General features: G+C 38.7%; 1 protein-coding gene and 1 non-coding gene across 2 annotated transcripts; both read right to left on the bottom strand.

Moving 5' to 3' along the window:
- Positions 1-40,093: 40,093 nt before the first annotated feature.
- On the bottom strand, positions 40,094-40,200 carry LOC112587202. Its single transcript, XR_003111718.1, has one exon. It is a non-coding gene; the product is annotated as a U6 spliceosomal RNA (small nuclear RNA).
- A 15,745-nt stretch (positions 40,201-55,945) lies between these two features.
- Positions 55,946-57,498, bottom strand: FTMT (ferritin mitochondrial). The gene has a single exon (XM_006059490.3). It carries the CDS (start codon positions 57,202-57,204, stop codon positions 56,476-56,478), a length of 729 nt encoding a protein of 242 aa, XP_006059552.1. The 5' UTR covers positions 57,205-57,498; the 3' UTR covers positions 55,946-56,475.
- Between the last annotated feature and the right edge of the window lie 14,591 nt (positions 57,499-72,089).

Here is a 72,089-nt window from a genome sequence, read left to right as displayed (position 1 = left end):
AGAAGGTGTGAAAAAAGTCATTAGCTGTTCCAGCGGCGGTAAAATCCAGTAGAGCGTGTTCCAGGGTCTATATTTGATTATGAAGTTTCCCTAAGTCCAGGCCAATGTCAGAGCTGTTCCAAACACCTGAGATATGATTTTTTATTTTTTCCCATTCATAATCTGTCTCGTTTACCTTTAAAGATGTCATGCATATCCACCGGTAATCAGCGTGGCAAGACAGAGCCATTTTCACTTTTAAAGCCTGTAATCAGTCCCAGTATGCATTATTGCCTCTTCTAAGGCATCTACTCTCATCTCTAATTTCCTATCTATAGCTCCCTGTGTTGCTAGAGTTAGAGAAACATTTTTAGACACGGTATCAACATATTGGGCAGTATGCACTTGTTGAGTCAATGATATTGCTGCCACAGTAACAGAAGCAATTGTGGTTATTAAAGCTGCTATTCCTAGGATAAGCAAGCCCACAAACTGTCGCGATCGCATTAAATCTTGTAGTTGTTGTAATACAGCAAGACCAAAATTATCATATCAGTAAGTGGTTACATCATAAGATAAGGTGGACGTTGTAATACTACAAAGGAGCAAACATTATATTGAGGGTTTAAACAAGATGAGAGCATGCATTGTTCACAAGTCACTACATTGGGTCCACCAGTGGAAGTCATACGTACATTAAGTTTTCCAGAATCATTGGTAAAGAGAAAAACATAAGGAGAGGGTAGACAAGCCAAAACAGAATAAGTAGAATTATTTTCTGGATGGAGTTCGCGCTGCAGCAGCCCCGTCAGTCTCGCCGGGATCTCGATGTTTATCTTGCCTCCCCTTCTGGCGGGCTCCTCTTTTGTGATAGAAGCAATGGGGGAACCGGATGTCTGGGGGACTGCAACATGGCAAATCAGCCTGTCCCGGATCTAAATTGGAGAATCTGCATCCTGTGGAAAAATACAAGCGCATCCTCGACCGCTAGTTAATAATGGGTCAGGACCCTTCCATTGTCCTGAGAGGAGGTCCTTCTATTTGACTAATGGTTTTGCATTCAATTGCTCCGGACACAAATGGTGAAGCATTGTGGTAATCCCGGCTGAATCAGTATTTAAAATATTTATTACGAAAAGAGCATGTTGCAAGATTTGATGGGGAGAACTATACTTAAACTCCCCTTCCTTTAATTTTTTGAATTTGGATTTTTAATGTTTGATGTTCTCTTTCCACAATGGCTTGTCCCTGGGGATTATAAGGGATGCCTGTATTATGTTTAATTTGAAACTTTACACAGAATTGCTGAAAAGACTTAGAAGTGTAAGCAGGAACATTGTCAGTTTTCAGAGCTTTTGGTAGGCCCAAATATGAAAAACAAGTAAAGAGATGTTGTATTACATCTTTAATTGCTTCCCCTGTACGAGTGAACATGTGAAGGTAAATGATGTAAAAATGTAACCAAAATAGTTTTTTATAGCAATCTGTCAATTTTTAAACATTAGAAGAGCATCAGGTTGTTCCTTATTATATGGAATTACAATTTCTGATGGCTTTTTACCAAATAATTCAATGCTCCGCTTTTTTCCTTTAATATCAAAGTAGCTATCAATCCTGGATAAGAAGCCGCTACTTTTTTAGTTTGAGCGGGAAGATGGACCCACTCTAGGGGGCCGTTTTGCCATAAAACCAATTTTTTTGTCTGGCCACCCCAATTACACCTATGGGGGTTTTATGGCAAAGGAATTGTCAAGCAGTTGTCAATTTAAATTTTTAAATTTTTAAAATATACATTTTAACAACATAAATTTAGAGACATGTTAATTTAGGTCTAATGTTTAGTTTAGGTCTCTGTATAAATTTAAATAACAAATGTATAACCTCCTTATCTCATTTTGGTATACAGATATACCTAAATGCAAAATGTATTTATATATGGCAACAAGTATAAACTTATTGACATATATATAAATCAATATACTTGAATTAATCTTTATAATTAATATATTAATTAATATATGTTACAGCAATACAACATGTACACAGCTAATACCAACCAACACAAGCCAATGTACTGCAATAATACATGTCACACATATATAATTATACAGTATATAGAATGTATATCATCACAGCACATCAATCCATACCAATTAATATCAGCCACACACACATTATATTACTGCAATATATATTTAATTATACTTATATATTATACTTATATATTATACTTATATATTTAAATATATACAAGTATATATATACTATGCATATATAGTATACATATTAATTTATATACAAATTAATTAAGTATAGATCTATAAATAGAATTAGGTATACCTTTATTATGTTTTATTTATACCCATACCTAATGAGGCAAACTGTAATTAGGCAAATATATTTATATTATGTATTTATAACAATATATAAAGTATTGTTAATTGTACCGCCTGTTGATAACTCAGAAATTGAGAAAACCCTTCTCTGAGTATCGCCTATTTGAGACAGCACATCCCTCCCCCATAGGGTAAAGGGGAGCGTAGGAACTACATAGGGTTGGAAAGTTCCATAGGTATCCTCAAACTGCCAATCTAACATTTTTGAACTTTTAACTACTGTGGGGGCTTGAGGGCAAATGAAACAAAATTTGACCCCTGAAATCTATCAGGGCAACTTGCCAATCATCACTATTTTGTAGAAGACTTGTAGTTGATCCTTATTGAATGGAATTATTATATTCGCTACTTCTTTTCTAAAAAGTTCCACACTTCTTTTTTCCTCCTTTTATAATTAATTGTGCCACCAAGCTGGGATAAGATAAAACTATTTTTCTTGGGGTCACTGGTAGATGGAACCAATGGGCCTTTTTGTCACAAGCACCCTGTAGGTGTATGTTTTGTGGGAAGAATAATTTAATCTCATCTTCTGGTAATATTAATCCTAATTAACTGATCATTTAAAGTCTCATCTACTTTAACAAGAGCCGACTCTGTCTCATTAGTCAACTTTCTCTTAGAACTGGAATTAGGATTGCTTTTTAAGCAATCAAACAAAGGCTTTAAATCTGCAGTAGTCAGTTTTAAACGTGGGCGTATCCAATTAATGTACCCTAATAATTTTTGGAAATTATTTAAAGTTAGTAAACAATCTCTCCGCAGCTTCAAAGGGGCATTATCAGTTTTCAAAACTTTTAGCAGATAAATATGAGAAGCAAGTAAAGAGGTGTTGCACAACATCTTTATAAGCTTCTCCAGTTATCATTTTATAACCTAAATTTGGTCTATAGCTTTTTAGATGACAAGCAACCATCTAATCTTTGCTTGAATACTTCCAGCAACGGGGAACTCACTACTCTTCAAGGTTTTAAACTCTCCCTCACCTTTTCTCTACAGCATTCCCACCCCACATACCACTTTCTCTAATCCCACCAACTCATTTTCAGTAGTATGTGTTGGTCAGGAGCTGGGTCAGTCTTTCCCAGCAATGTTAAGAGACGTCTGTTCCTGTGTCTAATAGCCTTGACATTTTATTTTCTTGAATTAAAAAAAAATTTTTAAAGGCCTAGAAGCTGTAATTTCCTGTGCCCCAAAAGCTAGATCACTAGATCTAAACGCTCTGTGGCTCTTAGCTTGAGAAGTCAAGGTTTTTCTTGTCTGATAGTAAGCTAAAAGCAAAAGCTGTGTTACTCTTTGACCTTTATTAATTTGCACAGTTTTAGTAGGTGGTGAGATCAAAACCTTTAATTTCTCAATATAATCAGAATCTACTACACCATGCACCACCGAAATTTTCTTTTCATTCTTTCTTTCTTTTTTTTAAAGAAAGCGAGCTATGCCCCAGCACAAATCTTACAATGCCCTCAGGCAGGGGGCCAGCCACTCCCATTGGAATCGAGCAACCAGCACGTCAGGGGTTAATACTGTTGCTAAATCCCCTTACCGTTCTGCTTGGTCATAAGAGAAACATTTTTTATTTGTAGAATCCTTTTCTATTACGATTATTTTTCTTTCCTTTTTTCTTTTTCTTTTTCATTTTTTTCTTTTTATTTCTCTCTCTCTCTCTCTCTTTTTTTTTTTTTGGCTTGGGTGAGGCCCCCCTGAGGGGTTTTTCTGCAAGGAGCAGGCTCTGTATATTGTGTATTCTTTAAAAGCTCCTTTGTTTAAAAGAAAATTTTTTTACCTTTTTCAGCCTTAGGAAATGGTCTGGGAGGCTTTGGATGTAAACTGGGGAATTCCTAGGCCCTGGGAGGTGCAAGCGGAGGTGGGGTAGTCGCCTTAAATCAGAAATTGTTGGATAAATTTTTAAAGATTTGTGTAGAGGGGGAGGGGGCTCGCCAGGGCGCCCGGCCGCAGCGTCCTGTAAGCCCTCTCACTCCTCGGGAGGTAGAGCACAGTCTCCCTCCTTTTCTTCGTCAATGGCAGAAAATATGATCTGCGCAGAAGGTGGAGACCCACTACCATCCACCGCTATAGCCTCTCCCATGGGCTATCCAACAGCCTCATGACAGGGGTCCAGAACATTTTTAATCATATTTATAGGATAAGTTTTTAGTTGTTTTTTTACCTTCACCCAAGTATCTAAATTAACAGTACCCTCTTCGGGAAACCAAGGACACTATTCTTGTACAAATGAAAAAAATGATTGAATGGTAGATTTTTTAACTTTGATTCCTCTCTTACTTAATAACTGCAAAATTACTCCTATAAAGAGCTGTCTTTCATTTGATTCAGAGTTACCCATGTCAAGGAAATTAAGTATAGAAAAAGATTTAGTTTTCAGTTCTCAAGAATCTGGTTTCTTTCAACCTTTTTTAACTCTAGAAACTGGGTTTTCTCTCAAATCCCTTTGACACTTTCAATAAAAACCGGGTTTTCTCTCAAGCCCCTTTAAGACTTCTCACCACTACTCGCCCTGTCTGTCCTACAGGGGGGTCTGAGGCACCCTGGGTGGGGGCCTATCCGTTCAGTAAATTCAACACTTTCTCAACACTTTTTCTGGGGTACCTACCTTCGAATTAGCCTGTTCTGAAGGGTGTGGAAATCCATTCCAGTAGTCTTGCCTGGGGAATCCCATGGACAGAGGAGCCTGGCAGGCTACAATTCATGGGGTTGCAAAGAGTTGAACACGACTGAAGTGATTTAGTTCAGTACAGCACAGTATAATTCTTTCTCTATGCTGGCTGTAAGAATGTGGTTACCAAGAAAGCTAGTAGCAACACATGTGTTTTTTAAAGCAGAAATTGTATATACTTTAAGCACAAATGTGAGATATATTTCAGTTTCATAATTTGCATATTACATGTTAGTGAAGTTGATTTTGCCTTGCAAAAGGGAATTTGTACTTGGGAAAGATTTTCATTACTATTGCACTTGTCTTAGATGCTTATGATGCTGAATGATAACATTCTTTCAGTTAAGTGAAAAAGGGTGCTTAACTATAATGCTACTTTCCTTACACTGTAGTCATAATTTTATTTTTAAAAATGATACTTTGCATATTGTCATTTTAGAAAGAAATCTTTGATAGAAAATAATAAAAAAAGAAAGAAATTTAGTTAACTTCCAATGAAATAAAACTTGCCAAGAAATCAAGGCCAAGTCCAATTTAATAGTGATTAAATAGCAATTATAATTTTAGAGCTATTAAGGCAACAGTGTGAATTGATTTGGGTTCTATTCACTCCCGAGGAGGGACAGACGCACATTGTGTCAACAGATGCAATCACTTCACTATATAATGCTCTGGAGGGAAAATAGGGAGAGCTGAATCTATGATCAGCTTTACCAGTAATTTTGCAGAGCTCCTATTTTGCATCACAGAATTTTAATCTATGGCTATTATTGCTATTCTTGCCTTTTTCTTGTAGAGAGAGTTTGATGGACAAAGAATTCTGTGAGAGAGTGGTAAATTTAAACAATGTTTTGCATGTTTTCAAAGCATTTCACTACTGAGAATATAGTTGTTGTTATTGTTAGTCTCTAAGTTGTGTCAGATTCTTTGCAACCCCATGGACTTCAGCATGTGATTATTCCCTGTCCTTCACTATCTCCCAGAGTTTGCTCAGATTCATGTCCATTGAGTTGGTGATACTATTTAACCATCTTATCCTCTGCCATCCTTTCTGTTACATAAAGTTGTTGTTTGTTCAACGACTAAAGACTTAAGTAAAGTAATGCTCAAAATTCCCCAAGCCAGGCTTCAGCAATAGGTGAACTGTGAACTTCCAGATGTTCAAGTTGGTTTTAGAAAAGGCAGAGGAACCAGAGATCAAATTGCCAACATCCGCTGGATCATCGAACAAGCAAGAGAGTTCCAGAAAAACATCTATTCCTGCTTTATTGACTATGCCAAAGTTTGACTGTGTGGATCACAACAAACTGTGGAAAATTCTTCAAGAGATGGGAATACCAGACCACCTGACCTGCCTCTTGAGAAACCTGTATGCAAGTCAGGAAGCAACAGTCAGAACTGGACACGGAACAGCAGACTGGTTCCAAATAGGAAAAGGAGTACGTCAAGGCTGTATATTGTCACTGTTCTTATTTAACTTCTATGCAGAGTACATCATGAGAAACGCTGGGCTGGAGGAAGCACAACCTCGAATCAAGATTGCCGGGAGAAATATGAATAACCTCAGATATGCAGATGACACTACCCTTATGGCAGAAAGTGAAGAACTAAAGAGCCTCTTGATGAAAGTGAAAGAGGAGAGTGAAAAAGTTGGCTTAAAGCTCAACATTCAGAAAACGAAGATCATGGCATCCGGTCCCATCACTTCATGGCAAATTGATAGGGAAACAGTGGAAAGAGTGGCTGACTTTATTTTTCTGGGCTCCAAAATCACTGCAGATGGTGACTGCAGCCATGAAATTAAAATACGCTTACTCCTTGGAAGGAAAGTTATGACCCACCTAGATAGCATTTTTAAAAGCAGAGACATTACTTTGCCAACAAAGGTCCATCTAGTCAAGGCTATGGTTTTTCCAGTGGTCATGTATGGATGTGAGAATTGGACTATAAAGAAAGCTGAGTGCTGAAGAATTGATGCTTTTGAACTGTGGTGTTGGAGAAGACTCTTGAGAGTCCCTTGGACTGCAAGGAGATCCAACCAGTCCATCTTAAAGGAGATCAGTCCTGGGTGTTCATTGGAAGGGCTGATGTTGAAGCCGAAACTCCAATACTTTGGCCACCTGATGTGGAGAGCTGACTCATTTGAAAAGACCTTGATGCTGGGAAAGATTGAGGGCAGGAGGAGAAGGGGACGACAGAGGATGAAATGGTTGGACGGCATCACTGATCAATGGACATGGGTTTGGGTGGACTCCGGGAGTTGATGATGGACAGGGAGGCCTGGCGTGCTGCAGTTCATGGGGTTGCAAAGAGTCAGACATGACTGAGCGACTGAACTGAACTGAACTGAAAGACTTAATCCAATATCTTTAACAGAAGATTTTCCTTCTCTTTCTCTTAATCCTTTATATATTTTCCCTGTGTGTAACTTTCTTTCCTTATTCTCAGCTATCACACAAAGCTTGATATCTTGAAAATCTCACTTCAGGTTAGTCGCTCTGCTAAGATTGAAGCTCTATTTCTACATGCCAGTTTGATCTTTCCAAATGGATGTCTCATATGCACTTCAAACCTACTAAAGCTCTGAATTTAACTTTCCTGTTATCTTTCTCATTAAACACCTTTCTTTCTTCCAGAAGCTTATTACTTGTGCTAGAAAATTTAGAAATGCTTTGTATAAAGTTCCTAGCTTGGTGTCTAATATGTTAAATTACTAGCAATGATAGCCTCATAAGTACACTATCTTTTCATGAATTTGGCTGCTACAATTATCTCACGTTCACCTTGAGTAGCCTTTATAATGCTGCCCAAAGTGAATACTGGAGTGGGTTGCCATGCCCTCCTCCTGGATATATATATATATATATATATAGTGGTTTAGTCTCTAAGTCATGTCCCACTCTTCCGACCCCATGGACTATAGCCTGCCAGGCTCCTATGTCCGTGGGTTTTTCCAGGCAAGAATACTGCAGTGGGTTGCCATTTCCTTCTCCAGGGGATCTTTCAGACCCAGGAATTGAACCCAGGTCTCCTGCATTGCAGGCAGACTCCTGCATTGTAGGCAGATTCTTTACCAACTGAGTTATGACAGAAGCCCAAAGGGACAGGAAGGTACTTGTATTCCAAGAGTGGGGAGAAGACTTGTCATGGTGCAGAATGAACCTAGATACTTGGAGGTTGGGCTGGAGTTAAGAAAGGATCTCAAATGCCACCAAACTTCAGACAGTTTGAGCTCTTGAAGGTTTTTAAAGTTTGAGAGAGACTCAAACTTGTTTGTTCTGCTTTTCCCATCCTGAGTTGCTTTTCTCCATTTTACTTCATAGCAAAACTTTAGATATAATCATTATATCTGCTTTGAAGTTTTTCCTGACTCCCACCCCTTGTTACATAGAAAGGTGATTAATTCCTGCTCTGGAAATTCTTTATCATTTGTTAACATAGCTAATTCTAATTGTTAACCTTTGTTGACTTTTATCATGTTTTTAATACCTCTGTAAGTGTTTAACATATATAAATTTATGCATACTTTATGGGAAGACACTTTTTAATCCACATTTTTTAGATGAGAACCTCAGGCAAGAGTGATTAAGAAACTTTGCCTAAGTTCAGACAGCCTGCTAGTGGTGGAGTCAGGCTTTGACCCAGGATGTCTGGCTTCTGAGTCTATGCATATATCCACTTTTTATTGCCTCCCAAAAGTATTTAACACTGGATGCACTGTCATGTACCCCTGTCTTATCCTTGACATTAAGGGAAGGCTCCAGTCCTGTGTAATACATGCATTAGTTTGGCTGTAATAAGTACAATTAGAGGCAATTGAGATGTGAGCCCTTTAGGATTATTCAAGTGATAGCTGATTGCAAATGGTTTTCACTGCTAAATGGTTTTGAAAGTGTGATTATCCATAATACTGAATAATCAACTTATATTATTAAAGGAATGATTATTCATTTTTGTGACTTGCTTCTTTGTTATTTACTGACTTTTCCTTTGGCCCGTCATCCCATCCACTTTTTATTTTGTTTTGCTATTTCTCTGCTTATTAGTGAACCTAATAGAAGAAAAGAGAGGAGATAAATTCTAATCACACATCCTTGTAAGCTACTAGAGTAGGGAAAGGTTAAACTATTGGACAACATAGTGCTTAGGGTTATAAGGTAAATTTTTATGCATACATACTTATTTTACATTACATTACTAAAACTCATTTAAAATTTAAGAACCATGTGTTGAGTATTTACTGTGTGCTCAGCTTTGTGGATTACATTGACTGTTATTTTAGGAGCCAGGAAGGGTAAACTTCATCTTGTATTTTCACCTTTTATTAACATAGAACCAGTCTGAGAAGTCTCATGTAATAACTTTTGACAGTATGTATTAATTAACTTGGCAGTGTTCATAAATACATCTGTACAAAAATTCTGACTTTAGGAAATTTGGTTCATTTTTCATTGGCTGAATATGTATGAATCCCTTGCTTTGACATTTACAGCCTCCTCTTATCTTGTATATACATTGTGCTTCAATTGCAGGTCTAGAAATCTTCCCCAAGAGCATTCTACTGGCCACAGTGAGGGAGTTCCCAAACACATCACATTCATGTGTTCCAGGAAACTTCATTGTGTTACATTTTTCTTTCTTGTAACATAATGATTTATGACACCTTTCTTTTCTTTGACATACAATCTAGAATATTTTCAGTTTATTTAATATATGCCTAATAAAAATCTATTCCTGTCTCTTTGGGTAGGCACACTCAAAGCCTGGAGTAAGGCTGAGTGTCATCAGTGACCCTCTTGTTAAAAAAGACCCTTGAGAAAAAATTTGACTCAGATAGCAGGGGTTGGCATTCTCTTTCTTATCTCTTTTGAAATCTGCCAATCACTTTTATTGATACCTTTTATATCTTGTCAAGAAGCTAAATGCTTAGTTATCTTAACATTACAAGCAATCGTTTTTTACTGTGCGGAGTTGTATATAGTTATTAATAAATTTAAAGCCTCACACTTTGCATATTTTGTCCAGAAGATGCCTTTTTCCAGCCATTGTTTGCTTAAAAATGTATCTTTCATTTTTAATCCACTATAAAAATACAAATAAACTCTGTGGGTACATTTTTGAGGGATCATTTTTAAATAGTAAACCTCTTAAGATGTATTTTAGCTACAGAAATTAAATTAAATTAATTTCTGCTTGGTTTCAGGTTGTTCAGTAAGCTGAGGTCCATGTCGTCTAATCATATAATTTATACTTTTTCAAAATGAACTTTCTCACCCTCTTCAAGAGACATCCTCTATATTCAGGAAGGACTTAAGCAGTTAAGATTGAGGGCAGGAGGAGAAGGGGACGACAGAGGATGAGATGGCTGGATGGCATCACTGACTTGATGGATGTGAGTCTGAGTGAACTCCAGGAGTTGGTGATGGACAGGGAGGCCTGGTGTGCTGGGATTCATGGGGTTGCAAAGAGTTGGACACAACTGAACTGAACTGAACTTAGCAGTTAAGACAAAATTTTCCTTTTCATTCCATCCTCTGCCTTTGCTTGGGTCATTTGATCTGTTTGACCTTCTCAAAACTCTAGCCTTATGATCCTTTGACTTTCTCTAGTTTGAAAATCTTAGAAATCTGTTCCAGTTCATCAATTTCTACTTAGCATTTGGAACGTGTCATCACCTACAACCGCTCAAGTTGAAAGATCGCATGTCTTTAATCTCAAAGCTTTCTTCTTTTATTTCTGCCCCAGAACTTGTTCTTGTCCTTCCCTTGACCATTAGTTGCTTCATGCGTACGTGCGCGCTAAGTTTCTTCAGTTGTGTCCAACTCTTTGAGATCCTATGGACTATAGCCTCCCAGGCTCCTCTGTCCATGGAAATCTCCAGGCAAGAATACTGGACTGGGTTGCCATGCCCTTCTCCATGGGATCTTCCTGACCCAGATTAGTTGCTTCACTGTATCACTAATCTCCCATCTGCCAAGCATTTCTAGACTTCACCCGTGTCTCTATTCATCCTAGACTCTTCTAGCAACTGGATCATGTTCTCTCACTCTTACAAAATTTTGGTGTTCCTGCCTTATGAATATTCAAACATATGATTTGTTTATACTTGCCTTCTAGACTTATTTTGTGACCCAAAGTCACGTGACTTGAAAAGTTATCTCCAGCACAAATCCCATAATTTCCAAATAAGCGTGTTATAAAAAAGAATAAACTTGAAATTAGATTTTTTTTTTTTCCTGGAGAAGTGTGAGTTGTTCAGCTTGATACATTTAGTGGAAAATGAAAGAGAATGTAACTGGAAAGATGAATTAGACCTAGGTCAAACAGTGGTCTAAAATACTCCACTAAGAAGTTGAAATTCATCCCATAGATAAGAGGGAGTAGTTGAGAAAAATCTAAGTGGGTGAATAATATTCTTAAAGCTGCATTTTTAGAAATAAAAATGGTGATGTGGGAGATTATTAGCATGTGAAGAATAATTGAAAGCCATCAGACTTGCTTGGAAGCTGTTGAGATTGTACAATCATGAACCTTTATGGCCTGAATTGGGCAGCTGGGGTAAAAATGAAGAACTGTTTCTCCTTCAGTGTGTTCTTCAGTGAACTAATATTTTGCATTTTATTTGTAATGATCTATAGCTCTATAGGAGAACTTCAGAAAAATCTCTGGTCACTTTAATAAGATGACATATTAGTTTATTTTTCTCATGGGAAACAAAGGAGTTTACCATACTATTTTTCCTTGGTAAAATCTGCTAAAATCTGTTAAAATATTATACATACTAGAACAAAGGAATTTAACATGTGATGTTTGTAAAAATTTTTGAAAAGTATTTTACTGTGTAGAAGTTATGCCAGCTTGCTATTTAATTCCTATTAGAGAAGAGAAATGGTATTTCCCCTCAGTATTTCACATGGGATAAGACCACTGAACCTACCTGAAATGATTTAAGAGGGTTATAATTGAATTGTCACCAAGATCATGCAATCTCTGCCAGGGACTTAATAAAAATGTTTGGAAGTACTTTCTACTTTTAAAGCGGCCACTGAACTTGATGATATAGCCTGGCTAGGGGTTGTTGGCAGACCCAGTCTGTATTCCCCAGTGACTCCAGTGAGCTAGGCAAGTTAAGAGTTCTGGATAACACTGCTTGAGAACACAAAACTTTAGAAAAAAGATGACAGCAACAAGAATAGCCTGAATGTTCCTTGGCATTGCCTTGGATAGGAAATAAATGTATAGTATAAATTCTTATGAAGTATTTTCTGTTTTTTGTTACTGTGAACTTTCCAACTTACTTTAAAAGAAAAAAAATATTCTCAGGCCTGGGCTGAAGAAGAGAGAAATATCTAATTTTGTCAGTACTGTCAGATACCATTATAATTTTATCATTTCGTATAGTCAAATATTTTTCTCTAATTTAAGTTGATTTATTGTCTGCACTGGTAAAATAGAAGTGGCTAGAACCTATCAGATGGCAACCTATCTTGAAAAAGAATAACAATAAATCAAAATTATATTCTGATGACTCTGATTCAAGTTCCTTGCTATATGACCTTAGTTTTGTATTTTTCCATCCTTTTGAAGATTTTAGGTGGGTGCATAAGTTTTTATGTTTAGTTAGCTGTCATGAAGCAGAAATTCAATCATTAACACTTAATAAAGCCTGTGGTGTACATTTATTAATTCAGCTTACTCTAATTTGAATGAAACTGATGCTTTATATAAAACTATATCTCTTACTGTAGTTCTCTATTTCTTCCTCTCTTAAGGTTTGTGTATATTTGCTATCTTCTTTCCAACCTTCTGCCATGTTAGGCGTTGGAAAGCAGGCATTGAATCTCTCATTTTGAATTAGTGCAGCATCAACACAGTATTACCACCTTTTTTTCACTTAACAGGATGAAAATACCATGAAATCTATCTTAATAGTGCAACTGTTACCCCACATGAAAAAGCATTTTTATTAAATGTTAAGTCTTGGACTTATGTCAATATGGTCATGTAAATATAGGGCATCTTTTACATTTCATTTTATTCAGCAACACTACTTTGAGCACTTAGATTTCAAATTTTTTGTTAGGAACTTGAAATACAAAGAGAAAATGGAGTCCTAGTTGTCTAATAAAGATAATACTTAGGAATTGGAAATCCATTTAGTTTTTCTCAAAAAGAATCTGAATTCTTCTCTCAACTAGTTTCCCATTTCATGACTTTAGGCAATTACTATGTAGTGAACTTAACCATGTTAGAAATATGATAATTAATTATTGCCTAGTAGACTGTGTAGAAAATGAGGTAGTTTATTTGAGTAGAGAAGAGTTATGAGTTCTGATAGCTTTCAGTGTTCCAGAGCTTTTATTCCTTATTTCACACACACATACACACATAAACCTATACCAAAATGGCTTTATATATATGTGTGTATATATGTGTATTTACACACACGTATATAATTATATGTAAATATATACTATATTGTATATATATATACTATATGTATGCTTTTGAACAAAGTTATTTTCATTCTAGCATTATCATTGGAGTAGGAGACAATATAAAAAGAGAAATTTTCGTCTTACTCCCAACAACAAACCCAACTATAGGATGTATGCAATCCTAGGTCAAAATAAATCAAAATAAGACCTAATGGAAAAAAAGGAAATATCTATTGAAATTTTTCATGATTGCAATAAATGAGAGTGGGAATGAATATTTATGGTTGACTTGACCTCAAAAAACATGAACTATAGTCATAGCTTAGCTCATCTTGGGTTTGGATGCTTCACATTTTTTATTTCAACAATTTTCCATGGGTTTCATACATTTCTACATGTCTTATGAACCAAAGCACTGTCTATTTTATCTTAGACTATCTGCTTAAGGATGTTTGTAAAGCAAATACTCTTAGAAGAAGTGGGCAATGTCTTGCTCCAGAGCAAAGTTGATTTACTGTTCACTATAATAAAGATTGGAGAAGGCAATGGCAACCCACTCCAGTACTCTTGCCTGGAAAAAATCCCATGGACAGAGGAGCCTGGTAGACTGCAGTCCATGGGGTCGCTCAGAGTTGGACACGACTGAACGACTTCACTTTCACGTTTCACTTTCATGCACTGGAGAAGGAAATAGTAACCCACTCCAGTATTCTTTCCTGGAGAATCCCAGGGACAGAGTAGTCTGGTGGGCTGCTGTCTATGGGGTCTCACAGAGTCGGACATGACTGAAGTGACTTAGCAGCAGCATAATCAAGATAACATCTACTTTTGGGGCAAAGTTCAAGCAGGTTTACTGCCCATTCCAAGATATTTGGGTTTCCTAACTGCAGAGTTCCGTTCCTGTAATGTGTCCTGCTCTATGTATGGGTATACCCAGCCCTCTTTGCAGTGACTCATGGGAATTTGGGCTCAGAGAACTGACCAAAAGCAGCATCTTCTGGCTACTGGACTGCTAGTGCTGTAAGTAACAAATCATGCATTGTTTCTGACTCAGGAGCATAGTGTCGCCCATCAAACCATGGCAGGCTAACTTGTAAGCTTGCAAGTAGGGTAAAAATCTCAAACCCTTCATAGTTCTTAACAGATACAAGAGGTTGATTTCCTATTATAGAATCATATAAATGGACCATCTTTAACTATTTATCAGTAACTTGATATGGAATTGTTTTTATCTTTTTCCCCCAAAGTCATACAGCTTTATTACTATAATTATTATAAATATGACCAAAGCAAGGACAATGGAAGCTTCAGGTAGAAATATTCTCCTAAGAAATACTAAATAGAGAAATTGCATGTTTTTTTTTTTTTTGGTTATTGTTGTTCTTTTAGTTAAACTTTTAGGCTACTACCCTTCTACACAGAGATCTACTTTGTCATTTTCACCTCTTCACAATGCTATGCCTTTTGAGATTCTTAGCAGACAAAGTCTAGGTGTATTATAGGAGCTAAATAGAACTACAAACACAGAGCATTTGCCGACCAACCCTCACCCACAACTCTGTGGGGAATCAAGCAAATGGCAAGAGGGTTCTAAATGCAAAGCTTCTAATTTCAGTCCTCTGTTTTGTCTTTTCTGTCCTAACGTGAATTTCCATCACCTAGTTATTGGAGTCCTTTTTGAAGTGAAACTTGGACAAGTATTTAATTGAACATTATGTAAGGACTAAAAGGAAAACACTGTATGTTTTAAGTGTACTGTGTGTGTGTGTGTGTTATGAACCCATTTAGGAAGCCTGAGATGATTTCCCCAAGTCTATTATCAACATCTCTCTTCATAAAGAGAGTTTAGACAGACAAATACATAAAAAAGACAATTATTTTGCTCTTTGTCTTCTCTCCATTGTCATTAACTATGGGCTGCTCACTAAGACATTTTAAAAATAAGCCTGTGAATCAGGTAGTGGGGTAAAGCAAATTTTTGGTGTGTAATTTGTTTCTGTGCCAATATCAATTTTTCTTTAGACCAATAACTTTTAGAAGGCAAAGCCTCTGCCTTATTTATCTTTGAATTTTCACTCGACTCCATTGGCTCTGGCTAATAGGAGGTGTTCAGTGAGTGTTTATTTGTTTGAATTAATGAAAAAAATAACAGAACTAAAAAATAGTAGATGGGCATTCAGTTCAGTTCGGTCATTCAGTTGTGTCCGACTCTTTGCGATCCCAAGAACCACAGCACACCAGGCCTCCCTGTCCATCACCAACTCCCAGAGTCCACCCAAACCCATATCCATTGAGTTGGTGATGCGATCCAACCATCTCATCCTCTGTTATCCCCTTCTCCTCTGGCCCTCAATCTTTCTCAGCATCAGGGTCTTTTCAAATGAGTCAGCTCTCCACATCAGGTAGCCAAAGTATTCAAAGTATTGGAGTTTCGGCCTCAACATCATCCCTTCCAATGAACACCCAGGACTGATCTCCTTTAAGATGGACTGGTTGGATCTCCTTGCAGTCCAAGGGACTCTCAAGAGTCTTCTCCAGCACCATAGTTCAAAAGCATCAATTCTTTCTTTCTTAAAGAAAGCACTCAGCTTTCTTTATAGTCCAACTCTCACATCCATGCATGACCACTGGAAAGACCATAGCCTTGACTAGATGGACCTTTGTTGACAAAGTAATGTCTCTGCTTTTTAACATGTTGTCTAGGTTGGTCATAACTTTCCTTCCAAGGAGCAAGCATCTTTTAATTTCATGATTGCAATCACCATCTGAGTGTTTTGGGGGCCCCCCAAAATAAAGTCAGCCACTGTTCCCACTGTTTCCCCATCTATTTGCCATGAAATGATGGGACCAGATGCCATGATCTTCATTTTCTGAATGTTGAGCTTTAAGCCAACTTTTTCCTCTCCCCTTTCACCTTCATCAAGAAACTCTTTAGTTCTTCTTCACTTTGTGCCATAAGAGTGGTGTTATCTGCATTTCTGAGGTTATTGATATTTCTCCCAGCAATCTTGATTCCAGCTTGTGCTTCATCCAGCCTGGCGTTTTTCATGATGTACTCTGCATAGAAGTTAAATAAGCAGGGTGACAATATACAGCCTTGACGTACTCCTTTTCCTATTTGGAACCAGTTTGCTGTTCCATGTCCAGTTCTAACTGTTGCTTCCTGGCCTGCATACAGATTTCTCAAGAGGCAGGTCAGGTGGTCTGGTATTCCCATCTCTTGAAGAATTTTCCACAGTTTGTTGTGATCCACACAGTCAAACTTTGGCATGGTCGATAAAGCAGAAATAGATGTTTTCTGGAACTCTCTTGCTTGTTCGATGATCCAGCGGATGTTGGCAATTTGATCTCTGGTTCCTTTGCCTTTTTTAAAACAAGCTTGAACAGCTGGAAGTTCACGGCTGATGTATTGCTGAAGCCTGGCTTGCAGAATTTTGAGCATTGCTTTACTAGCGTGTGAGATGAGTGCAATTGTGTGGTAGTTTGAGCATACTTTGGCATTGCCTTTCTTTGGGATTGGAATGAAAACTGACCTTTTCCAGTCCTGTGGCCACTGCTGAGTTTTCCAAATTTGCTGTCATATTGAGTGCAGCCCTTTCACAGAATCATCTTTTAGATTTGAAATGGTTCAACTGGAATTCCATCACCTCCACTAGCTTTGTTCATAGTATATGGACATATTTTCAGCCCAATTATTGTCAAAAGAGAATTAAGAAAATGGTTTACTTCTGACAGAATAATACATCTCATTTCAAATATCCAGGTATGTTTTAAAAATGGGTCTTCAATAATCTTCATCTACTCTTTTTATCATTTTTAATTTTCCTTATTATAATGGGTCAAATAAATAATTATAGCAAAAACTAACTGAAAGCTTACCAAGTGCCAGCTACTGTTTTAAGCTTTCTCCATTTTTACCTCATTTACCCATCAAAAAGCTAAAAAAAACTTATCTTTATTTCTATTGTGCAAGTGAGGAAATGGGTTAAAGGGAGGATAGATAATTTGCCCAAGGGCACACAACTAGTTTTCAAGACAATATAGAGTCAAAGAAAGACTGCTTGATTCTAGATTTGTGTCTTAATCAATACTGCCTCTTAGAGAAAGGTTAAAGTACAAGTGCATCCGTTAAAGATGATCCGCATCTGCAGTAACTAGCTGTGTGTGGTGTGTGCTCAATCTTGTCTGACTCTATGTGACCCCATGGACTGTAGCTCACCAGGCTCCTCTGTCCATGGGATTCTCCAGGTATTAATACTGGAGTGGGTTGCCATGCCCTCCTCCAGAGGATCTTCCTGATGCAGGGATCTAACCTGTCTCTTGAGTCTCCTGCACTGGCAGACAAATTCTTTACCACTGTGTACCTGCGAAGCCCTGAAGCAACTATTAATAGGTATTAATTGGAGAGGTTAAAAGGAAATTGAAATGTGAACTATTTTGAAACAATTTTCTGTTGTAGCAAACTAGCAGCTGGCTTTAAAATCATTTTTGTTTCTTCATCCTTGGCAAAACTTTACTTTCCAGAGATTCTGGCTGGAGTCCATTAAACCTGGATACTGGAAGGGAGAAAAAAATACATTTTGTACTTGACCCGAGACTGAACTTTATATAAAGATCATGCCACATAACAGGTGTTAAACAAATTTTTTTTATGGTAGACTGAGGATGGCATTAGATTCTAAATTGCTATCTCATTTTAAACTGATTTGTTTAAACTGATTCCAGTTTACAGACTATCTCATTCCCATTATTCCTTTGATGGAATTTATATCTAAATCTTAAGTGAGAATATGACATTGATTCTGCAGTAAATTTTATATGTGTTTTGTATGGTATCATAGTTAGGAAGTGAAAGCGAAAATCAATCAGTCATGTCCGACTCTTTGCAACCCCATGGACTATATGGTCCATGGCATTCTCCAGGCCAGAATACTGGAGTGGGTAGCCTTTTCCTTCTCAAAGGGATCTTCTCAACCCAGGGATGGAAACCAGGTTTCCCACAATGCAGGTGGATTCTTTATCAGCTGAGTATAAGGGAAGCCCAAGAGCACTGGAATGGATGGCCTATCCCTTCTCCAGTGGATCTTCCCGACCCAGGAATTGAACTGGGGTCTCCTGCACTACAGGTGGATTCTTTACCAACATAGCTATCAGGGAAGCCCATAAAGTAACTGGCAAACATTTTCTGGTGGTGATTCAATTTTCTGACATTTTAGAGTAATTCTGTATGTGTATAAATATATAGGCTAAAAAAATAAATAGATCAAGAATCAGAAGTCCTAAAGCTTAGTGAGGATTTCATAATATTATGTAAGGAAATTAACTTCCTCAAAATGGTGTTAATAACTCTGAGTTCTTGGACTTTTAATATTCATATGTAATGGAATTCAGGGAGTTTTCAAAAGAATGCCCTCTAAATTTTAAAAATCACAAATACAAATCTAAAATTAATTGATATAAAAATATCCGGGGATATTTAAAGTAACACTAGTACTGAAACAAGATGTGACAGTTGGTGGTCGGCTTTTACCTTGGGAGTGTTTTTCGACCTCCACACTAGCAACACTTTGGACTAGATGTCTCTTTGTTGTGGATCTGTCCTGTGTGTTATACCACATTTAGCAGAATTCCCGGTTTCTAGATGATAGTACCCCCTCTTCCAGTTGTGACAATAAAAAATGTCTCCATGTGTTGTCAAATATGCCATGGAGGCAAAATTGCCCCCATGGAGAACCATTATGCATTAGTGTCTAACAAGTTTAAGTGAAGAGGTACTTCCTTTTTTTTTTTTTTCTTTCTAAATTGAAGTGTATGTGTGTGTTCAGTTGCTCAATCGTGTCTGACTCTTTGTGACCCTATGGACTGCAGCCCACCAGTCTCCTCTGGAATTTTCCAGGCAAGAATACTGGAGTGGGTTGCTATTTCCTACTGCAAGGGATCTTCCCAACCCAGAGATTGAACCCAGATCTCCTGCATCTCCTGCACTGGCAGGTGAATTCTTTACCACTGAGCCACCTTTGATTTAAATTATTATATTAGTTTCAGATGTACAGCATAGCGATTCAGCTTTTTTTTTTTATAGATAATGCTCAATTAAAAATTTTTGCAAGATAATGATCATAATTCCCTGTGCTATTCAGTATATCCTTGTTGCTCATCTATTTTATATGTAGTAGTTTGTGTCTCTGAATCTCATATCCCATCTTGTCCTTCCTCTCTTTCCTCTCCCCACTGGTAACTGCTAGATTGTTTTCTATATTTGTGAGTCTGTTTTGCAATATACTTTATTTTTTAGAATCTACATATCACTGATAATATATTATTTTTCTTATTTTATCTGATTTATTTCATTGAGCATTTCTCTAGGTCCATCAGAATTCTGCAAATGGCAGAATTTAATTTCTTTTTTAAGGCTGAATTTTAAGGCTGAATTATATATATATATGTATATAAACACCACTTTGATGAGAGTTTTTTTTTTATCATAAATGGGTGCTGAATATGATAAAATTCTTTGTTTACCTGTATTGAGATTATCATGTGATTTTTATCCTTCCTTTTGCTATGTTCTGTATCTTATTGATTGCTTTGTAAATATTGAACCATTCTTATATTCCTGGAATAAATCCAACTTGATCAAACTGTGTCATTCTTGTTATATATTGTTGAATTCAATTTGCTAATTTTTTTTTTTTTTTGAGGATTTTTGCACCTCTATTCAACAAAGATATTGGCCTGTAATTTTCTTCCGTTGTAGTCTTTGAATGGTTTTTGATATGAGGGTTATGCTGGTAATCCATCCTTGTAGAGTGGATTTGGGGGTGTTCTGTACTCTTCAATTTTTTGGAATAAGTATTAGCTCTTCCTCCCTGGTGACTCAGCAGAAAATTATCTGCCTGTCAATGCAGGAGACACGAGTTCCATCCCTGGATTGGGAAGATCCCCTGGAGGAGGGCATAGCAACTCACTCCAGTATTCTTGCCTGGAGAATTCCATGGACAGAGGAGCCTGGAATATTACAGTCTGTGGAGCTGTAAAGAGTCAGATATGACTTAGCAATGAAACAACATGTTTGGTAGAATTCCTCTGCGAAGCCATCTGGTCCTGGGATTCTATACCTGGGTATGTGTGCACTATTAGCTGGGAGTTTTCTAAATTGCTAATTCAATCTCACTCCTAACAATGTATGCGTCCTCTAGGAGTGGAGTCTCTGTTTCCTCCAGGCCTGTGGAACTGCTGTGACCAAGACCCACTAGCCTTCAAAGCCAAATACTCTGGGGGCTTCTCCTTCTGATGCCAAACTGCCAGACTGGGGAGCTTGATGCAGAGCTCAGAACTCTCACCCACATGGGAGAACTTCCATGATATAATTCTCCAGTTTGTGGGTTATCCATCAAGGGATATGGGATTTGAATATATTATGAATGCACCTCTCCTACCATCTCATTGTGATTTCTTATCTTTGCATGTAGAAAATGTTTTTTAGTAGAATCCAATAATATTTACTGGTGGTTGTTCAGCAGTTAGTTATGATTTTGGTGTTCTCGTGGGAGAAGGTTAGCCCAAGGCCTCTACTCCACCATCCTGTCTTCTCTATCATATTTCTGGAAGAGAGGGGCACTGATTCTTTGCATCAGCTCTGAGGAATTTGGAACTCAGTTGAAGGACCCACCTGAGTCATGGGAGATGGAGCTCATAATAGTTTAAATAGAGAAAAATCTTAGAATATTTGAGTCATCAGATATCATAGGATAGTGTAAACTTTCTGAAATAAGGGGACAAACCTGTACTGAAGCATGTAAGTATTATATTTACATTTCACTGCAGCATAATAATTTCATCTATCACACTACATTAATGTTGTTAATTTGAATTTTATTGCTTTTAAATTTTGCTTGTATACATTGTTAGCTCATTTTGGTGGTAGAATTAAAGCCCTAAGCATAAGCTCTAAGTGTTAGGAGTTTATATGTAGTTGTTGTTGCTCTTCAGTGGCTAAGCCATGACTGATTGTGACCCCATGGACTGCAGCAAGCCAGGACTCCCTGTCCCTTACTATCTCCAGGTGTTTACATATATTTAACAAACATGATAATAAAAATTATCAACACCAGAAAGACTCAAAGATGATTTTTAACATTGAAAGGGATTAGTGCATTTCTGAAGTTTGAGAAACACTGGATTTGAAGTATCAGAGGTTGAATGGAGGCAAGGGCAGCAGATCAATGGTGGAAAGCCATCCCTGATAAATTTTGTGGAAACTCTAGACTTAGATGCTGAACTTGTGCTGCATCATCTTAACTTATGTCAAGCACATAAGAAATTAAAATACCTGGCTGCGACCGGCGTGCCCAGGCGGCTGCGACCGTGTGGAGCTACCCCATGTCCGAGGTCAGGGGCAGTGGCTGAGAGTGCCAGGCTGCGACAGCGCAGGAACGGCCGAGAAGAGCTACCCCGAGTCCAAGGTCAGGGGTGGCGACGAGAGGAGTTACCCCGCGTCTGAGGTCAGGGGTGGTGGCCGGGAGGAGCTACCCCATGCCCCCAAACCCAAGGCCAGGGGCGGTGGCCAGGAGGACCAACCCAATGTCCAAGCAGCGGTGGCTGCGCGGGTGCAGGAGGGCTTAGAGGAGCTATCCCATGTTGAAGGTCAAGAAGGGCGGCGGTGAGGAGATACCCCTCTTCCAAGGTAAGGAGCAGCGGCTGTGCTTTCCTGGAGCAGCCGTGAAGAGATACCCCACGCCCAAGGTAAGAGAAACCCAACTAAGACGGTAGGTGTTGCAAGAGGGCATCAGAGGGCAGACACACTGAAACCATAATCACAGAAAACTAGTCAATCTAATCACACTAGGACCACAGCCTTGTCTAACTCAACGAAACTAAGCCATGCCCATGGGGCAACCCAAGATGGGCGGGTCATGGTGGAGAGATCTGACAGAATGTGATCCACTGGAGAAGGGAATGGCAAACCACTTCAGTATTTTTGCCTTGAGAACCCCATGAACAGTATGAAAAGGCAAAATGATAGGATACTGAAAGGGGAACTCCCCAGGTCAGTAGGTGCCCAATATGCTACTGGAGATCAGTGGAGAAATAACTCCAGAAAGAATGAAGGGATGGAGCCAAAGCAAAAACAATACCCAGCTGTGGATGTGACTGGTGATAGAAGCAAGGTCTGATGCTGTAAAGAGCAATATTGCATAGGAACCTGGAATGTCAGGTCCATGAATCAAGGCAAATTGGAAGTGGTGAAACAAGAGATGGCAAGAGTGAATGTTGACATTCTAGGAATCAGAGAACTAAAATGGACTGGAATGGGTGAGTTTAACTCAGATGACCATTATATCTACTACTGCGGACAGGAATCCCTCAGAAGAAATAGAGTAGCCATTATGGTCAACAAAAGAGTCTGAAATGCAGTACTTGGATGCAATCTCAAAAATGACAGAATGATCTCTGTTCGTTTCCAAGGCAAACCATTCAATATCACAGTAATCCAAGTCTATGCCCCAACCAGTAATGCTGAAGAGGCTGAAGTTGAACGGTTCTATGAAGACCTACAAGACCTTTTAGAACTAACACCCCAAAAAAGATGTCCTTTTCATTATAGGGGACTGGAATGCAAAAGTAGGAAGTCAAGAAACACCTGGAGTAACAGGCAAATTTGGCCTTGGGATATGGAGTGAAGCAGGGCAAAGACTAATAGAGTTTTGCCAAGAAAATGCACTGGTCATAACAAACACCCTCTTCCAACAACACAAGAGAAGACTCTATACATGTACATCACCAGGTGGTCAACACCGAAATCAGATTGATTATATTCTTTGCAGCCAAAGATGGAGAAGCTCTATACAGTCAGCAAAAACAAGACCAGGAGTTGACTGTGGCTCAGACCATGAACTCCTTATTGCCAAATTCAGACTTAAATTGAAGAAAGTAGGGAAAACCACTAGACCATTCAGGTCTGACCTAAATCAAATCCCTTATGATTCTACAGTGGAAGTGAGAAATAGATTTAAGGGCCTAGATCTGATAGATAGAGTGCCTGATGAACTATGGAATGAGGTTCATGACATTGTACAGGAGACAGGGATCAAGACCATCCCCATGGAAAAGAAATGCAAAAAAGCAAAATGGCTGTCTGGGAGGCCTTACAAATAGTTGTGAAAAGAAGGGAAGTGAAAAGCAAAGGCGAAAAGGAAAGATATAAGCATCTGAATGCAGAGTTCCAAAGAATAGCAAGAAGAGATAAGAAAGGCTTCCTCAGTGATCAATGCAAAGAAATAGAGGAAAACAACAGAATGGGAAAGACTAGAGATCTCTTCAAGAATATCAGAGATACCAAGGGAATATTTCATGCAGCGATGGGCTTGATAAAGGACAGAAACGGTATGGACCTAACAGAAGCAGAAGATATTAAGAAGAGATGGCAAGAATACACAGAAGAACTGTACAGAAAAGATCTTCATGACCCAGATAATCACGATGGTGTGATCACTGACCTAGAGCCAGACATCCTGGAATGTGAAGTCAAGTGGGCCTTAGAAGGCATCACTACAAACAAAGCTAGTGGAGGTGATAGAATTCCAGTTGAGCTATTCCAAATCCTAAAAGATGATGCTGTGAAAGTGCTGCATTCAATATGCCAGCAAATTTGGAAAACTGAGCAGTGGCCACAGGACTGGAAAAGGTCAGTTTTCATGCCAATCCCAAAGAAAGGCAATGCCAAAGAATGCTCAAACTACCACACAATTGCACTCATCTCATATGCTAGTAAAGTAATGCTCAAAATTCTCCAAGCCAGGCTTCAACAATATGTGAACCGTGAACTTCCAGATGTTCAAGCTGGTTTTAGAAAAGGCAGAGGAACCAGATATCAAATTGCCAACATTTGCTGGATCGTGGAAAAAGCAAGAGAGTTCCAGAAAAACATCTATTTCTGCTTTATTGACAAGGCCAAAGCCTTTGACTGTGTGGATCACAATAAACTGGAAAATTCTGAAAGAGATGGGAATACCAGGCCACCTGATCTGCCTCTTGAGAAATTTGTATGCAGGTCAGGAAGCAACAGTTAGAACTGGACATGGAACAACAGACTGGTTGCAAATAGGAAAAGGAGTATGTCAAGGCTGTATACTGTCACCCTGCTTATTTAACTTCTATGCAGAGTACATCATGAGAAACGCTGGACTGGAAGAAACATAAGCTGGAATCATGATTGCCAGGAGAAATATCAATAACCTCAGATATGCAGATGACACCACCCTTATGGCCGAAAGTGAAGAGGAACTAAAAAGCCTCTTGATGAAAGTGAAAGTGGAGAATGAAAAAGTTGGCTTGAAGCTCAACATTCAGAAAACGAAGATCATGGCATCTGGTCCCATCACTTCATGGGAAATGGATGGGGAAACAGTGGAAATAGCATTGTTTGATAGAAAAATTTAAGTCCCTGTTTCATAATGTCAGATTTCAGTAAGATAAGTGAAAATGTAGGTCTAGATTCTTGTCAACATAGTTGGGTTGTAAACCCCAATACTTTTTATGGATGTAACTTGTACTGAGTTTGTTAAAGCTATGGAAAGAAATCCCAAGAAACAGGAATAGAGACTGTAACTTTCTGAAAGTTCATAAGCTCATTGAAAATTGTTTGGACATATTTCTGATTATCTTTGTAAAAGAAACAAGGTCTGATCTCTTCCAAAAGAGCAGTCTTCCAGAAGATGCACAGATGTGCTTTATGTATTGACATATTTCTCAGAACTTTAAATTGTTGAAACCAAGTATATCTGAAATTTTATGAAACAAATTCTCTCTTGACTATATTATTTGTTGTCTCTTGAACTTATATTATAGGGGAACAAGCTGTCATGGTTATTTTAAAATTGCATTTTGAAATTCGCTTACATTATGGGTAAATCTGGTTCTATATTGATAAGAAATAAAAAAGTTAAATGATGAAAAATTCATTCCTCTTAAAGATTCAAAAATCATTCCTTTTAAACATTTTTATTTTATGTTTTAAATAGAAGTAACTTCTAAGTGGAATGCTTTCAGGTATGTGCATTACAAGCTACCTATTATTTTTTATTCTTGAGGAAGAATTCTTTTCTAAGAAGATAATGCTCATGACTGTGGGCATTGAAAGCTGGAATTTCAGGTATCAGACCAGAAAAAATACTTTCAAGCCTTTGATCTGAAATAAAGAGCCATCTGAACAAAGTAGAGACTGATCATCAACCACAAAGAATCTAGACAACCCTTTCCTGGAGTTGGTTTTATAACACTAGAGCACTTTTTCTTCCCTCTTGCAACTTTTCCCCATTGTTCTTATTATGCATGTTTTCCAAGTACAGACTAAAGTACCATGTTTTTCTATTTCTTCTCTGCATCAGAGAGGATTACCTAAGGAATGTGGAAATATATTTTCATAGCTAAGTTTTGAGACATATACTTCCTTTCCCTTCTATTTCTCTCCATTTTCCTACCTTTCTCCTCATTTGGGGGAGATTTCTTCTCCATCAGTTATAGAATTAACTTTGTGTGTAAAGAAAGGCAATGTCTCAGATGCTAATAAAGTTTAATTTTCACTGAAGCATTTTTCATAAGATTTGAAACATTACAAAGAGCTCTAAATAATTCTTGTCAGAGAGGGAACTCTAATTCTCATGACTTTGGCAATCATTCATTCAGCAGCTACTTCCTGTATGCCTAAGATGTACAGGGCACAGTGTATAGCTCCATATATTAATTAGAAATTGTCGTCTAAAAAATATAGTCACAACCTGAAAGTAAAGAGTTATTTTAGTTGGTGGGAATATTTATGACTCCAAGCCTGGGAGATAGCATCTCAGTAGCTCTGAGAAAACTGCTCCAAGGAGGCAAGAGGGGAAGTCAGGATATATACAAGTTTGCAACAAAGGAAGCAGGCACTCTGAACATCAAAGATCAGGTATCAAGTTAAGGAATTTGGCATTCTATGTATGGGAAGATGCAAGCCTCTGGGCTCACAGAATTCATTCTTTTCATATGCACTTCAGCTATCTGAGGCCAATCCTGCTTCCTTGATCACCTTGCTTCTTGCATTCCCCCAGCTCCTCATCTTGCATTCGCCTAGCTCCTCATCAATCAAGTGGCAGCATCTGCAGGATCACAGTTTGGGGAACCAGAAATCACTGATGGCTGTGACAATTCTTGTTTATGGATATGGCAGATATTTTCATTTCACAAAATTTTCCATGTCTTCCTGTAGGAGGAATAAATACTTAACTCAAATTAGAACTATGTCTAGTCAAAGCTATGGCTTTTCCAGTAGTCATGTATGGTTGTGAGAGTTGGACTATAAAGAAAGCTGAATGCCCAAGAATTGATGTTTTTGAACTGTGGTCTTGGAGAAGACTCTTGAGAGTCCCTTGGACTGCAAGATCAGACCAGTCAATCCTAAAGGAGATCAGTCCTGAATATTCATGGGAAGGACGGATGCTGAAGCTGAAACTCCAATACTTTGGCCACTTGATGCAAAGAACTGACTCATTTGGAAAGACCCTGATGCTGGGAAAGATTGACGGTGGGAGGAGAAGGGGACAACAGAGACAAGATCATTGGATGGCATCGACTCAATGGAAGTGAATTTGAACAAACTCTGGGAGACAGTGAAGAACAGGAAAGGCAGGCATGCTGCAGTTCACGGGGTCACAGAGTCGGGCACAACTGAGAGACTGAAAAACAAATGTATCATAAACCCATTTGAAGAGCCAAGAATGCTTCCTAGAAAATAAATGGCATTTGAGCTGGATCTAATATATAAACAACAGTTTTACCATGGAAGAACAGAGAAAAGGACATCCAAAGAAAGAAGAAGAATATATTCAAATGCATAGAGGTAATATCTTAGGAAATATCAGGAAGTGTGGTAGATTAAATATTTAAACTTTTTTTTTTCAGCTCAAGACACAGCTTATCACTGACTTTTCCCACTTTTCACCAACCATCTTTATGCTGTTTAACCAGCTTTTCCCAGCCCTACCTAGTCACCCCAGTTGAAAGACCTGGTGCAGCTTTGCCCAGCACTTGGAACATTCCTGATCAGAGTTGAAGTCTTATTGATTTCTTTGGTCCCAGCAACAAGGAGAGTCTGGAATCAATCCTGTTATCCTGAATCCAGGTTCAGCTGTGTGGGTGTGGGGAGGTGAGAAGTGGGGCTGAGCTACATACCAGCTCTACCACTTCTTTGGTCCCCTGTGCTAAACTTCAGCTAAACTGCCAGTCTCTTCCTCTAGTTCAGGGTCCTACTCCCAGCATCCTCGTTCCTAGATGCCCTACTATTTTGAAGGGCTTGGTTGGTCCATACTGACAATACAATTGTTTATGTAAAAATATATTTCCTGCTATCTGTTCTCCTGCCAATGTGCATTTTTCCCTGCTATGAATCTCCTTTAATGTCAAAACTTGACATAACCAAGACTGATGAGTCTGCATCACTTTGATACTGCTGATGATACTGACTTTGTCTATCAGCATCCCTTCTCTCTATTTTGAGGCCAGTTCTAAACTCAGGCCATCTTCTCAGTGAAACACTTGGGATATTTTTATGAGTGTAACACAAAACTTATTTGAGCTAATCTAAGAGTGATTGAGACTAGGAAACATTTATTTGGAAGAGTATGGGACTTCCTAGGTGGCTCAGTGGTAAATAATCCATCTGTCAATACAGGAGACACAGGAGACACAGATTCGACCCCTAGATCAGGAATATCCCTGATAAAGGAAAGAGCAACCCACTCCAGTATTCTTTCCTGGAAAATCCCATGGACAGAGGAGCCTGATGGGCTACAGTCCATGGGATCATAAAGAGCTGGACATGGCTAAGCGACTAAGCACACATGCATATGGGAGTTTCTCCCACATAGACAAAAATGTTGTAGGATTAAATCTTTGTAAAGGTAATATTGAGTCCAGAGGCAGCAGAAAATGATGGGCCATTTGTTCAAGATGCCATCACCTTGTGATGAAATCAACTGCATATCTTTTCTCTTGAGATCCTGAGCTTAATTCCAGAGAGAGTTAAGTTCCTTAGAGTAATTGTGTATGTTTGAATGGTCTAGATTAATCTATGTTTTCCCCTTCCATTTGGGCCCCTTAATTGGTGTCCCACAGTCAATGGGAACAGAGTAAACATCCAAACAAAATGATAGTACTACACACAGAAGTTGTCATGGAGATTGGGTGAGCTATTCCAATACTATCAACTGTACTCAGCCTCTCTTTTTGTGTATGGTCTAAGTTATTTTCTCCTCACTGGCTGATACTACTTGGGTCCAGTATGCATCAAGATTAAGCCCTTTCAATGTATGACAATACTGGAAACTAGAGTTGCATTTTCCTTTCTGGGGCTTCTTGAAGGATTCTCTTAAATGTTGGTCATCTAGGTTGCTTCCATGTCCTGGTTACTGTAAATAGTGCTGCAATGAACATTGGGGTATGTGCAAATTATGGTTTTCTTAGGGTATACACCCATGAGCGACATTTCTGGCTCATATGGTCGTTTTATTTTTACTTTTTAAGGAACCGCCATACTATTCTCCATAGTGGTTGTGTCAATTTACATTCCCACACTACTGTTAAGAAAGTTCCTTTTTATTCACACCCTTTCCAGAATTTATTATCTGTACCTTTTTTGATGATGGCCATTCTGACCAGTGTGAGGTAAAATAGTGCTGTTGTATAGCACAGGGAACTCAGATCGGTGCTCTGTGATGACATAGAGGGGTGGGAGGGAGGTTCAACAGGGAGGGGGTATATGTATACATAAAGCTAATTTAGGTGGTTCTACAGAAGAAGCTAGCACAGCATTGTAAAGCAATTATATTCCATTAAAAATTATACATTTCTTCAAAAAAAATAAACAATGTTTGGTCAGACTTGGGTTGTTTGCCTAATGGAATTAGAATCCAAAAGTCTGTAGTCAAGGGACCACATTTACTTTACTTCTGTTAGACTTGAGAGGAATAACAAGATATGATATCATAACTATAACTAATTCTGGTAAAATCTACTGAAGCCTGAAAATGAAAAAAGTAATTTGAATACAAATTACATCTGTGCCTGTTGTAGTTTAATATATTTTGCAACTGTTAATTATGTAATTAATAAGATTTGATGTTTCTTATTATTGACTTGAGATTCAATACTTATTTTAAAAAATTCTTTCTCTTAAAACAACAATACTGTAACATTTTAAATGTATGTAGTCCTTGTTTTTTTTTTTTTTAAATGTTGTTTCTAAATACCTGTCCTTAAAGCATTTCTCTCTTTCCAATTGATCAGCCATGAATTTTATTGTTTTACTTCACTTGAACAAAAGCTGAGTGGTCAACATATTAAGACAAGATGATATTTAAAGCCATTTTCAGTTAAAATATCTATAGTCAGTGATTCTTTGACACTTCATTATATTGCTGGGCTTTATCTTTTCCTCTTGTGCTGAGTGTCTTCCTACATATAAAAGAGTGCTTAGTTCAATAAATTATAGCCAACTTTGTCTCCTAATTTTGTTCGACTGTGATGCTCAGTAGGTCAAAGTGGTTAACTTTAGCATTATGTCAACCAGACACTTTTGCAGAGAACTTTTCTCTTTTGATTACTCTCTAATTATTGGGTTGGCCAAAAGGTTCATTCAGTTTTTTTTCTAGATAGCTCTAGTAGTGATTAGATGTCCAACTGAACTTATTCAAAACAGTTTTGTTATATTGTATTGTGACAGCTGTCAAATCAGCATGCAAAAACAAAGTGGTTAATTTTTATGTAGCCATTGTGATATTGAAGATGGAAGAAAAAAGCAACATTTTTGGCTTATGCTTTATTATTTTAAGAAAGGCAAAAACACAACTGAAGCACAAAAGAGATTTGTGCAGTGTATGGAAAACGTGCTGTGACTGATCAAATGTGTCAAAAACGGTTTGCAAAGTTTCATACTGGAGATTTCTCACTGGATAATGCTCCATGGTCTAGTAGGCCAGTTGAAGTTGATAGCGATCAAATTGAGACATTAATTGAGAACAATCAGTGTTCCATGGGAGATAACCAACACACTCAAAATATCCAAATCAAATGTTTATAATCATTTACGCCAGCTTGGTTATGTTAATTGCTTTGATGTTTGGGTTCCACATAAATCAAGTGAAAAAAACCCCCTTTGACCATATTTCTACATGTTATTCTCTAATTAAACATAATGAAAATGTTCTGTTTTTAAAACAAATGGTGACAGGCAATGAAAAGTGGATACTGTACATTAATGTGGAGTGGAAGAGATTGTGGGGCAAGTAAAATGAAGCACAACCAACCACATCAAAGGCCAGTCTTCATCCAAAGGAAGTGATGTTGTGTATATGGTAGGATTGGAAGGGTGTGCCTATTATGAGCTCCTTCTGGAAAACCAAAGCATAAATTCCAACAAGTCCTGTTCCTAATTAGATCAACTGAAAGCAGCACTTGACGAAAAGCATCCATAATTAGTCAACAGAAAACGCATTGTCTCCCATCAGGACAATGCAAGACCTCATGTTTCTTTGATGACCAGGCAAAAACTGGTAAGCTTGGCTGGGAAGTTCTGATTCATCCACTGTATTCACCAGACACTGGACCATCAGATGTCCATTTATTTCTGTCTTTACAAAATTCTCTTAATGGAAAACATTTCAATTTCCTGGAAAACTGTAAAAGGCATCTGAAATGTACTTTGCTCAAAAAGAAAAAGCTTTGGGAAGATGGAATCCTGAAGTTATCTGAAAAATGGCAAAACGTAGTGGAACAAAATGGTGAATACATTGTTCAATAAAGTTCTTGGTGAAAATGAAAAAAAATATGTCTTTTATTTTAACTTAAAAACCAAAGGAACCTTTTGGCTAACCTGGTACATACTGTCACTCAACCAATTTCTAGATATCAATGCATGTACTCTGTCACCAGGAAAAGGTATATCAGGTGGATGAACAACTCAGTATAAAACATAACCAGGACTGGAGAAAAAGCAACTTAGACTTGCTTTTTTTCCCTCTAACAATAGTCTTGTAATATTATCTCAGTTGTAGTACACAAGTGAATTGGTAGCATTGTCAATTTATAAGAAACTCAATTAAAAAATAAATGATAAGATATTTTCAATTTATTTCTTTTATTGTAACTACTATTTATAGCAATAATCATCTGGCACTCTTAACTAGAACTTAGCTTTCTGTGCAACACATTTCAGAAATATTTCATGAAAACAAGAAAAGCTATCATATTGTCTTGGGTTAAAAACAGTGTACAAGTTGCAGGGAGGTGGGAGGTGAAAGACGCTCCTGATATTAAATGTAATAACATTTATCACTGCACTTCTTAGAAAGCAATGGAGCATTTTTAATCTGTGCTCAGCTCCATTGATTTCAATGAATTCTTACCATAAACGCTCTGGATCAATCTGGACTCAATTGAAAGCAATAATGTAATATGTGAAATAGTTCTCTCAGTTCTTTGCTGTCAATGAATCAGCTCATGATAGAAAACACTATTGATTTCATTTGAAAAGTTGTTAAATATATAGTATGAGTATATAAAAGTATAATTTAAAAAATATTGTAACCAAGCCTTAAAAATGCTAATATTTGAAATTATGAAAAATATATATTAGGAATTACCTTAAAATATAGCATATTGAAATACATGACTTTTTTCTATGAGATGTATGATAGACATATTTTGTTACAGGAAGAAAGAAATCTAAGATTGGCATGAAAGCAATAGATTAACAGAAAGTCCTTATGAAATCCACAAATGTATATTAAATACCTATTATAGCTCAGCATAATGCTAACATGGTAGGATAATGATTTTCAAAGGGCAGAGATGGGGACATAACAGAATATGTCATGGAATTTTCAAATACACCTATTTTTGAAAAGAATTTGAAACTATATCCCTGTACTAGATATACCTTCAATATTTTTGAGTGTGAATAATGTGATCCAATTGTTATTGAGAAAAACATGAAAGGTAATTCAAATGAGTTCAAATATTACATATGCAATAAATCCTCTAGTGTGAATATGAAAAAAGATGTTTATATTTCTGTGAACATAAAAAAAATCAGGTTTTTTCCATACAGGGTAAATGCTAAACTTATATATAAGGGCTCTGGATTTGATGGAATCCTAGGTTTTTTGTTTGCCTGGACTAGCTGTGAAAAGAAAAGAAGCAAAAAGCAAAGGAGAAAAGGAAAGATATAAACATCTGAATGCAGATTTCCAAAGAATAGCAAGAAGAGATAAGAAAGCCTTCAGCAATCAATGCAAAGAAATAGAGGAAAACAACAGAATGGGAAAGGCTAGAGATCTCTTCAAGAAAATCAGAAATACCAAAGGAACATTTCATACTGGGAAATAGACAGGGAAACAGTGGAAACAGTGTCAGACTTTATTTTTCTGGGCTCCAAAATCACTGCAGATGGTGACTGCAGCCATGAAATTAAAATACGCTTACTCCTTGGAAGGAAAGTTATGACCAACCTAGATAGCATATTCATAAGCAGAAGCATTACTTTGCCAACAAAGGTCTGGCTAGTCAAGGCTATGGTTTTTCCTGTGGTCATGTATGGATGTGAGAGTTGGACTGTGAGGAAGGCTGAGCGCCGAAGAATTGATGCTTTTGAACTGTGGTGTTGGAGAAGACTCTTGAGAGTCCCTTGGACTGCAAGGAGATCCAACCAGTCCATTCTGAAGGAGATCAGCCCTGGGATTACTTTGGAGGGAATGATGCTAAAGCTGAAACTCCAGTACTTTAGCCACCTCATGCAAAGAGTTGACTCATTGGAAAAGACTCTAATGCTGGGAGGGATTGGGGGCAGGAGGAGAAGGGGACGACAGAGGATGAGATGGCTGGATGGCATCACTGACTCGATGGACGTGAGTCTGAGTGAACTCCGGGAGTTGGTGATGGACAGGGAGGCCTGGCGTGCTGCGATTCATGGGGTCGCAAAGAGTCGGATAGGACTGAGCGACTGATTAGATCTGATCTGGACTATCTTGATTTGTTCCCAACTTTTAAATTCGGAATAAAATCTAGTATAAGATGGCCTAGTGCAGGCATTATTAATTCTGATGGATAAGGAAGAATTATAACAAATATTGAGAATTGAGCTGACCCAGAAAGGAAGTTCAGAAACTAATTTAGAAAAGAAAATAAAGGATGATGAGGGCCTTATTGACTATTTCCTGAGATGTCTTTTTGTCCATTTGTTAAATGCTTTTGTTTTAATTAACTGCATTTTTAGTTCAATAAGTTAATAGTCACATATGTTGCTACAAACAATGCTTTATCAAATTTCCAAAATAGCCAATTGGCATTTTTGCTTTTTAAAGGATTGCACAACAACAATAAAAGAGACCAAGGGCTTTTCTCTGGTTCCATCACCAAGACATCTGATCACCTTTGTAACTAAACTATTTGAACAGTCTGCAGTTTGTTGAACCTTGACCCCACATTAACTGAAGCAGCTTCAAATCCATTACAGGAAAGTTAAGTCACCTTTGTCAGTCAAAGATTATAATTAATTATTTTCATTATAGACTAATGATCTGTGGAGATTTAAGGCTTTCCAAGAGTTGAATGTACTGTTTTATGTGTACTGTGATGCAGGAGGGAAATTACAAATTGTTTTAAAACTTCAGCCATTTAGAGGAAATCAATTTAGACTCCATCAAAGTACCATTTTGGACCAGATATTCTGTGGCCATTAGTGCAGAACAGCATTATTTCTTTTACAAATATTGTGAATGATGGATATGCTCTGGCTTATTTTCAAGTTTGGGAAGAGGTCAAATTAAATAGTATTCGTTTATAATAATTCTGATAAACTTTCATTTTTTTGCCATATCCCACTTGACACAATTCAATCACTGTGGTAAATGCTTTACACACTTTAAAGTAACACTCTTCAGAACCCTTTCAAGAAAATGAGAAAACAAAGAGAGAGAAAGCTCTATAATTTACCCAAAGCAACACAACTAGTAAGTGAAGAAGTCAAATTTCAAACTCGGACCTGAATTTTAAATCCCTTCACCATTAAGTGAGTGTAATTGCTTCCCCAAGTCACATGGCTGATGTGTTAGCCAAGATGGTTTATATAAGTTTTTTTTAGACCCTGCCCAAAAAAACATTATGGAAAGGAAAAAAGAAAATATGTTGGGAGAGTGTAGGGGTGATCAACTTCATTTTTAAAAGTGCTAAAGAAACCAGCTGTCAGGATCAGGGCTTGAAAACAAGAATAAAATTGGATCCATTACTCTTTTCACTTCCTATATTATGGTGGACAAAGAAATTTGGGGCTTCCCTGGTGGCTTAGTGGTAAAGAATCTGCCTGATGATGCAGGAGATATGGATTCAACCTCTGGGTCAGGAAGATCCCCTGGAGAAGGAAATGGCAACACTCTCCAGTATTCTTGCCTGGAGATCCCCATGGACAGAGGAGCTGGAGGGCTATAGTCCAGGGGATCACAAAAGAGTCAGACATGACTTAGTGACAAGAAAGAAATTTTACACATAGTGTTTTGTGAAAGTGTTTTATACCTTTGCAAATACTGTCTGGTTAAGCTGCCATTATTCCTTTTGTCAGCTGTGATAACTAAGACAAAATAAGTGAATTGATTTGTCCAAGGTGGGTGGCTGTTCCAGAAATAGTGCCCAGCCCTCCAAATACTATGCTCTGATAATCTATTTCTCTTTCATAAAGTCCTATTGAATCAATATTCCTATAAGTATTAAAGACTTTTTGATTTTAGTGAGGCTAATGGAAATGTTAATACATTTTAAGGAGAAAACCAATTTGATATTTGAGATTCTTAAGCGAAAAGCAAAGGAGGAAAAGAAAGATATACCCATTTGAATGCAGAGTTCCAGAGAAAGCAAGGAGAGATAAGAAAGCCTTCTTGGTGATCCATGCAAAGAAATAGAGGAAAACAATAGAATGGGAAAGACTAGATATCTCTTCCAGAAAATTAGAGATACCAAGGGAATATTTCATGCAAAGATGGGTTCAATAAAGGACAGAAATGGTAGGGACCTACAGAAGCAGAAGATATTAAGAAGAGGTGGCAAGAATACACAGAAAAACTGTACAAAAAAGATCTTCACGAACCAGATAATCACGATGGTGTGATCGCTCACCTAGAGCCAGACATCTTGGAATGTGAAGTCAAGTGGGCCTTAGGAAGCATCACTACGAACAAAGCTAGTGGAGGTGATGGCATTCCAGTGGAACTATTTCAAATCCTAAAAGATGACGGTGTGAAAGTGCTACACTCAATATCCTAGCAAATTTGGAAAACTCAGCAGTGGCCACAGGACTGGAAAAGGTCAGTTTTCAATGCAATCCCAAAGAAAGGCAATGCCAAAGAATGTTCAAACTACCGCACAATTGCACTCATCTCACACACTAGTAAAGTAATGATTAAAATTCTCCAAGCCAGGCTTCAGTAACATGTGAACCATGAACTTCCAGATATTCAAGCTAGTTTTAGAAAAGGCAGAGGAACCAGAGATCAAATTGCCAACATCCACTGGATCATGGAAAAAGCAAGAGAGTTCCAGAAAAACATCTATTTCTACTTTATTGACTATGCCAAAGCCTTTTGTGTGGATCACAATAAACTGTGGAAAATTCTGAAGCAGATGAGACCACCTGACCTGTCTCTTGAGAAACCTGTATGCAGGTCAGGAAGCAACAGTTAGAACTGGACATGGAACAGCAGACTAGTTCCAAATAGGAAAAGGAGTACATCAAGGCTGTATATTGTCACCCTGCTTATTTAACTTCTATGCAGAGTACCTCATGAGAAACACTGGGCTGGAGGAAGCAAGAGCTGGAATCAAGATTGCTGGGAGAAACATCAATCACCTCAGATATGCAGATGACACCACTCTTATGGCAGAAAGTGAAGAAGAACTAAAGAGCCACTTGATGAAAGTGAAAGAGGAGAGTGAAAAAGTTGGCTTAAAGCTCAACATTCAGAAAATGAAGATCATGGCATCCAGTCCCATCACTTCATGGCAAATAGATGGGGAAACAGTGGAAAGAGTGGCTGACTTTATTTTTCTGGGCTCCAAAATCACTGCAGATGGTGACTGCAGTCATGAAATTAAAACACGCTTACTCCTTGGAAGGAAAGTCATGACCAACCTAGAGAGCATATAAAAAGCAGAGACATTACTTTGTGAACAAAGGTCTGTCTAGTCAAGGCTATGGTTCTTCCAGTGGTCATGTATGGATGTGAGAGTTGGACTGTGAAGAAAGCTGAGCGCCGAAGAATGATGCTTTTGAACTGTGTTGTTGGAGAAGACTCTTGAAAGTCCCTTGGACTGTAAGGAGATCCAACCAGTCCATCCTAAAGATCAGTCCTGGGTGTTCATTGAAAAGACTGATGTTGAAGCTGAAACTCCAATACTTCGGCCATCTGATGCGAAGACCTGACTCATTTGAAAAGACCCTGATGTTGGGAAAGATTGAGGGCAGGAGGAGCAGGGGATGACAGAGGATGAGATGGTTGGATGGCATCACCGACTCTATGGACATGGGTTTGGGTGAACTCTGGTAATTGGTGATGGACAAGGAGGCCTGGCATGTTGCGGTTCACGGGGTTGCAAAGAGTCAGACATGAATGAGCGACTGAACTGAACTGAACTGAGTATACCTCATATGGAAACTCTTCCTTGTGGCTCAGACAGTACAGAATCTGCCAGCAATGCTTGAGACCAGGGTTTGATCCTTGGGTTGAGAAGATCCCCTGGAGAAGGTAATGGCAACCCACTCCAGTATCTTTGCCTGGACAATTCCATGGACAGAGGAACATGACTGAGTCACTTTCACTTTCACTATACCTCAGACATCTTTATCAATATTGACCATATGAAACCCAGAAGTGTTTGGCACTAAATTATATTTAATATAATTTAATTATAATTATATCAAAATAACCTTCACTAATACAGATTTCATTAATTCTCTGAAAATTTATTTTTTTTTAAAATGCCTTTATAACATATAGCTATTTTGAAATATAGCATTTGGTTTGTAGCTGATACACACAGGGAAAAATGCTTTTTTGGTAAAAATTATTCAGTATTCTTTTCCTAGTATTCAAACATGCTAATAAACATGTTTATTTTGTGCAAACATGCTAATAAAATAAAGATAAAGCTATGGATTTGTTTCTGTGATACTTAGAAAATTTTTTACCTTTTGCTTTGTAAGTGATTTCAGATAGACAGGTTTCCAAATTAGATGCCTTATCCACAAGATGGTGTCCTAACATTAACAACCAATAGGTTGAGCTTACAAAAAATATTGACTTTACTAGATGAAATGTTTTTCAAATTGAAAATGTCAAGTGCCATGCATAAAAATAATTACTTCTCAGTCTGTGGTTTTGTGCAAAATATACTTGGGAAAATGTATTGTTCAACTCAATTTGATTAACTCTCATCGTAGATTTGTATTTATTTATGATAATGCTATACTGGAATAGTTAGTTCATTAACTTCTAATTTATCTAAAACAATGAGGAAAACTGTTTTCCTTGCAAATCACAACAAATTTTCAAATGGTACAATAGTTGAATTTTGTGTAATGTACATTCTTTTTTTAAATGTCATGAGAAGTTCACTTAAGAACTTAATAGTTTTATCTTATATTTTTAAATTTCTATAATGATTTGCTTTTGAAATCATGGAGGGTAACATTTAGTTAACCTTGCACCTGAATGTATTTAAAATTTGAATATGATAAGTTGTATATTGTTTTCTGCTTTTAAAAACTAACATTTATTTCCAGGATCCTGAGAAATCTCTGGTTCTAATAATTCTTAGTGGTTATCACTGAATTTTGAACACATATAGATACTTTCTAATACCAATTTCTGGGGAAAAGAGGTTGAATACATTCTACTACATTTAAGAGAGTCTGAGTAAAAAAATAAATTGTTTCAGATAAAATTAAATAGATTGATAGCCTCTAATTCTGTTTTAATACTAATTTAAAATAAATCTGGACTTGTCCTACATTGAAAACAGTACTTTTGCTTTTAAAAGGGTACTTTCACATGGGAAAATAATCTTAAAAGATGGGAGGTGTGTGTAACTGATGTGTGTAACTGATATGTGTAACAGTTATATGTGTAACTGATTCACTCTGTTGTACACCTGAAACTAATGCAATATTGTAAATCAACTGCACTCCAATAAAAATTAAAAAAAATAAAAAGATAGTTTCCATGTTTTGTTAGCTGTTAAAAACTTGTTAAAGAGTGTTTTGGGGACCTTTCTATATTTTCAGCCTGAAAAAGAAGTTTCATACAAAATCACTTGGCTATAGTAGAGGGCAAGAAAGGAGTATGTAAAATTGAAATATATAGAATCACTTCATAAGTTCTCTTCTGCATTAGTGTGAATTTTATACAGTTTTGAAAATAAATCTTTAATATATATTTGAAAAAAGTATATACATACTGAACCTAGTGCCACCACTGGAAATCTATCCTACAGAAATAGAAGTGCATATGATATGATATGTACAATAATATCCACTCCAGCACTGTTCATGGAAACCAAAATAAAATATTACTGTGAGACTGTGGGTCCCCATCCAAAGATGAGTGATTGAATATATTATTATATGTCTATACCATGGAATGGGCTTTCCTGGTGGCTTGGTGGTAAAGAATCCTCCTGGATGCAGGAGGATTTGGTTTGACCCTGAACAAAAGAGCTTCTTGATGAAAGTGAAAGAGGAGAGTCAAAAAGTTGGCTTAAAGCTCAACATTCAGAAAACGAAGATCATGGCATCCGGTCCCATCACTTTGTGGCCAATAGATGGGGAAACAGTGGAAAGAGTGGCTGACTTTATTTTTCTGGGCTGCAAAATCACTGCAGATGTTGATTGCAGCAATGAAATTAAAACACGCTTACTCCTTGAAAGGAAAGTTATGACCAACTTAGCATATTAAAAAGCAGAGACATAACTTTATCAACAAAGGTCCGTCTAGTCAAGGGTATGGTTTTTCCAGTGGTCATGTATGGATGTGAGAATTGGACTATAAAGAAAGCTGATCACCGAAGATTTTTTTTTTCAATTTTATTTTTAAACTTTACATAATTGTATTAGTTTTGCCAAATATCAAAATGAATCTGCCACAGGTATACCTGTGTTCCCCATCCTGAACCCTCCTCCCTCTTCCCTCCCCATACCATCCCTCTGGGTCGTCCCAGTGCACTAGCCCCAAGCATCCAGAATTGTGCATCGAACCTGGACTGGCAACTTGTTTCATACATGATATTTTACATGTTTCAATGCCATTCTCCCAAATCTTCCCACCCTCTCCCTCTCCCACAGAGTCCATAAAACTGTTCTATACATCAGTGTCTCTTTTGCTGTCTCGTACACAGGGTTATTGTTATCATCTTTCTAAATTCCATATATATGTGTTAGTATACTGTATTGGTGTTTTTCTTTCTGGCTTACTTCACTCTGTATAATAGGCTCCAGTTTCATCCACCTCATTAAAACTGATTCAAATGTATTCAAAAATATGGAACGCTTCACGAATTTGCGTGTCATCCTTGTGCAGGGGCCATGCTAATCTTCTCTGTATCGTTCCAATTTTAGTATATGTGCTGCCGAAGCGAGCACTGATCACCGAAGATTGATGCTTTTGAATTGTGGTGTTGGAGAAGACTCTTGAGAGTCCCTTGGACTGCAAGGAGATCCAACCAATCCATTCCGAAGGAGATCATTGGAAGGGCTGATATTGAAGCTGAAACTTCAATACTTTGGTCACCTGATGTGAAGAGCTGACTCACTGGAAAAGACCGTGGTGCTGGGAAAGATTGAGGGCAGGAGGAGCAGGGGACCACAGAGGATGAGATGGTTGGATGGCATCACTGACTCAATGGACATGGGTTTGGGTGGATTCCGGCAGTTGGTGATGGACAGGGAGGCCTGGCGTGCTGCTGTTCATGGGGTCACAAAGAGTCAGACATGACTGAGTGACTGAACTGAACTGATGGGTTGGGAAGATCCCTTGGAGAAGGAAATGGCAATCCAGTCTAGTGTTCTTGCCTGGAAAATCCCTTAGACAGAGAAGCCTGGTGAGCTACAATCCATGGGATCACAAATGAATCAGACTTTATTTAGGGGCTAAACAACAACAATACCTTAGAATATTATTTACCTGCTAAAAGAATGAACTAAAGCTTTGAAGCAATACAATTGCCTAGAGGAAATCTAAACCTATATAGGTATTAATACATATATATATATATTAATAGGTATAATAGTGCTTTTGAATGGGGAAATTAAGGAATTTATAATCAGATCTCATTTTAAAAAGCAAAAATCATATATTTATAAAATATTATATATGTGTATTTATTTGCCCATATGAAACAGTCATGGAAGGAAACATGGAAGAATTCATATTAGCTTATTTACATGAGCTCCTTCTTGAGGGTTCTTATTGGTTCCCCAGAAAGCAGACTCTGAGATAGAGATTGGAGTGCAGGAAGTTTATGTAGGAGTGGTCTCATTGAAGGGAAATGAAGGATAGTATAGTAGATTAAGCTGAGAGAAAGACTGGGCTAGGCTGCAATCACAAGAGCAGGTCAGTTGAGACCTCTGGAGCTGGGATATTCCTGCATAGTCATTTCTAACTGGACCAAGGGAGTCTTTTTGCTCTACATTCTCTATTTGCCTTCCCCCACCTAACCCTACATGTTGGCTAACCCTCCATGTTTGGATGTGGACTGTCACCAGGAAGGAGGTGTGATATAACTGTAGCTCTGCTGAAGGTGATCCTTAAAAAGCAGGCTTGAGCTGTGAGCATCAACCATTAACATCCCCAAACACTGAAGCGGTAAGCACTTTAGTCCTGAAAGGGCTAGGGAAATTTAGTTGGCACACCATAACATTCTCTAAAGAATAGGGTGAAGAATAATGTGATTGATCGAAGAAGGAGAGAGGAAGAGGTAACCATACAAGAAAACAGAAAAATAATTTTAATACAAGCATTTAAACAAGTGGTAAATGGGCATTAATATTGCAATGTGTGGGGGTAGGAAAGCTATGAAAAATTCATATTTTACCTGGAAAAAACCTTCCAAAACCCTCCTTGACCCAATTTTCTGGGTCATTCTTGCTTTTCAATGTACTGTATTTTCTTTGAAAACACTTAAGAAATACAGTGCTCAGTAAAGAAAAACTGAGAAATAAGCTTAAAGATTTTATTTTCAGAAGGAGTAAATGTCTGATGAAGGAAATTACATCATTCTGTACACTTACTGCAGTATTTTGGCTATGGTAACTGTATTCTTACTAAGATGCTGTATTTGGAGAAAAAAATGTCTTGGGAAAAGAGATAAACATGCTGATAATCTACTGTGCCTTAATATATATTATAGTAAGCCTCTGAACTACTTTTGCTAGACTTTATATACAGCTTTGTAGTTTTCATTTATTGAATAGCTATCATATGCCAGGCAGTTTATTAGGCCCTGGGGGACTAGAAACTACAGACTTAGTGATTCAGAGCCTTGTAGGAAAGACAAATGCATCCAAGTCAATCACAGAGTGATAAATGCCATGGTATAGACAGTTAGAGTGTTATGGGAGCTCAAACGGCTACCCAAACCAGAAGTTTGCAGCCTGAGGGTGTCAAAGCTTTTAGGAAGAGAATATTTCTGAATTGTGGGGTGGATATTTTGAAAAGTGAATAATAAAATCCAAATAGAAAAAGGAGTACGTCAAGGCTGTGTATTGTCACCCTGCTTATTTAACTTATATGCAGAGTACATCATAAGAAACGCTGGGCTGGATGAAGCACAAACTGGAATCAAGATTGCTGGTAGAAATATCAAGAACCTCAGATATGCAGATGACACCACCCTTATGGCACAAAATGAAGAGGAACTAAAAAGCCTCCTGATGAAAGTGAAAGAGGAGAGTGAAAAAGTTGGCTTAAAGCTCAACATTCAGAAAACTAAGATCATGGCATCTGGTCCCATCACTTTATAGGAAATAGATGGGGAAACAGTGTCAGACTTTATTTTTTTGAGCTCCAAAATCACTGCAGATGGTGATTGCAGCCATGAAATTAAAAGATGCTTACTCCTTCGAAGGAAAGTTATGACCAACCTAGATAGTATATTAAAAAGCAGAGATATTACTTTGCCAACAATGGTCTATCTAGTCAAGGCTATGGTTTTCCAAAGGTCATGTATGGTTGTGAAAGTTGGACTGTGAAGAAAGCTGAGCCCCAAAGAATTGACGCTTTTTTAAAAAAAATTTTTTTTTAAGATTTTATTTTATTTTTTAACTTTACAATATTGTATTGGTTTTGCCATATATCAACATGAATCCACCATAGGTATACATGTGTTCCCTATCCTGAACCCTCCTCCCTCATCCCTCCGTGTACCATCCCTCTGGGTCGTCCCAGTGCACCAGCCCTGAGCATCCAGTATCGTGCACCGAACCTGGACTGGTGACTCGTTTCATATATGATATTATACATGTTTCAATGCCATTCTCCCAAATCATCCCACCCTCTCCCTCTCCCACAGAGTAGTCCAAAAGACTGTTCTATACATCGGTGTCTCTTTTGCTGTCTTGTATACAGAGTTATTGTTACCATCTTTCTTTCTTTTTTTTTTATCTTTAAGTTTTTTGTTTGTTTGTTTGTTTGTTTAATTTTATTTTTAAACTTTACAAAAAACCATACATATGCGTTAGTATACTGTATTTGTGTTTTTCTTTCTGGCTCACTTCACTCCGTATATTAGGCTCCAGTTTCATCCACCTCATTAGAACTGATTCAAATGTATTCTTTTTAATGGCTGAGTAATACTCCATTGTGTATATGTACCACAGCTTTCTTATCCATTCATCTGCTGATGGACATCTAGGTTTCTTCCATGAATTGATGCTTTTGAACTGTGGTGTTGGAGAGGACTCTTGAGAGTCCCTTGGACTGCAAGGAGATCCAACCAGTCCATCCTAAAGGAGACCAGTCCTGGGTGTTCATTGGAAGGAATGATGCTGAGGCTGAAACTCCAATACTTTGGCCACCTTATGCCATTTGAAAAGACCCTGATGCTGGGAGGGATTGGAGGCAGGAGAAGAAGGGGACAACAGAGGATGAGATGGCTGGATGGCATCACCATCTCGATGCACATGAGTTTGGGTGAACTCCAGGAGTTGGTGATGGACAGGGAGGCCTGGCATGCTGCAATTCATGGGGTTGCAAAGAGTCAGACACGACTGAGTGACTGAACTGAACTAAAGGGTAAAAAGGCCTCCAAAATCACTGCAGATGGTTACTGCAGCCATGAAATCAAAAGATGCTTGCTCCTTGGAAGAAAAGCTATGACAAAGCTAGACAGTGTACTAAAAGCAGAGACATTACTTTGCCACCGAAAGTCTATATAGTCAAAGCTATGGTTTTTCCAGTAGTTGTGTACTGAAGTGAGAGTTGGACTATAAAGAAGGCTGAACGCTGAAGAATTGATGCTTTTGAACTATGATGTTACAGAAGACGTGAGAGTCCCTTGGACTGTATGGAAATCAAACCAGTTAATCCTAAAGGAAATCAGTCCTGAATATTCATTGGAAGGACTGATGCTGAAGCTGAAGCTCCAATGCTTTACCACCTAATGGGAAGAGCCAATTCATTGGATAAGACCCTGATGCTGGGAAACATTGAAGGTAGGAGGAGAAGGGAACGACAGAGGATGAGACGGTTGGATGGCATCACCAACTCAATGGACATGAATTTGAGCAAGCTCCAGGTAATGGTGATGGACAAGAAAGCTTGGGGTGATGCAGTCCATGAGGTCTCAAAGAGTCTTACACAACTGAGTGACTGAACAACTGACAACATCTGAACAACTTACAACAAGCTGTAAGCAGTCTAGTATATTGTAGTCAAGACTGTATGTTGTTTGGACTGGCATGAGGGCATAAGTCTTAGGAGACCATGTTGGAGAAAGAACCATTAGGAGGAGTGGGAACAAGATTATAGTCAGGATCCTGATACAGGGCACAAATAAGATAATTCAGAGAGAGTATAATAAAGCAGCTATTTATAAAGAAGTGGGGGGGGGAGTAAGGCATGGATTGGACATTTCCACCCCAGGTCTAATACAGCAAGAGATAGAGTGGCTTATTAGAGCCTAGAGACAGAATGGCTAAGTAGAGGGAGCTGCCTTCCTCACAGGAGGCATTGAGTCTGGGGAGGGATGCTGCAGAGCTGCAGTGACATTGAAAGGAGGGAGCTGGGAGAACAAATACCTTGATGGGACTGCAGGGAAACTGTTGTTATGTCCTTGCATGTTAGAATGGAGAGAGAGGGAGAACAGAGAAAGCAGTTCTGGAAGGGGCAAAGAGAAGATCTCCTCCCAGCATAAGTGACACTTCTAGAATTGAAGATTAAATAGGAGGTGAGTTGATGGAAAAGGGAAGGAGGCAAACAGAGCAATATGGCAAGAGGCTGTGGCATGAGTGTGCCTGGTGAATCTAGAGATGAAAATAATGCCAGTGCAGCTGGGGTGGAGAAAGCAAAGAGGTGGGATGTGAAGTTATGAAGGCAGACTAGACAGGACCAGTCATGCCACATTAAATACTTTTGCCTTTTTCCCAAGAGCAATGCAACATAACAAAGGAGTCTGCTCCTGGATGATAGACAGTGGTATGGGGAATAAGTTAATTTTATGTGAAAGTTCTTTATAAATCACACAGTACAATGTTAATAGTACTTAGTGTTATTAAACTTTAAGAACACTGTCTCTATTTCTAGTTTTCTTGAATTCACAATAAATTGGTTCCTATTTTACTATCTATAACAATTCAAAGACACTTATTAAATGAATGAAATGCCTGACAAAAATCAGAAAAAGTGTTTTTAGAATGACACTCTTAACAGAAAATTGGTTTTCTGCTTTGGTGGATATACAGATAATTCTTATTTTTCAAGGCAGTGCAGGGCTATAAAAATGATCTTGCAAGTTGAAACCATCCAAAGTAATCTTAATAATCACTGGGAAAATTATGATCATTATATAACCTTTAAATATTTTTTGGCAAAACATGAAATACTCCCTTACTGTTAGTTATAAATGTAAAGGGAAATGAAAAAAATGGTAAAGCCAATATTTATTTAATACTTAGATTTAAAGTGTTTTATTTCTTTGAAAAAAGAGGCACAAATGGCCTACACAATGAAAAAGTCTTACTAGCACTGCTTTCCCAACTACCAGGTTTTTTTCTTCATTGAGGGCAAATGACATCCTTCCAGAAGTAGTCTTTGCATATGCAAGCAAATATACTCACAAATACACTGACAAAATTTTCTCCCTTTTAAAAACACCCATTCTAAGCAGCTAATATTTATTGAGCATTTGCCATGTACCAGAAAATGTGCTGACCTTTCTATTCTTTTCGAGAAGAAAATGGCAACTCACTCCAGTATTCTTGCCTGGAGAATCCCACGGACAGAGGAGTTTGGCATTGACCTACAGTCCATGGGGTCGCAAAGAGTTGGACACGACTGAGCAACTTTCACTTCACTTTATATTCTTTATTTCATTTAGTCCCCCAGTAAACGTTGCAATAGGCTGTCATGGCAGAGGGAAATCCGTCTCTGAAAATTTAACGTCTTTTCCCAAGATCAAGTGTTTGTATGTGGTAGAGCAGTCATTCTCATGAAAGTATTTTGAATTCTCGAGTGCAGGCTATTAATAACCAGACTACACTATCTAGGATCTGTGTGTAGGTCACGCAATAGCGTTTTATTAGTCCGACAGTCCTTTTATGGTAGGGGAAATTCTTTTTTGCTAATTCAATCTATGAAAACATGGTGCTCAGGGGGTTTGAGAGAGACTAAGGTTTGTCCAAAAGCATTAGATATCGCTCTCAGGAGATTGTTTGGCCACCATCTGCACTGGGAAATTGGCCAGGCCGCTTGGAAGGAGTCCACCCCTGAGTGCATGTCTATGTTCTGTTCTCTGAAAACTGTCAGGCAGTCCCTCCTTGCTAGGCATTCTCACCCAGCCCGGGAGAGCCCCTGCACTTGGACGTACACACACAGGCGTCGTTTTGTTCATTCCAAAACAAATATACCCAACAAAATGTCTTAAACCTACATGATAGAAATATGGAGCTTAGGAAAACTAATACGTGCCAAAGTCTGTGCAACTGAGTGCCCTTGGCAGATTATGTTTAATAGTCTGTTGTAAGCAGAGATACCACCCTGGTCAGCTCTGATGAGCAGTTGTGTGTGTTTTCTAGCTGTCTGCTTCCTGAGTGTGTCTCTTGGAGCACTCTTGAAGTGTCTCATGCTCCCTTTTCTCCACCATCGACACCTCACCGTTCTTTGTGACGGTGGTGGTCCTGAATGTTTTCTCTGATGTCTTTCATTTGGGAGTGGAAAGTTTGAAGGTGAAGTTCACTTTTAAAAAAGTCAAGTGAACTGTATTGGCTTCAGAAACTCTGGGTCAAATTTCAGAAAGAAATGTGTGCACTCTGTCCTGAGATATTTTGTCATGCAGACTAAGTGCTTCCCCAAGGAAGTTTTCAAAGGAACTGTGCAAAACCTGATTAACAATTGCAGGTGAAGGACGATGACTTACAATAGATGCTAATGTTCAGGGAAATATGCTCTATTTTCCCGCCAATCTGAAGGCCTTGGACTTTGGCATCATTGGGTGTTTGTGTTCAAGAGTAAAACAATGTCTCAGGATATTTAGGTGTTTGGAGTCATTTCTTTCTTATACTAGGTTTTTGTTTAGAAATCTAGTTTCCACTTGGTTCAGCTCCAGGCACATGCTCTTTGACTTGTAGTTTTTTATAAATACTAGACAAAGAGCAAAGATTATATCCCATCTGTAAAATGACTTATATTTACTATTTTGTAATAATAGCTGGTAAATGAAACTGTTACGGGAAGCACACTGACTGAAACCGCCCACCCTGGCCAGGCACCATAGCAACCATTTGCATGAGTTGTTTTATGACAGGAGGTCCTGGTAAGGAACACAGAACTAATAACCCACTACCAACCACAAGAGTTCAGAAAAGGTCAAAAAGACACCACATGTGCGACCACCTCCCAGAATCCTTGGCATCCATCTTGGCTGAACAAGGCGTGCACCACTGGAAGGACTTTGAGTCAGAATGATTGGCTAAAGACAACCCGGAAATTAATCCCATAAATTAATCACCATAAAACCCGAGACTGCTAGCAGAGCTGTTCGCCTGGTTTCCCTTACCCTACTGCTCTCCATCTGGGTGCCCTTTCCCAGTAAAATCACTTGATTTGTCAGCATGTGTCTCCTTGGACAATTCATTTCTGAGTGTTAGACAAGAGCCCAGTTTCAGCCTCTGGAAGGGGTGCCCCTTCCTGCAACAAAGCTAATTAAAATATTTCTAGGTAGAGGCTGCTATATCTCAGTAGATGATCTAATTTGCTACTTTTGATCCTGGGTGGCCTTGGCTTGCAGTTGCTTGAAGTCGGGATTTTAGTTCTGGGCCAGAGGTTGAAGTCAGGCAGTGAGAATGTGGAATCCTAGCCTCTAGGCCACCAGAGACCAGTGACCAGTGACAAGGCCCTTGCCCGTCAGCTGTGTAGAAATGAATTTTCACATAGAGATGGGATGTAAAGAAGCAAGTGAAGTGCTTAGTAAGAGGAAAAAGGGTACATGTGGATAGATAACACAGGTGGGCTCAGAGAGAGTTCTGCCCTTGTGGTAGTTTGAATTACTTTTGTGGGGCGTTTTTCTATGTTTCTTTCTGCCAATCATCTTTCTTTGCCTGGTTTTGAGTTTGTATTTGGTATATCTCAGGGTCCTCCCACATGTGTTGATGGATCTCTTAGACAGGATGGATTCTAGCAAAGAGGCCTCTGAGCTGGTTGACATCACTACTCTGGGGTGGCACCCCCTCCCTTTTTGAACTTCAAGAAGCCTTTCTGTGCGTGTGTAGGTGGGAAGGTCTCCTTGACTTCAAGAATGAGAAGTGTGGTCTTTCATCTGGTCAGGGCTTAGCCCCCTCTCTTCTTCATCTTGAAGTATCTGTCCACAGGGCACAAACTCCAGCTTCTCAGCCTGAGACCCATCTATCTCCTGCCTCACTTTATTTGGAAGATTGAGTTCAGCCAGGGCGAAGTGACTTTCACTTTCACCTTAAGTTTATGTTAATTTCTTCCTCTGTGATTCATTCTGTTTTTGGAGGGCATGTCTTTCCAGGTCATACCTAGGTTTTTTTAAAATCTTGTGCTCCATTCTCCACTAGAACCTCACTGTATCACTTGCTCCTCAAATCTTTTCTTTTTACTGGCTTCTCTTGTCCTGAAAGCACTCATAGCCATTCTGTACCCTCTAGTAGCTTCAATTACTTTTTCTTTTCAAATAAGAATTCTATATTCTCTACCTGTTTACCCCCATGAATATGGCTTTCTATCTCCACCACTCCTAAAGCCACTATTCTGAAATAACAAATGAGTTACTGATTTGCCAACTCTGATGCCCCCTTTTTAAATTGAAGAATTAATGATTTACAATAAAAAAAAATCCTAATAGTTACCAGTGAGGGGAGGGGAGGAAGGAAGGGCATGATAGGGATATGGGCTTTAGAGACACAATCTGCTTTGTGAAAAACAAACAAACAACAGGTCAGGGATGTATTTTACAGCACAGGGAAATGTAGCCACTTTTTTGTAATAATTTTAAATAGAATATAATTGATGCCTTTCAACCCACAACCTAATTAAGCTCTATAGCATTTGATGGAAACTCTACTACCATGGCTTCCAAGACAAGTGTTTTGTTTTTTTTTTGGTTTTGATATTTTTATGTTCTTTTTCTGTATCCTGTCAAGGTTTCTTCATCTAAAATCCCCTAAATATAGAGCTACTTTAATTTTCCAAGTGTTTCTGTCTGGACCCCCCTCTGCTGTCTTTCTTTTTATTAATATATCCTCTCTTCTTTGTCATTTCAGCCTTTTCAATTTATTTATGATCTCTATGTGGATAACTTTCAGGTAACCAGTGTTACAGAAAATAATGCAGGGGGATAAAAAGACAGGAGTTTGTACTAAAGGGGCAAGATGAAAATTGTTAGCATTGGTAAGATTCAGGATTTTGCTGAATGTCTGGTAGAAGGTATGAGAGAAAGCGTGTGGTCAAGAATGACAAGACTCTAGAAACTGGTAGAATGAAATTTTCTTTTACTATTAAGCAAAAGATTTTAACTAGGTTGTGGAGGATGGAGAAATCAAGTGTATGTTTTTGATGTCTATGTTTTGTAGACATTTCATATTTAATATCAGATCACCTTAACTGCCTCTTGAGAAATCTGTATGCAGGTTAAGAAGCAACAGTTAGAACCAGACATGGAACAGTGGATTGGTTCCAAATTGAGAAAGTAGTACATCAAGGCTGTATATTGTCATCTTGCTTATTTAACTTCTATGCAGAGTACAGCCTGTGGAATCAGGGCTGGATAAAGCAAAAGCTGGAATCAAGATTGCCAGGAGAAATAGCAATAACTTCAGATATGCAGATGATACCACCCTTATGGCAGAAAGTGAAGAGGAACTAAAGAGCCTCTTGATGAAAGTGAAAGAGAAGAGTGAAAAAGCTGCCTTAAAACTCAACATTCAAAAAATTAAGATCATGACATCCAATCCTATCACTTCATGGCAAATAGATGGAAAAACAATGGAAACTGTGACAGACTTTATTTTCTTGGGCTCCAAAATCACTGCAGATGGTGACTGCAGCCATGAAATTAAAAGATGCTTGCTCCTTGGAAGAAAAGCTATGACAAACCTAGATAGCAGAGACATCACTTTGCCAACAAAGGTCCATCTAGTCAATGTTATGGTTTTTCCAATAGTCATGTTTGGAAATGAGAGTTGGACCATAAAGAAAGCTGAGTGCAGAAGAATTGATGCTTTTGAGCTCTAGTGTTGGAGAAAACTCTTGAGAGTCCCCTGGATTGCCAGGAGATCAAACAAGCCAATCCTAAGGGAAATCAGTCCTGAATATTCATTGGAAGGACTGATGCTGAAGCTTATGCTCCAATACTTTGACCACCTAATGCAAAAAGCTGATTCATTAGAAAAGACCTTGTTGCTGTAAACGATTGAGGGCATGAGGAGAAGGGGACAACAGAGGATGAGATGGTTGGATGGCATTACAGACTCAATGGACATGAGTTTGAGCAAGCTCCAGGAGATGATGAAGGACAGGGAAGCCTGGCGTGCTGCAGTTCATAGGCCTGCAAAGAGTCAGACATGACTGAGCGACTAAGCAACAACAATGAAACATCTAAGGGGAAATATCAATAAATATTTACATACATAATTTATTTTTTTAATTGGAGCATAACTGTTTTACAATGTTATGTTGGCTTCTACCATACAACAGTGCAAATCAGCCATAATTATACATATATCCGCTCCCTCCTGAACCTCCCTCTCACCCCTCTGCTGCTGCTAAGTCACTTCAGTCGTGTCCGACTCTGTGCGACCCCATAGATGGCAGCCCACCCGGCTTCCCCGTCCCTGGGATTCTCCAGGCAAGAACATTGGAGTGGGTTGCCATTTCCTTCTCCAATGCATGAAAAGTGAAAGTGAAGTCGCTCAGTCGTGTCCGACTCTTCGCGACCCCATGGACTGCAGCCTACCAGGCTCCTCCATCCATGGGATTTTCCAGGCAAGAGTACTGGAGTGGGGGTGCCATTCACCCCTCTAGGTTATCACAAAGCACCAGGTTGAACTCTATATTATATAGCAACTTCTCACCAGCTGTTTTATTCATGGTGTGTGTATATGCTGATGCTACTTTCTCCATTCATCCCACTCTTTCCTTCCCTCACTATGTCCAAAAGTCCATTCTCTATCTCCATTCCTTTCCTTCAAACAGGTGCATCAACACCATTTTTTCTAGATCCCATATATATGCGTTAATATACTGTATTTATTTTTCTCTTTCTGACTTACTTTACCCTGCATAACAAACTCTATGTTCATCAATTTCACAGCTGCTGCTGCTGCTAAGTCGCTTCAGTCGTGTCTGACTCTGTGCGACCCCATAGATGGCAGCCCACCAGGCTCCCCCATCCCTGGGATTCTCCAGGCAAGAACACTGGAGTGGGTTGCCATTTCCTTCTCCAATGCATGAAAGTGAAAAGTGAAAGTGAAGTCGCTGAGTCGTGTTGGACCCTCAGCCACCCCATGGACTGCAGCCTTCCAGGCTCCTCCGTCTATGGGGTTTTCCAGGCAAGAGTACTGGAGTGGGGTGCCATTGCCTTCTCCGTTCCATGTCCTAGCTACTGTTAAAAAAATGGGTGTAAAACTTAGACAGACACTTCTCCAAGAAGGATATACAGATGGCCATAGAGCACATGAAAAGCTACTCAACATCACTAGTTATTAGAGAAATGTGAGTCAAGGCTACAGTGAGGTATCACCTCACACTAGTCAGAATGGCCAATATAAAAAAATCTACAAGCAATAAATCCCGGGGAGGATATGGAGAAAAGGGAGCCCTCTTGCACTGTTGGTGGAAATGTGGATTGGTACAGCCACTGTGGAGAACAATATGGAAATTTCTTTAAAAACTAGGAATAAAACTACCGTATGACCCAGAAATCCCACTAATGGGCATCTACTCTGAGAAAACCATAATTGAAAAGCACACATGTACTCCAATGTTCATTACTGATGATCTTGACAAAAAACAAAACAAAACAAGGTTTGTGTGGTGAAGAGTGAACACAGCCTTACTTGGGAGGTACCAAAGAGAACAGAAAAATTGGAGCCAGGAAGCAGGAACAACTTTTTCAACGTTCATTGTAAAAGAGAAAGTGGTAACTTAGTGTTTGCGAAAAGGAATGTAGATCCAAAGGTGAAATTTTTTATTAGAAAAAATAACACTATTTTTGTTTCTCATGGGAACCAACCAATAGAAAGTGAAAGAATAATTGTAGGTGTGACATCCTTTTGTCCTTGAGTGTGTGGGAGGGTTGGGACTCAGGGCAAAGCAGGAGATTGGTTTTAGAAAGCAAAATATATGCTTCAACCTTTGTAGTAGAATAAAGTGCTTTGTATGTGATACAGGGGCAAATACGTAATCAATTCAATGAGAATATGTGAAGTTCTTCTGTGATTACTTCTGAATTTTCAGTGAAATAAGAGGATTATCAAATGACAGAGTGGAAGGAGAGGAGATTGAGAGATTTGAGATGAGAATGTATAATAATTTTCTAGGATAATGGCTACTGAATGTTTTTGACAGAAACATAGAATAAGAAATATCACTATCCAAGATGTAAATACATGAAAACACGCACACACTAAGAATTTGAGGAGACAATAGCCTTACTTCACTTACTTTCACTTCAATTCTATTTTATTAACAAAAGGTGGATAGTAACTCACTAATCTCATGACACATCTATAGGCTGTAATATGCAGTTTGAAATACACTTATCTAGAGGAACTGAAGAGGACATTTTCTGCAGAAATGTAATAGCACTCCTGTGAGGCAAGATAAACCAACTTAAGTATAGACTGTATAGTGAGATTGATCCACATAATCAAAAGCAAATCATCATGGACTCTCCAACCTCAATTATTCCTCTTCTTGTGATTCCTGCTTTTTTTCAACTTGTCTATTCTCTGGTTTGAACTCTACAAATTTTCTTCCTATACCCCATTTCTGAATTCTCTTCATTGAAGCATCTGCAAAATTAAAAAGATTCTATCTCTAAACTCTCTCCAGCATGTCTTTGTTTCTATATTCTTTGGTTTCAACATGGTTCAGCCCTTTTTGCTTTATTTTTATTTTATAGTTTTACTTTTCTATCATTATGATAATTGGTGCCCATGATAAGAAATTTATTTTAAAAAGACAAGTAGCTAAAGAAAATAAATATCAAACACAACATCACTAAGAGATTTTCCAGTTACATTTGTTGGTATACATATTTCCATTTTTATATGCATATATTTTATATAATTTCCCCTGGAAGTCTATACATATGCAATTATATAATATAACCCTACCTTGCAATATGCTTATTTTTAAGATAACACATTGTGAATTTCTGTCCACCTCATTATGTGTTTGACAAAATTGTATTTAATAGCTGCAGAACATTTCCAAGTATGCGGTTTTAATTTAAATTGTTTTGTTGAGTTTGTGCAGTCATGTGTGTGTAGCTCTCAAATCTGGTACTGAAGGGTGCACAGTTTGCCAAAGACCCAAGCTGCTGTGCTCTAAAATCGATCCATCCCTTAGTTTGTTGCAAGGCTGCACTTCCTATGGCCATGCTCAGTCACTCAATTGTGTCCAACTCTTTGCAAGCCTAGGGACTAACCCGCCAAGACTTTTCTGTCTATGGGAGTCTTCAGGCAAGAATACTGGAGTGGGTTGCCATTTCCTCCACCATAGGATCTTCCCAACCGAGAGATTGGACCTGTGTCTCCTGCATCTCCTGCATAAGCAGGCAGATTCTTTACCACTGAGCCACCTGGGAAGCCCCTCCTATGGGTCACTCCCAGTCAATAACTGAATGCCAGAAATGTACATAGGCAGGCCCATTTCTTGGATGCTTGGTATTCCTCTGATGAGCAATTTTAGCTGGAGGTCTGCCAGACAAGTCTCTCTCTACTCTATTCAATTGCAGAATTTCCTGGAGAACTATGTACAACTTCTCTTTCTTACTTCTCTTAGGATCAGACTCACACAGAGTCTGAAGTCTCTCTCTGCTTCTCCCAGCTCTTTTCCCATTTCCTTTCAACATCCTTTATTTTTTCCCTAATACAGTTCTTCCCTGCACTTAATCCCATCTTGGCATCTGTTTCTCAGAGGACGCAAACTAACACCAACATTGAGGTTGTTTTCAGATTTTTATTCTCTACAACTAAACTTCTGATTGTTCAACATTTAGCACAGCATTCTTCTTTTGGGATCCCTTTGAAGCACTGCCATTGCTCCCTAAACTGAGCCTAACCTTTCCTTCTCACCTCCATAGCTGGGCTCTAGCCCATCTTTCCAAACACCACCCAGCACTTTTAGTCTAGCCAAAGGTCTACTGACCAAAATACATTAAGTCCCCTACATACGAATGAGTTCCATTCCAAGGGCAAGTCTGTAAGCCCAATTTGTTAGTAAGTCCAACAAGGTTAGCCTAGTAATCCAACTAACACAATTGCATATAGTACTGTACTGTAATGGTTTATACTGCTTTTCACATAAATAATACACAAAAGACAAACAAAAACTAAGATGTTTCTAATCTTACAGTTTAGTACCTTGAAAAGTACAGTAGGGCAGTATAACATCTGGCATACAGGGGCTGGTATTGAGCAAAAAGGCCAAGAAGAGATACTGGCTGGAGGACGGAGACAAGGTGGGAGAAAGCAGAGTTGAAGGATCCATTTGCAATAGGAGATGGAGGACAAACTGCAATTTCACTCATGCCTGGTGTTGCTGGCACAGGTTCTGGTTTCTTGCTGGATTCAATTCTACTTAAAAAGATACTGTACTACTATACTCTATGTAGTGTGTGTGTGTGTGTGTGTGTGTGTGTGTGTGCACGTGCACGCATGTGAGCTAGTAACTCAGTCATGTCCGACTCTTTGTGACCCTATGGACTGTAGCCCGCCAGGCTCCTCTGTTCATTAAATTCTCCAGGCAAGAATACTGGAGTGGGTTGTCATTTCCTTCTCCAGGGAATCTCCCTGACCCAGGGATCAAACCCTGGTCTCCCGCATTGCAGGTAGATTCTTTACCATCTGAATCACCAGGGAAGACACTCTATACAGTGCTATACAGTAAAGTACACAAAAGCACAACCACTTGCAGAGGATGCACACATGTGACAAAGTATGCCAAACACATGAACTAACTTAACCTGATTGGACATGTGAATGCATGCTTGCATCTCTGAATGCTCGAAACTTAAAGGTTTGTATGTAGGGGACGTACTGTATTCTCCTACTCGCTTTATTGCCCCTTCTCCCACCTCCCCAAGAAAACATCTGCCCAGCTGATGCTTCTTTTACTCTGGATCCCTTCTTGACGTTTCTATCCTAATGTTCTTTCAGCTTCACTTTAAAGGCCACAGGAATGTGTTTTCTGCAGTGTATTCACTCTTTTTGGTATGTTAAAAGGGAGGCTGTATAGTCTATTATCAGATATATAGGTATGGTTATATTATCATTGCTAAAACACACAAGAAAAGCTAGCTGAGACTGGGTTTGTTTGGGAAACACTGAGCTAAATGAAAAATAAACCAATAATTTTTTTGGTTTGGATTTTGTTTTTAATTTCAAGATTTACCAGAGCCCTTAAAGTGCTAGCACACATTGTGTCTTTCCAAATCCAGCATTTATACTTTTTTAGCTTTTCTTGAATTTGGTTGATCACAAAATCCTTCAAAAACAGATTGCACTTTTAGAAAAGGGTAAAACTTGTTACAGAACTTTGCTCGGATTATTTTTGCAGTACTACATATCCTTCATCTTGCTATAGTTATTTGCATATTTATCTTGCACATGTTTCCACTTTAGCCTTTAACATAATGTCTTGAAAATAACAGGCATTTGTTGAGTTGAAATTCATCGATATTTATTGCAGGGTCATGGTCTGGAATAATATTTGGTAACTGTAAAAATTTAGTTTGCATCTATTTCAGTAGCTTTTTTGCAGTCTTTTTTATACCATCTCATTCTGGGCTGGGAAAATCATCTTGATGCTGGGCAAACAGCCATTGTTAACATGGAGCTAAATACATTTTCTCTACAAATCACTTTATTGAGACATTATAAGAGAAGAATATAAAAAGAAAGGAGGAAACAGCTGCCTCTGGGTCCTGGCACACCTTGTTTGTGAAGGCAGCCTATGGGTTAGTTGTGATTGTTTTCATTTCCAAGGGTATGCTTGTCAAAAAGGTACTCTGCCAGACCAGACTCGGGGGCCCCCATCTTAACCAAGTTGTTCACGTGGTCACCTAGTTCTTTGATAGACTTCACCTGCTCATTCAGATAGTGGGTTTCTAGGAAATCGCACAAATGGGGGTCACCTTTGTCTGATGCCAGAGTGTGCAATTCCAGCAACGACTGGTTCACATTCTTTTCCAAGAGCAGAGCACACTCCATGGCATTCAGCCCATTCTTCCAGTCGTTCTGGTCCGGTTTCTTGATGTCCTGCAAGCAGATCAGTCCTCCCCGCTGGTTCTGCAGCCTCATCAGCTTCTCCGCGTGCTCAGTCTCCTCCCGGGACAGTCGAAGGAAATACCTGGCAAAGTTGTGCAAGGCCACGTCATCTCGGGAGAAGTAATAGGCCATGGACAAGTACACGTAGGACGCATAGAGCTCCAGGTTGATCTGGCGGTTAATGGCGGCCTCGGAGTCCGGGTGGAAGTTCTGGCGCACCCGGGAGGGGGCGCCAGCGGCATCCACCGGCCCCCGGGAAGAGGCGGCTGCGGCCAGCAGGCGGATGGGGGCGGCGGGCGGGTAATCTGAGGACAGCCTGGGGACCCAGCGCGGCAGGAAAGCGAAGCCGTGGCGCGCACTGCGCAGGAACACCAACGATGTGCTGATGTGCTTGGGCAGGAACAAGAAACAGGGCAGCATGGCCTCCCCTATTTAGAAGTAGGGAAACTGAGGCCAGGCCGGCTCAGCGCGCAGTCAAGCGCCGCCCGGGCACCAGATCTGAATCAGAACGCAGCCTTAGGCGACAGCGACTGCGTCACACGCCCCTTCGCTTCCATACTCACCGAATTCCAGGCGGAGGGCTGCTGCGGGCGCGCGCGCGTCATTCGCGGTGGGGAAAAGGCTGATAACAGTTATAAACATGGCCCCCATCGTCGACGCGAGGTTTCTGGTCTTGGGCGTTTCTAATTTACTATTTCATCTAAGTTTAATATGCTGTCGAAAAAGTAGATGCTGTGACTTGAGTCAAACCTTACTTGGCCTCCCTCTCTGACCTTTTTCTGTCCAAGGACCAAGAGATGGGGGAGACAAGGCAGTGAAATAGGATAAAACAAAAATCAACACTGATTCATCTGAGAGTAAATAAAGGTCCACATCTAAAGAGGATGTTTATAAATTGACTTTCTGGTTATTTTTACAAATTTAAGTATGGAAATAGTTGCCAGTATACTGGGTAAATTTTCGAGTCTATAACATAGTGCTTTCTTTAAAAATGACTTATTTTTAGATTTAAAATTTATTTTCATTGTAAAAAGTCAGATATTGTAGAAATGTAGGAAAAATATATAAACTGGGGCTTCTCTCCTGGCTCAGATGGTAAAGATCATCCTGCAACACAGGAAACCCAGTTTCATCCCTGGGTTGGAAAGATCCCCTGGAGCAGAGCATGGGAACTCACTCCAGTATTCTTACCTGGAGAATTCCATGGACAGAGGAGTCTGGCTACAGTTCTTGGGGTTTCAAGAGTCCAACACAGTTGAGCACGCTGGCACACACTCAGGTGTTCTCTTTACTCTGGTAAACGCTTTGTGTGGAAGGGCCAGACCATATAACACATATATGCTTAACTTTTTAAGGAAATTAAAATAAAATTACTTTTCAAAGTGGTTATACCATTTTACATTCCTGACTGGCATTGTATGAGGGTTCAAGTTCCTTCATGTTGTTGCTAACACGTACTGTTGTCATTTAAAATTTTAATTTTATTTATTTTAAAATTTTATTGGCATATATTTATAATGTCGTGTTAAATTTAGTTGTCATACTTCAGTCATTCTAGTAGGTATATGCTTCTCAGCTGGCACAATGCAGGAGATGCAAATGCAGGAGACACAGGAGATATGGCTTTGATCCCTCCATCGGTCAGGAGGATATCCTGGAGTAGGAAATGGCAACCCACTCCAGTATTCTTGCCTAGAAAATTCCATGGACAGAGAAGCCTGGCAGGCTGTAGTCCATGGGGTGGCAAAGAGTTGGAGTCAACTAAGCAACTAAGCATGCAGTAGGTGTATACTGGTGCGTGCATGCTAAGTAGCTTCAGTTGTGTCCGACTCTTTGCCACCCCGTGGACTGTAGCCCACCAGGCTCTTCTGTCCATGGAATTTTCCAGGCAAGAATACTGGAGTGGGTTGCTGTGCCTTTCTCCAGGGGATGCCTCCGACTCAGGGATGGAACCCGGGTCTCCTGTGGCTCTTGCAGTGCGGGCAGATTCTTTACTGCTGAGCCACCAGGGAAAGTGTATACTGGTATTTCATTGTATTTTTAGTTTGCACTTCCATAATAATTAGTGATGTTTAGTATATTTTCATATATTTCTTGCCAGCCATATGTCTTTGATGAAGTGTATGTTCAAATCTTTTTCATATTTATATATTGGGTCATTTTTTATTCTTCAGTTCAGTTCAGTTGCTCAGTCGTGTCGGGACTATTTGTGACCCCATGAATCACAGCACGCCAGGCCTCCCTGTCCATCACCAACTCCTGGAGTTCACTCAAACTCATGCCCATCGAGTTGGTGATGCCATCCAACCATCTCATCCTCTGTCGTTCCCTTCTCCTCCTGCCCCCAATCCCTCCCAGCATCAGGGTCTTTTCCAGTGAGTCAACTCTTCGCATGAGGTGGCCAAAGTATTGGAGTTTCAGCTTCAACATCAGTCCCTCCAATGAACACCCAGGACTGATCTCCTTTAGGATGGACTGGTTGGATCTCCTTGCATTCCAAAGGACTCTCAAGAGATTTCTCCAACACCACAGTTCAAAAGCATCAATTCTTTGGTGCTCAGCTTTCCTCACAGTCCAACTCTCACATCCATACATGACCACTGGAAAACCCATAGCCTTGACCAGATGGACCTTTGTTGGCAAAGTAATATCTCTGCTTTTTGATATGCCATCTAGGTTGGTCATAACTTTCCTTCTAAGGAGTAAGCATCTTTTAATTTCATGGCTGCAGTCACCATCTGCAGTGATTTTGGAGCCCCCCCAAAATAAAGTCTGATACTATTTCCACTGTTTCTCCATCTATTCACCATGAAGTGATGGGGCCAGATGCCATGATCTTAGTTTTCTGAATGTTGAGCTTTAAGCCAACTTTTTCACTCTCCACTTTCACTTTCATCAAGAGGCTTTTTAGTTCCTCTTTACTTTCTGCCATAAGGGTGGTGTCATGGTTGTTTAATTTCTTATGGTTAATATCTGAATCTTTGATAGTAGTACTGCTTCTGTTCAGGTCTTGTTTATATTATCTATATATTACTTTCCTATATTTCTGTGTGCAAGTCAAATTTCCTGTCTAGGTCAGTTTCCTCAGTTGTAAATTTAGGATCCCCCTTGCCTCCAGTGAGTGGTTGAAAATATTAAATAAGAGAATGTATACAGCGGACTTATCAGAGTGCTTGACATGGAATAAGCACTAGAAATATTGTTTCATAGTTTTTATTGGATAATTTCTAAGTGGTTATTCATAATCAATGTATTATTGAGCAAGTGATGATGGTTATTATTGCATTTGGTAAGACTTACACAACTTATAAAGAATGCTGACATGTATTATATAGTTGCTATCATGTATGGGTAGTGAGGTAGAAATTCTTTTATTATATGAACATATCAAGCTTGTAGCTTTGGAGTAAGCTCCCTAGTCTCAAATGAGCTTCTTAAAGTGTACCATAAATAAAGATGGATGCCTCAAATCTAGGCTTCCCTGATAGCTCAGTTGGTAAAGAATCTGCCTGCAATGCAGGAGACCTCAAATCTAGTGATACTCAAACTCTGCTAGTAGAATGTGATTGATATTCACTGAGCAATTTCTCACTAATCTTTGCTTCTCCAAACCCATTTCTGCTTTTATTTTCTTCAAACTTTTTCTACTCCTAAAATGTAGTTCCCTAAAGAGAGGTTATGAAAATGATTCTTTAGAGTGGTATTAAATGCCAACTGCTCCTACTACTGTTTTAGGAGAAATGATGCTCTTCATATAAATGCTTATCCCCAAGGTAATAAAGAGCACAGATATAAAACAAATGAAATACATGAGATGTAATGAAAAATAACGCCATAAAATAAAATGCACATTTAAATAGCACATGTTAACTTGTCAAAAATGTTTATTTTTCTCATTACAAAATTTGTCATATATTTTGCTAGACTTCTAAAACGCAAAGATCTGGTAGGTGTTATTTTTATCTTATGGACATTTAAAAAAATCTTATGGACATTTTGATTTCTAGTATTCACAGTAAAATTAATGTTGTTATACTAAAAATATGAAACTAGATCATCACCCACCCCTCTTCACAAATCATTTCTTCCTCAGTTTCAATGGCTTCTTTTATTCTTTGAACACCTCCTTAAGCTTTCATGCTTCTCTAGGATTCCCTCTGCTTCTTTACCTTCCTCTCTTCCTTTTTTTTCACTGTCTCATGAAATCTATCTCATCTTTTAATTTCCCATCAAATATATTCCCTACTCTTGTAAGTCTTACATAACCTCATGTAGAATTCATAACTACTTTTTGTTGTTGTTGGCAAAGTTTGTTTATCTTGAGAGCTTATCATATATAGTATCATAATTATAATCATTATCATAGTTATAATTCCTTGTGTAAAGTGTATGTATGTGTCCTTAAGGGCAGAACCATCATCTTAGTCATTTTAGAATCCTCAGGCCTAGCATAAAGTTGACTATTTTTAAAAAGCACAAATAAATCCTTTCAGGTGCCAAAATAGATAGGGACAGAAATTTTTACTTCATATTACATACCAGCTTGGTTGGATGCACTTTTATAAAGTGTATTAGTAGATGGCTTCACTTTAAGTTCTCTGAGCCTGTCCAGAAAAACCTCTGTACTTAAATTTCATTCTCCAAATGAATAACAAGATTCACTCATCTCTTCTTTTTAGACATATTGGTTATTTATTTTATATGCTAAAATGCTTTGCAAATTGGAAATTAAAAATTATATGAATGTGGATTGTTATTCATTCAGTCATGTTTTGATTTATGTAATATACATGGATCAAATTTTATGACATTATTTTCTTTAAAGCATTTGGTTGTAAATACTAAATTTTTATAAAAACTTACCTACTTTGGAAAATATTTAAACAACACTCTACACTTCTGCATAAAATAGATGGAAGCAGTTTTATAATAAGGGAAAGAAAAGATGAAAAATAACTTCACTCTCATATTTGTTTTTGAAATGAAGGTATTTTTTTCTCCTGTTTTCATTTCTTTTTATTCTCATTGCTGTTGCTGTTGCTAAGTCACTTCAGTCGTGTCCGACTCTGTGTGACCCCATAGACGGCAGCCCACCAGGCTCCCCCGTCCCTGGGATTCTCCAGGCAAGAACACTGGAGTAGGCTGCCATTTCCTCACTTTTATTCTCATGTTTACGTTCAAAAAAGGTTAGTAGCATAAACAACTCTTCATTTTCACTGATTCTGGTCCTTTCTAAAATTGCTTTTCTGTGAGATGTGACAAAGCCAAGGTGGAGAGAAGTCCATTGGTTACTAAGGATCATCTATTTGCTGTTAATAGAGTATTTGAGAATTTTGAATAGAGAACAATAGAGGAAGTTGTCTTGAAAAAATAAAAAGTATCATATATGTATTGCTAGTCTGTGTATTATCACTAGGAAATCTCTCAAAAGTCCACAGGGAGTGTTTGGACTCAGCTGTGGAGCCCTTTCTGACCTCACTCTGGGGTCCTTTCAAAACTGGGAAGCCTTCTGGCTCACCTGATAAATGAGCCAGAACTGAACTCTCAAGTGCAGTACATGCTGCCTCTAAAACTGGAAGAGGTCTAGCAAACTGTTTTATTCATTTTATTCATCTAGGGTCAGAGGGGCAAGATGCAGTCACTCTTACTTTACCTTGGAAGAGGTATCTGGCAGGCCTCAAACTGTTAGACTCCAAAAACTACACCAGTATTCTAGCCACTGATTATCTTCCACCTTCTAAACCCGAGTATCCAGAGTATTTCTTTGCTTACCAGATCTGATCAGCTTACTGCCATTTTTCTAACATGATGCCCTGTGGAATGTTCAGATGAGCCAGACTGTCTTTGGACGTATTGTAACAGAGGGCAGGCAATTTAGCATATCTCTGAAGTGAGAATGAGAAGACACACTGCTGCCTATCCTAGGTGAATGTGAACTACTTCAGGTGCTCCTTCCTGGTAGATATTGAAAATCATACATACTCTAAGTTCAAAAGTCACATACATGAACTAGATGCTTAGTTGACCTGTTTCAGTAAAGATACCATACCTAGAACAACTTCAATAAGGGCTCCTGTTTGGATAAGTACACTATCCTCCAGTATGATTCATGGGATTTTGCAAAGACCCGATTGGTGACGTACGTAGTAGTAGTAGGGACCATTACGCTTGTCTCATTTAAGTCTTTAGGGATGGCCTTGATCATTGCCATTGTAGCCAGCGTGTGGCACTCATTGGCTTTAAGAACTTTGATGGATGGGGACTTGTTCTCAGCCTTTCTGTCAGCTCTTATTCCCTGTGTCAAGGAGTCGGTGTAAGGATCCTGGGACCTGCTAAGTGTCCATTCCAATTATGCATTCAGAACTGAGATGATAACTAGATAGGTCCATGGTTACATTGGACCCAAAGTGAGATAATCCTGGGAACCGAGGCCTTTATCTATAACAGCACCCTTTCTAGTCAGTCCTGGCCTACATTTCTGAGCTTCTGATGAATGTTGGTGATTGCCTCACCATCACATTGTTTTTTGTCTTGTGTAAACAGTGAGTGCCACCAGTCAGTGGAATGTTGGACCTTATATACCAGACCCAATCTATCATGCTCACTTTCTAAGCCTTTCCTCACTTAGAATTCTGCATTCTGCCAGCATTTTCTTACTTAGACCATGCTGAGATTTGAGCTTAATTATTCATATAAGGGTGGATGGAATGAATATCTGTGTGCTAATGGCACCCCACTCCAGTACTCTTGCCTGGAAAATCCCATGGATGGAGGAGCCTGGTAGGCTGTAGTCCATGGGGTCGCTAAGAGTCAGACGCAACTGAGCGACTTCCCTTTCACTTTTCACTTTCATGCATTGGAGAAGGAAATGGCAACCCACTCCAGTGTTCTTGCCTGGAGAATCCCAGGGATGGGGGAGCCTGGTGGGCTTCCGTCTATGGGGTCGCACAGAGTCAGACACGACTGAAGCGACTTAGCAGCAGCAGCAGCAAGTCACTTCAGTCATGTATGACTCTGTGCAACCCTATGGACTATAGACCTCCAGTCTCCTCTGTCCATGGGATTCTCCAGGCAAGAATATTGGAGGGGGTTGCCATACCCTCCTCCAGGGAATCTTCCCAATCTAGCGATGGAAACCATGTCTCTTACATCTGCTGCACTGGCAGGAGGGCTCTTTATCACCACCTGACAAGTCCTTTGCAGATATAATCAAGTTAAAAGGAGACCATACTGGATTTGGGTGGCAGTGACTTGACTTCCCATGTGGCACTAGTGGTAAAGAACTCTCCTGCCAGTGTAGAAGATGTAAAAGACACGGGTTCCATCCCGGTTCCGGAAGATCCCCTGGAGGAGGGCATGGCAGTCCACTCCAGTATTCTTGCCTGGAGAATCCCATTTATAGAGGAGCCCAGTGGGCTACAGTCCATAGTGTCACAGAGTCAGACATGACTGAAGTGACTTAGCATGGACACAGCACGTATTTAAGTGATTGGTGTCACTAAAAGAAGAGGCAATTTAAAACAGACACATAGATACACAAGGGAGAAAACCATGTAAAGTGAGGAAGAGATTAGAGTGAGAGACTCCTTGGTCAAGGAATGCCAAGGATTGTTAAGAGATCGCCATAAACTATAAGAGGCCTGGAAGGATGCTTCCTTAGCATCTTCAGAGACAGAGTATCTCCCTGCCAATATGTTTCAAATTTCTAGCACCCAGAACTGCAAGAGAATAAATTTCTGTTGATTTAAGCCAATTGGTTTGTAATACTTTGTTATGGCAACCCTGAGAAACTAGATTTATGCTGTCTTACAAACCCAGGCTTGTAGGACACCTGCCTCTGTTGATGCCTCTGTATAGACTCTAGACTAGCTAGAGAGGGGTACGCTTCTCCCTTTTAACAGGAGTAAATGGGCTGCTTCTGCAAGCCAAGAAAATCCCTGTAAAATCTGTCAGTCAAATAAACTCGAGTGCATCTAACCATTCCAACTCTCTGCCCTTCTCTATCAAAATCCTGATTTTGGTGAGGGCTGCAAATTCAGTCTTCACTGAAATTCTCCCTTCACAATCAAGTTGTATGTCTTGTCTACAGCTCACGCTACCCTCAGACTCTAGGACAGGGATCTGCAAGCTTTTTCTATAAAGGACCAGATAAATATTTTAGACTTTGTGGGCCATACAGTCTCTGTCACATCTGTCTCCACTGTTGTAGTGTGGATGCAGCCATAGACTATACATAAGCGATAGGTATGTCATGTTCTAATACAACTTGATTTTCAAAAACAATAGTTTATCTCATTGTGATCAGTGCAGGACCAGTTAGATAATAGATGGCACATGTAAAAATTAGAATAGTTCTAGAAAAGTTCAGTAAAGGGATTATATATGGATATATGTGAAGGGAAGGTAGACGAGACAGTTCATCAACTGTGGAGCCAATCTTAAGAGCAGTGCTGTGCTTAGTTGCTCAGTTCTGTCCAACTCTTTGCAACCCCATCCCCTGTCCATGGGGATTCTCCAGGCAAGAATGCTGGAGTGGGTTGCCATGCCCTCTTCCAGGGGATCTTCCCAACCCAGGGATTGAACTGGGGTCTCTTGTGTTACAGGCGGATTCTTTACTAGCTGAGCCACTAGGGAAGCCCTCAAGAGGAGTACTGGTTACCAGAACCCAGGTGAGATTGTGCTGTTGAGAGGGACCCACCTGGGAAGGAGCAATGACACCTAGTCAAGGGACAAAGCCCATTCAGGAAACGTTATGGGAAGAATCCAGGGAAATAAATACATGACCTCACTCACTTCTTTCCCTTGCATCTCTGGCTAGAGCTCCACACAAGTGTAGCTCCATTTTGCATTCTAAAATGTAAGTATGATTACATCATTCCCTACATCAAATCTTTTACTGATTCTACATTAAACTATAGTCCTGCAAGATACATTCTCCCTTGCTTCTCTGTGACATTTCTTTCTCATTCCCACACCTTTTACACTTCTGAACACTTGATATGCTTCAGTCATTATACACTTCTTTTTAGACACTGGAATGTACCCTTTTTCCTTTCCCTAAGGAGTCTACAGGCTGTCTCCTCTACCTGGAGCACTGTTTTGCCCAGAAGTAATCACAGAGAGTTTGTGGGTAGAGGGTTAACAAAATCTTTCCCACGTCTGCATGAGATTGTGACTGCTGATTAGTCTAGTTCTGTTAAGATGTGGAGTGTATGTCTAGGCAATCTCACTTGTAGAAAAATTACCTCCGATTGGCAAATTAACATTCTCACTTCCTGGAGTATGGTGACTCTTGTTTCTGGGAATGCCTTTAGTGCATTTGCTACAAGAGATACTGGCTCCTCTGGGACATGAGGCTTTTTAGCAAGGGCATCCTCCATACTCATTTTATGGGAATCTTGAGAGGAAGCTTGGTATATTCTGATGCCAGGAAGCTGTGGTTCTTATCCTCTGTTCTTCTGAGTGGCATGGCGCTAGTCTTGAATTATGAATATTTAGTTGAATCCAGGAAGGCCCTTTGTGGTTGCTACAGGGACTAAATAGATTAACATTAATTTACCTTCTGACCAACCCCTGACTGCTGCTGTTTCCCATAGTCATGCAACTGTGTCTGCCACTCTTCCCTCTGCATCTTTGTCTTCTGGCTAATTCCCACTGTTTTCTTGATTACATTTTAAATGGTTTTTAGAAGCCTTCAGTGAGTCCCATAATCTCTTTTACTAACCCTATTATAAAAATTAATTATAATTATCTATTTAGGGTTTTTTTTTAACCCCACTATATTGAAAAATTCTGATTATTAGGAGAATTTCCATCTTTTTCATTCTTATATTTCTAGTGTTTAAGATGCACTCAATAATACTGTTAATAAAGTGAATTAGGAACTACAATTTCCTCAAGTCTCCAAACTTTCATTTCCAAATAATACTTAAGAAACAAAGTTAAGGGAGTTATAATTTGTTTAATGATTTAGTTGCAGTTCGTTTAATAGCTTATTTTTTGTCATGCTCCACTACTACTAGAAGCCAGTGAATAATTATTAATTTTGAGCCTTATATTCTTAGAGGTTGAACATGCGTCATCTTCAATTTGATTTGACTTAATTGGAGTCAATTCCAAGTAAATATATTGAACACCTGATGCTAGAAGAGTAAGTATATGATATGGTTGGATATTGAGGCCTTTGTGGATTCAAAAAATTGATATAGATGATTTTATTTACAAAGCAGAAATAGAGACAAAGTACCAAACAAGGGGCTTCCCTGATATCTCAGTTAGTAAAGAATCAGCCTGCACTGCAGGAGACCCGGTTCAGTTCCTGGGTTGGGAAGATCTGCTGGAGAAGGGATAGGCCACCCACTCACTCCAGTATTCTTGGGCTTCCCTTTTGGCTCAGCTGGTAAAGAATCTGCCTACAATGAGGGAGACCTGGGTTTGATTCCTGGGTTGGGAAGATCCCCTTGAGAAGGGAAAGGCTATCCACTCCAGTATTCTGGCCTGCAGAATTACACGGACTGTATAGTCCATGGAGTTGCAAAGAGTTGGTCATGACTCAATGACTGTCACTTTTTTTTTTCCCCCACAAGTACAGAACAAATGTATGGATGTCAAGGAGGAAAATGGGGGGTGGGGTGAATTGGGAGATTGGGATTGACATAAATATGCTATTGATTGCTGTTGTTGCTTAGTCTCTAAGTTGTGTCCAACTCTCTTGCAACTTAATGGACTCTAGCCTGCCAGGCTCTTCTGTCCATGGGATTTCCCAGGCCAGAATACTGGAGTCGGTTCCCATTTCCTTCTCCAGAGGATCTTCCCAACCCAGGGATCGAACTTGTGTCTCCTGCATTGGCAGGAGGGTTCTTTACCACTGAGCCACTAGGGAAACCCTGTATACTGTTAATACTACGTATAAAACAGATAACTAATGAGAACCTACTGTATAGCACAGGGAACTCTATTTAGTATCGAAATGAGAAGGAAATCCAAAAAAAAAAAAGAGAGGATATGTGTATATGTATAGCTGATTCACTTTGTTCTACAGTAGAACATTATATAAAGTATAATTTTGTAAAGCAGCTAAACTCCAATAAAATTTTTTTTAAAGATAAAATAGAAGAGCCACATTCAATCATTGAAGTTTGACTGCATTAGCATCTCAAACCAAGTTCAGGATTATTAGCGACTGCATTGTAGAGAAGGTCAGATTTGACTATGGTCTTAAAAGAAGTTGGGGGATGGGAACTGTATGCAGAAAAAACATCATGGGAAGTTCCCAAAGGAGAGAGGATATAGTTTCATTTGGAACAGAAAGAGGGTAGGCAAACCTTCAATGGCATTTGTTTGCAATAGTGACAGTGTATACGTTGTATCTTAGGAGAGAACTGATTTAATTGGATCAAAGTTTTGAATCTTCTAGGTCTAAAGAATTTCATGATTGATGCCATCCTTTTGTACTGTAATATGTTGCAGTTTGAAATCTTTTAAAACAATAAAGTGCATAAAACATACTTGTGCTGGCCTTTATATATGCTTGGAGTAACTATTTTAAGTGCAAGAACCCTGGGATGCCACTTCCACCAAAGATGTGCTTTGCCATTGTTACTTAAGTTACCTAACAAAGGGTTCTTTCAGTTCATGGGTTGGATACCAACAATGGTTTATGACAATAAATGTATTCTTTTTAAGCTCCGTTCTCTCTCAACATTAGCTCAGGACTAAATATGTTTGAAAGAATTATTTTCTTTATAAAAGGAGCAGGATCACATACTTATGTCATAAAATTTTGCTATAATGATTTATTACTTAATTCTGCTATTGTGGATAATTTTATAATTTAAAACAGGATATAGTGATACAACATTTTAAATTTTATTTTTATTTATTTTTAACACCAAATCATTTTGTATTGGGGTATAGTCAATTAGCAATGTTGTGATAGTTTCAGGGGAACAGTGAAGGGACTCAGCCATGTGTATTAATGTATCCATTCTCCCCCTAAAGCCCCCTCCCATCCAGGCTGGCACATAACATTGAGCTGAGTTCCATGTGCTATACCATAGGTTTTTGTTGGTTATCCATTTTAAATATAGCAGTGTGTACATGACATTCCCAAAGTCCCTAACTATCCCTTCCTCCCTGCAACCATGAGTTCATTTTCTAAGTCTGTGAGTCTCTTTCTGTTTTATAACTGAGTTCATTTGTATCATTTCTTTATAGATCCCACATATAAGGGATGTCATATTATATTTCTCCTTTGTCTGACTTACATCACTAAGTATGGTGCTCTCAAGGTCCATTCATGTTGCTGCAAATGACCTTATTTAATTCTTTTTAATGGCTGAGTATTATTCCATTGTATACACACACACACACACACACACACACACACACATATATATACTACATCTTCTTTATCCAGTGATACAGAATTTAAACATAAACTCAAAATCTTCTCCAATGATCATGAGAAAAGTAATAGTCACTAATTAGCTGTATGTGAGAAGCCCTCTACATGTTACTCTAAGTACTTTCTCTCACTGTATCTTCACAAAAGCACTGTAGAAGGAATAAGTACATCCATTTTGACTGTTTACAAATTAAAGAGAATATACACACATGTAACTCAAGTTTTACATAATCTGAAGGGATTTAGGAAAAAATGTTTCTAATAATTTCATTTTCAATCAAAATAGGAAGAATATTTTAAAAGTTGAATAGTATGGCAATGCTATCTTTAGTGACATGAATTATAATAGAGAATTTTAGAGCCAGAAAGGACCATACGGTTTGTCTATTTCACTTATCTGTATTAAGAATGAAGAAGCTGTGTACTAGAGAGTACTGGCACAGAGCGACAAATTTGGATAGCAACACACTTTCCTTAAGGCAGTATTTTTTTTCAAGTATACTATACTCACTTAATACATGCTCTATTTTGCCAAAAATGATTAGTGTTTTAGAATTCAGTAAAACCATGAGATGCTAGTGCTTACTCAGTGACAATGCAGTATGGCTTTCCTTTCTATCAAACAGAATAAAACATTACCTCTCAGTAAAGAATTGCCTATCACCAGAACCTTGTAAACTGAAGCTTTAGATGGCTGTGTAGATAGTTTTATTTTTTGGTTGTAGGGAAAAGTGATGGAGAAAGCAATGGCACCCTACTCGAGTATTCTTGCCTGGAAAATGCCATGGATGGAGGAGCCTGGTAGGCTGTAGTCCATGGGGTCGCTAAGAGTCAGACATGACTGAGCGACTTCACTTTCCTTTTCACTTTCATTCATTGGAGAAGGAAATGGCAACCCACTCCAGTGTTCTTGTCTGGAGAATCCTAGGGATGGTGGAGCCTGGTGGGCTGCCGTCTATGGGGTCGCACAGAGTCGGACACGACTGGAGCGACTTAGCAGCAGCAGTAGAAGCAGCAGGGAAATGTGAATTGGCCATTCAATTGTATTTGTTCAGATTGTTTACTAGAGCCAGTGTAGACTACCACTAACACCATTTGGTAACTACCATGGGCTTCCCAGGTGGCTCAGTGGTAAAGAATCCACCAGCCAAGCAGGAAGCTTGGGTTCTATCCCTGGGTTAGGAAGAGCCCCTGGAGCAGAAAATGATGACCCACTCCATTATTCTTGCCTGGAAAATCCCATGGACAGGAGAGCCTGATGGGCTACAGTCCATGGGGTCACAAGAATTGGACACAGCTTGTTGACTAAAGAACAACAAACTACCATAGTTAGAATGTTATATGAGTCCTGTAGGAATCTACATATAAATTCTATTTACAAAAATGTCATAAAATGTTTTGATTTAGCAATTCTATTTTGAGAAATTTATTATAGGGAAAAATATGGTACATAGTAAGTACATAAACATATGTTAATTGCAGTGTTGCACTTAAAAATAAAACTATCATTCATTGGAGCATTGATAAGTTATAAGTGATGAGTTATACAATGAAACATCATACAGCCCTTTAGTAGAATAAAATAGCTCTCTTTGTGTTGATATGGAGAGGTATTCTAAAGATACTCTCAATGGAAAAATCAACATGTCTGTGTTTTTATACACAATTTCATATTTGGAAGGAAAAAAAGAGTGTATATATAAGTGTAAAATATTAATATAGGATAGGTATGAGAAAGATTAAGAACAAGTGTACTTACTGGAAGGAGGAATGACAATTTGTGATAGCCTAGAACACAACTCAGGAGAAGGCAATGGCACCCCACTCCAGTACTCTTGCCTGGGAAATCTCATGGACGGAGGAACCTGGTAGGCTGCAGTCCATGGGGTTGCTAAGAGTCGGACACGACTGAGAGACTTCACTTTCACTTTTCGCTTCATGCATTGGAGAAGGAAATGGCAACCCACTCCAGTGTTCTTGCCTGGAGAATCCCAGGGACGGCGGAGCCTGGTGGGCTGCCGTCTATGGGGTCGCACAGAGTCGGACACGACTGAAGTGACTTAGCAGCAGCAACAGCAGCAGAACACAACTGAGCAATTGAGCGCGCGCACACACACACACACACACACACACACACACACACACACACACAGAAACAAAATATAGATTCTAGATAATTTCCCAGGAATCTAGGGCTTTTGTATTGTTATAGGTGGGTGTTGCAGAGGCTTTGATTTTAATTACCTTTTAAAATGTTATTCATAGTTTATCAGCATATTTTCTATTACTACCAGAGATATTTTCTATTACTCTTCTTATAATTTGTCCACCTAAATATAACTTATAGTGAAGAAAATATAGTTAAGAGGATATATTTCAAAATTGAAATATAAGCATGTTCTTGTTTTAAAAACTAAAAATAATACAAATTTCAGTTCAATAACCTTTACAATAATTCCTTGTTGCCTTTGAACACGAATAAATTTCTGTTAAAAAAATCTGCAATGTGTTTTAATAAATAAGAGTTTTGTGGTTCATTTAATTGTAAGCCTAAAGCTAAGTTGTGTATTTATCTTCATGATATAGAAAAATGGTGTTATCAAACTTCTCACTCACTGAATTGATGACATGCACTCATGCATGCCTACTGGAAAAACACTAACCAAAATAAATGAAATATGGAGTTATTTTAGGATAGTGTATGCAGGACACTTTTGAGACTGTCCCACTTCATCCAATAATTGTTTCTGTAACTATAGATATTAGTCATTTTTACCCAACTAATTTAAAAAAGATCTCACTTTATTTTTCATTCTGCATAAAGTAAGACTGTATTGCTTTGCGTTTAGTAAGTACTCATAGGTCTTCCCTGGTGGCTCAGTCGGTAAAGAGTCTGCCT

Source organism: Bubalus bubalis, chromosome 9 (genome assembly GCF_019923935.1).
Source record: "Bubalus bubalis isolate 160015118507 breed Murrah chromosome 9, NDDB_SH_1, whole genome shotgun sequence".
Lineage (NCBI taxonomy): Eukaryota > Metazoa > Chordata > Mammalia > Artiodactyla > Bovidae > Bubalus > Bubalus bubalis.
Note: the sequence above shows the minus strand (reverse complement) of the source record. Positions and strands in the feature narration are given on the sequence as shown.

Coding starts and splice junctions, on each gene's coding strand:
- FTMT (XM_006059490.3), bottom strand. CDS start 57,204: ATGCTGCCCTGTTTCTTGTTCCTGCCCAAGCACATCAGCACATCGTTG.